We start from the raw sequence: 72,089 nt of genomic DNA on the forward strand, positions 1-72,089 counted from the left end.
ATCCATTGCAGGTGATGATGTGTTGTGGGTTTCTCAAAGTAGAAGTGGATGCAACGGTGGTCGGTCCTGTGGAGTTCGGTGGTGTGGCTGAAGGAGACGTGTTTGCTGGTGGAGAAAAATGGGGTTGAGAGTGTGTCCTACAGAGTAGGTGGGTGTTGTGGCAAGCTGCTTGAGGCAGAGGTTGGTGAGGTTGGCAAGCAGGGTGGTAGAGTTGTTATCATTGGTGTTCTCGAGGTGGAAGTTCAAGGCCCCGAGGAGTATGTAGTCTGTGGATGCGAGAGCGTGCGTGCTGATGACGTCGGTGATGGAGTCGCTGAACTGCTGTCTGGGGCCGGGGGGGGGGTCTGTAAATGAGGGTCCCTCTGAGGGTGGTTTTTGGGTCGGTGTGGATCTGGAAGTGCAAGTGTCCAGCGGTGCTGAGGGTGTTTTCGGTGCTGGCCATGATTCTGAGGGTATTCGTGTAGAATATGGCGATGCCTCCTCCTGGACTGTTGGTGCGGTCCTAGCGGGTGATCTTGTAGCCCTTGTGTGAGAAAGTAGCCTCTTTCTAGCATGGTTACCCCCACCTTTAGCCTGTTTGTGAGTGTGTGTCAGCGTGTTTTTACTGTGTCACTGGGATCCTGCTAGCCATATGTCAGTATGTTTTGCCTGTCTCAGTGCAATCCTGCTAGCCAGGACCCCAGTGCTCATAGTTTGTGGCCTAATGTGTATGCCTGTTAGTGCCTAACTGTGTCACTGAGGCTCTGCTAACCAGAACCTCAGTGCTTATGCACTCTCTGCTTTTAAATTTGTCACTGTAGGCCAGTGACTTCATTTACCAATTTCAATTGTCATACTACCCCCCCCCCCCTTATAAGTCCCTAGTATATGGTACGTCTTTGGTTGAGATGAGGGCGGTTTCGTTCTGTGGTTGCTGCAGAATCCGGATTGGGATGGGTCCAGAGTGTTGTTCTCCTCGAGGAACGGGTCAGATGTTTGTTGTCAATTTTCTTTCTGACTTTTGCCAGGAAGGGGATCAGGGAGATGGGCCAGAAGTTCTTGAGGTTCTTTGGGTCCGCCTTGGGTTTCTTGAGGAGGGTGTTGATCTCAGCGTGTTTCCAGCTCTCTGGGAAGGAGGCGGTCTCAAAGGAATTGTTTCTGATCTTCCGGAGTTGGGGTGTGAAGACAGTGTTTTCTTTGTTAAAGATGTGGTAAGGGCAGGGGTCGGATGGTGAGTCATAGTGGTTGGTGTTCATGATTTAAATGGTGTCATTGTCATTGACGTGGGCTCAGTGGAGCAGGAGGCTGGTGGGTGGTGAGTCTGTGGTGTTGCCGGTTGACAGGGGGTCTGAGTACTGAAGCTGTCATGGATGTCTGTGGTAGAAGAAGGTTGCGAGGAGTCGCAGAGGTCTAGTGATGGCGGGATGTTCTTGATGTTGGAGCTGGGGTTGTCAGGCTCCTTCACAATGTTGAAAAGCTCCTTGTAGCTGTGTGCGTTGTTGTCGATGCGTTTTTTGAAGGCGGTTCTCTTGGCTGTTCGGATGAGTTCGTGGTGTCTGCGGATGGCGTTCTTGAAGGCTGTTTGGTTGTCCGTTGTCTGATCTTGGCGCCACTTCTTTTTGAGTCTTCGGCATGTTTGCTTGGATTCTTGGAGGTCGGCGGCGATCCAGAAGGCCTTTCTGTCGGTACGTCTGTTAGAAGGTTTCTTGATCGGGGCAAGAATGTTGGCACAGTAGTCCATCCATTGCCTGAGGTTGTGAGCTGTTGTGTCAGTGTCGGTGGTGTTGATAGGTGGGTTCCAGGAGAGGGTAGTGATCAGTTGGTCTTCAGTGACCTTGGTCCATCTGCGGTGGGGAATCCATTGCAGGTGATGATGTGTTGTGGGTTTCTCAAAGTAGAAGTGGATGCAACGGTGGTCGGTCCTGTGGAGTTCGGTGGTGTGGCTGAAGGAGACGTGTTTGCTGGTGGAGAAAAATGGCGTTGAGAGTGTGTCCTACAGAGTAGGTGGGTGTTGTGGCAAGCTGCCTGAGGCAGAGGTTGGTGAGGTTGGCAAGCAGGGTGGTAGAGTTGTTATCATTGGTGTTCTCGAGGTGGAAGTTCAAGGCCCCGAGGAGTATGTAGTCTGTGGATGCGAGAGCGTGCGTGCTGATGACGTCGGTGATGGAGTCGCTGAACTGCTGTCTGGGGCCGGGGGGGGGTCTGTAAATGAGGGTCCCTCTGAGGGTGGTTTTTGGGTCGGTGTGGATCTGGAAGTGCAAGTGTCCAGCGGTGCTGAAGGTGTTTTCGGTGCTGGCCATGATTCTGAGGGTATTCGTGTAGACTATGGCGATGCCTCCTCCTGGACTGTTGGTGCGGTCCTAGCGGGTGATCTTGTAGCCCTTGTGTGAGAAAGTAGCCTCTTTCTAGCATGGTTACCCCCACCTTTAGCCTGTTTGTGAGTGTGTGTCAGCGTGTTTTTACTGTGTCACTGGGATCCTGCTAGCCATATGTCAGTATGTTTTGCCTGTCTCAGTGCAATCTTGCTAGCCAGGACCCCAGTGCTCATAGTTTGTGGCCTAATGTGTATGCCTGTTAGTGCCTAACTGTGTCACTGAGGCTCTGCTAACCAGAACCTCAGTGCTTATGCACTCTCTGCTTTTAAATTTGTCACTGTAGGCCAGTGACTTCATTTACCAATTTCAATTGTCATACTGTCCCCCCCCCCCTTATAAGTCCCTAGTATATGGTACCCAAGTACCCAGGGCATTGGGGTTCCAGGAGATCCATATGGGCTGCAGCATTTATTTTGCCACCCATAGGGAGCTCAGAAAAACCCTTACACTGGACTGCCATTGCAGCCTGCGTGAAATAGTGCACACACTATTCCACAGCCATTTTCACCACACTTAAGTAACTTATAAGTCACCTATATGTCTAACCTTCACTTGCTGAAGGTTAGGTGCAAAGTTACTAAGTGTGAGGGCACCCTTGCACTAGCAAAGGTGCCCCCACATAGTTGGGGCCATTTCCCCATACCTTGTGAGTGCGGGGACACCATTACACGCATGCACTACACATAGGTCAATACCTATATGTACCTTCACAATGGTACCTCCAAATATGGCCATGTAACATGTCTAAGATCATGGAATTATCCCCCCAGTCCAAATCTGGTATTATGGAACCAATTCCATGCATCCTGGGGGCTCCACCATGGACCCCCAGTACTGCCAAACCAGCTCTCTGAGGCCTGCACTGCAGCTGGAGTTGCTGCCACCTCACAGACAGGATTCTGCCCTCCTGGGGTCTGGGCAGTCCAGTCCCAGGAAGGCAGAGCAAAGCATTTCCTCTGAGAGCAGGGTGTTATACCCTCTCCCTTTGAAAATAGGTGTTACAGGCTGGGGAGGGGTAGCCTCCCCCATCCTCTGGAAATGCTTTGAAGGGCACAGATGGTGCCATCCTTGCATAAACCAGTCTACACCGGTTCAGGGACCCCTTCTCCCCTGCTCTGGTGGGAAAATGGACAAAGGAAATGGGAGTGACCACTCCCCTGTCCATCACCATCCCAGGGGTGGTGCCCAGAGCTCCTCCAAAGTGTCCCAGACTTCAGCCATCTTGCTTTGCAAGGTGTGGGGTACTCTGGAGGGCTCTGAGTGGCCAGTGCAAGCAGGTGAGGTCAGAGACCCCTCCTGATAGGTCCTTAGCTGAGGAGGTAGCCAATCCTCCTCTCAGGGATACTTAGGGTCTCTCCTGTGGGTTCGCTTCATATTCTACTTGCAAGTTTCCTTCAAGAATCCTCCGCAACAACTTGAGACTCTTCTGACCTCGGATCAACCGCAGCCTGCTACAAGAAACGCAGTAACTGCAATAAAGTGTCTACAAGAGACACTTTTCTTCATCAACGTCAGCTCCAAGTCAGCAACTGCAACAGTTTCCATGGTGTGCATGCTCTGGGGACTCCCTGTCTTCATCCTGCACCAGAAGGACTGAAGAAATCTCCCGTGGAGTGACAGAGTCACTCCCCTGCTCCAAGCAGGCACCTTCCAAGGCAATGACTGGTAGCCTGGGACTCCTCTCACGGCAACAAGCTTGTTTCTAAGTACACATAGGGTTGACATCATTGACATAGACTGTCCTGAGGTCTTACTGACGCAATTTGGAGGAGGTAAGACCTTGCCTTCCCTGAGAACGATGGTACCCCTATGTGTTGTGTCTTCTTCACCTCCTGAGGACTCTGTGCACTCTTTGCAAAATTCCTTCATGCACAGCCTGGCCCAGGTCCCCAGCACTCCTCCCTGTGATGCTCAACTCACTGAGTGGTGTGGGACCTTCTTTTGATGTGCTGCATAAACCACATTTTGCACCTCCTTTGAACCCAGAACCTGCGGCTTCTGGGGGTGCTGGATGGCATCCTGAGGGCTCTCTTAAGTGCAGAGAGCCTCTTCGTCCTCCTCACACAGAGTTGAGGCCCCCATGTCCCTCTTGGGACCATCCAGCGGCATTTTGATGAAAAACACACTTTTGCCATAGCCAAGGCTTGTTGGTGCCTTCCAACACGAAATCTGATCTGCAATGATCTTCACGCTGTGGGACACTCTTTGCGTTATGCAGGAACCCACTGACATCTTCCTAGGGTGCATTTCTGTAGTCTTCAACTAACCGGGGACTCTCCTTTTGCACCCTCTTCTGGGTTGTCAGGGGCTCCTGTCCTTCCTGGAACTTCTTTCGACTTCTGGACTTGGTCCTCTTCCTTTGCAGGTCTTCAGGTCTAATAATCCAGCAGTTGTTATTTGCAAACTTGGTTGGCTGCTGCAAAATCCCAAAAACGAAGTGTAGTGTGTCGTAAGGAAACTTGCAGTACTTTACTCCTGCTTTTCTGGGCTGTGGGGTGATGTACTTACCTTTACTGTATTCTCACTCTCCCAGCGATTCTGCACACACTACACTGGTCTAGGGGGGAATTTGTGGTTCATATTCCACTTTTTTAGTATATGGTTTGTGTTGCCCCGGACCTATTTTCTCCCATTGCATTCTATAGGATCTCCTACTGTTTGCATTGTCCTATGACTATTTACTTGTCTAATTTTGGTGTCTAGTGTGTATTTTGTGTATAATACTTACCTCCAGAAGGAGTATTATCTCTAAGATATTTTTGGTACTGTGTCACGACATAAATGCCTTTATTTTCGGTAACACTGAGTATTGGCTTTACTTGAGTATAAGTACTGTGTAACTATAAGTGGTATTGCATGAGCTTTGCATGTCTCCTAGTTCAGCCTAAGCTGCTCTCCTATAGCTACCTCTATCAGCCTAAGCTGGTTGAACACCACTACATTCACTAACAAGGGATAACTGGACCTGGTGTAAGGTGTAATTACCCAAGGTACCCACTACAAACCAGGTCTCATACACGTTGGGATGGCTATGACGATGTTGGGTGCTGAGGAGGGGTTCACCCAGGTCTCGGGCAGGAAGGTGATGTCTGGGGAGGCTGAGTTTAGTAGATTCCAAAGTATGATGGCGTGTTTGTGGACAGAGCAGGTGTTGAGTAGGATGCATCTGAGGTGGTTGCATCCTGCCTTTGTGGGTGGGTCATTGGCGTGGAGGCTGCTGAAGGTGCAGTTCCAGCAGGAGAAGGGTCCGTGGATGAGCTGCGGGGTAGCTTGATGGCAGGTGGATGAGCGGCCCGTGTAGAGTACGTGGAGGTTTGTGGTGTAGTAGCGGAGTCGGGTGTAGTGGTGATGGGGGGGCGAGAACCAGGGGTTCCGGCGCTAGGCACAGACTGGCGCGAACGGGTGCAAATGGGCTGCTGCGCTCGGCCGCCATTAAGTAGGGAGGGGGAGCAGAGGACAGGTGGAAGGCAGGAGTGGGGCAAAAACGGCATGAAAAAGGGGGCGGGGCAGCAGCAGTGGGAGTGCAGCGTGAGAGAGAGGAGAGAAGTGGGTCTGTAGGTGCAGCAGCAGCATGGGAGAGAGAGAAGGGGAGAGAGAGTGAGAAAGAGAGCAACGTGGAGGGAAAAGCGAAGATAGAGTGTAAAGCAAAAGTCAAAAGGAGCACTGTGGAGAGAGAACGGCAAAACGGGGTACAAAGGGGGCATAAAGGAAGAGAGAGCAGACAGAGAACGAAGCATAGAACAGGAGGAGAGAGGCATAGGGCAGGCTAGTAGGAAAGCAGAGCTCTCGCAATAGACACCAGGGATGAGGTGCAGGCAGAAGCCTGCTGGTGTAAGAGGGCCTTGAACGCCTGACAGCGGTCAGGAGTTCAGAGGAACGAGGGCTCTACCTACAGGTGGAGCTATGGGAGGCAGAGCAGTTCAGTGACTAGGCCAGGAGTCAAATAAAGGAATATTCACGCCCGCCACATACGTGGCTGTCACAACCGGCAGACACCTCCATTGGCCCAAGACTGCCACTGGCAACAACGTTAGCCTATGGCTGTGTCCACCACAGTTGCAACCGCCTAATGCCATGACCACTTCTGCCAGTGCCCATCAGTGGTTCCTAGTGTCCAGTGGAGTAGATCAGGCACCCATCATTTTAATAACATTTTATGTGGTATTTGGCTAATAATAAATGCATCACAACTCCGAATAATGGTCTGAACAACTGATAAGTGCTAGTTTTGTCCTTTCATGTATGTCCCTCTGCTTTAAAAGTATTTATATACATTGCCAGGGACATACGGCAAGAATAATTTGGCAACAGACACCCCCCCTCACATAAATTTCAAGATTGGGAACTTATGTCACATTCCGAGTAGTAGGTTTCATGGAAAAATTAGTTGCTCTCCAGATAGGTGATGTATAAACATTTGTGGTAAAAGACTGGGAAAAATTTTACTTCTGTGGAATTTATATTTCTAATGTGTACTAATGGCATTCCTTGTCACAGTATGTCAATAACATGCTTAATGTATGTTGCCAGAAAAAAAATAGATTTTGGCTATACTCATTTCTTGTCCCACATAGATACCCATGGAGGGGAAGAATCAGACAGCCTCCTGTCTACCGTCCACTGCCAGACCTTCAGGCCATGAAAGGCAGACACATCATCCAGATTTAGGCCCTCAATACGACTGTGGCGGATGGCGGTATAATGGAGAAAAGTACTGCCAACAGGCAGGCAGTACTTTTCCCCATAATATGACATTGGCGGTTTGGCTCAAGCCAAACTGTCAATATAACACTTTGCCCGCCACGGCGGTAACAGCCGCCTGGCTGGAGACTACAGTCTTTAGCCAGGCGTCCGTCACTGTCCCACCTGCGGTATTATCACCCCACCTACCACCATGGTTTTCGTGCCTTCCTTACTACCATGAAAACCATGTTGGTAGGCGCTATCAGTGACAGGGAATCCCTTCCCTGTCACTGATAGGGGTCTTCACTGCCCCTCCCCCTCTCAAGCTTTCCCCCAACACTCCTACCACTCCAGACCCCCCACGACATACACGTACCTTCATGCACCATCAAACACATGAATACACACTCATACGCATATTCACTCATGCATGCATACATCCATTCACACACACATCTACACACTGACATACATACAGGCATCCACGCATCCACGCAACACAACATACACGCACTCACACATCTATACATGCATACACACATTCCACATGCAACACACACCTGCATTCTCGCACGCACCATCAGTCACACACACCCCCCCACACACACACAACACCACCCTCCCCTTACCAGACTTACCTGATTGCAGGGGGATCTCCGGCAGGAGACGGCTCGCTGCTGCCAGCAGCAGCGTCTGCATGCAGAAACACCGCCAGGCCGTTTCATGTGTCATGATACGGTCTGCGGCAGTCTACTGGCGTGGTGCTGCTGCTGGCATCATCACCAACTTACCGCCATCTGCCGCCATGGCCGCAGCCGGAAATCCACCATCCTTCTGGCAGAATTCTGGCTACGATCATAAGGTGGCGGATGGCTGGTAGCTGTGGCGACGGTATTTTGGCAGCCGTCACCGCAGCGGTAGGTGGTTTATATCACCATTGTTATAATGAGGGCCTTATTGTTAAAATAGGCAAACAATTGAGGATCTTAGTTTTCAGTTGGAGCCAGATCTTCTGTCTGTCATTTCTCATCCAGATAGCATACCACCCACTGTACAAGTTATAGCACTGTTGCACTTCGTGGCCACAGGGTCCTTCCAAAATACAGTTGCCCTATCTGCAGGGATGTCCCAGCCTAAGTTCAGTCTTGTATTGAAGGATGTACTCTCAGAAATGTTGAAACACCCGGACAACTATATTCGGTTTACTACATGTGAGGATGTCACCTATGTGAAGGCTGACTTCTGTGGTTTGTCACATATCCCAAATGTAGTGGGAGCCATTGATGGTACACATGTTGCCTTGATTCCATCACGTGACAATGAACAAGTATATCAGAACAGGAAGAACTTCCATTCCATCAATGTCCAAGTTGTTTGTTTGGCTGATCTCTACCTTTCACAGGTCTGTTCTCATCATATGGGTTCAGTTAATAATGCCTTCATCATGCATCATGTGGAACAGTGCAATACCACAGCTGATGTCACAACTGTACCCAGAGAGAACCTGGCTTGTTGGTGGGTCACATATGTCATGTGTGTTTGTATCAAATGTGTGCTGCTGAAGAAACAATGAGAGGGACTAATTGTTGCACATTTGTCCCATTCAATTACAGGGTACATTGCTTACCCAAACCGTCCCAAACTATCCATGGTTGTTGACACTGGTGAGTGACTCAACTATGCCACAGGAAGTTCTCTTCAACTATGCCCATGGAAGAACACAGCGTGTATTGGAGTGGGCTTTTGGGCTCCTGAAAGGCAGATTTAGGAGCATAGACAAGCCTGGTGGAGCCCTCCTCTACTCACCCAAAAAATATGTATGATCATAGTGGCCTGCTGCATGCTCCACAACCTTGTCCAGAAGACAAACATCCCATATATACTAGCTGAGGGAGAGCTAGCAATGCCACATGGTAAGAATCCTGAGGATGACAGTAATGAGGAGGAAGATGAAGACTCATCAATCAATACTTTATTTAAGTGTAAGTGTGTGGTTCCAGAGATTGTAAGACAAACTGTAGTTGACTGGATGTGTTGACTAGGACTTGTTTTCCACAAAGGACAGAGGATCTCACACCATGCAGTGTACAACCAAGGTGTGATTGCAAATTCAGACTGAAAATAAGCCAAGACCATCATTATCTTATTTGCTTGAGTCAAACTCATAGAAATGTGAATATATCTACAGAAGTCTAATATGAGGTTATGATCATATATATGTATTTAACCTGCATAATTTCCTTGCTTTGTATTTCAATCAGGTCTCTCAGCCATGCTATCCTCATGTGGGCATTTCAGAGTTGTGACATTGGCATGTAGATGTTGCTAGCCTGCCATATGAAGTGAACACGAATAGATCCAGGGAATGTTGGTCACAGATTTGGGGTGTATAAGTCCTTTGTCAAAAGCAGCTAAGACAGTCGGTGGGTATAAATCTATGGTGTGTGTGATCATAAGGCCTTGATACATGTTGTCACCAGTGCAAGCCATGCATTCTCCCTTCACATAATGTTGACAGTGATCCTGAATGCAGCTGTCAAAGTGTTTCCTAATTGCAGGCTACAGTTTCTGTGCCACAACACTGACCTAGGTTTGTATCATACCAGAAGATGCTTGTTCATTGTAATGGATGTACCTATGATTAGGGACTGTTGTACTACCCTCTGTGTGTGTCATGGAGTATATAAAGTTGGTAGACCAGGTTTGGTGTGTGATAAGGCTTAAGCTGATGACAACATCCACTAATCTATTAGCATATTCTACGGAGCAAGGTCTGACATAGCCCTTTCTCCTGTGGTCTGGGGATAGTACCTTGAGATATCTAGCCTGACTCAACATAGTTCTGCAATTCTTGGCTATAACAGTCCAGTAATTTTGGTGACCCATGTGCTGTGCAGTGCAATAAAATGTGTGATATGACTAGTCACTTGTGTCATTGTGTTAGTAGTAATCCTCTGCATGCCACTAGCTGTGACATACCCCTCTTTTTATTACCCTCCTATGTCTTCATCATTGGCATCACATGGATTAATACTTGAATTCTCACAATGATGACTAATTACTAATAGGCATTGTATTAGTGTTAGCTGTTTGTATTTACATGTGCACAGGACAGAAAGGTAAAACCCAAAAAACAGAAATGTACAGTGTAGGAATAAGTCAACATGGATGTAATGTAATCATTATGGTAGATGCCACAAGATTTGAAGTCCAAAGTCCAATGTCCTACTAGCATGGAAAATAGATAGTGTTTGTGGGACAGTCAACAGAGTGGGTAGGTGGCACACAAAGGAGTATCATCAGGAAGGGCTCACTTCCTTGCAGTGGTTTGGGTCTTGCCATCCACACCTCCTCGATGCTTGGGTGGATGTCCCCACTCACGGGGGTGAGGGTATTTGTCTACAAAGGCAGGGGTGTCCGAGGTAGGTCCTTCCTCTGTCAGGGACTCCCTTCCAGTGCGGCCACAGATGTAGAAGGGGTTGGAATAAACTGGCCAATGGAAGGGGTCTGGTGTTGACGATCCTTGCTCGGGGTAGTGTTGATGTCTCTCAGCACCCCTGTTAGGGAGGCCATATTGGAATTGTGGGCCTCCCACTGTTCACAAATTTCCAAATAGAAGTCCCTCTGTACTTTCTTGATCTTCCTGAGTTTGGCAAGTACCTGACCCATCACGTCTTGGGATTGTTGGTATGCTCCCAAGAGTTGGGTGATGGTGTCCTAGCCAGAACCCTCCCCAGCAGCCACATGCCGCTGGCCCACACCATCCCTGCCACACCCCCTACGCTCACATGCCTACACCCTTAGCACAGCTTACCCCTTCTACTGGTTCCAGGACCCTCCTTGTCATAGGTATCTTGCTGTGACTCAGGATCCTGGACTGGGGGGCACAAGATTGTTGTCACTGTCCTTGGTACACAGGTTTGGGGAGTCCCAAGGACAGTGACATTGCTGCAGAGATGTTGATGCAACCAGGCTGGGAGGAGGTGATGTGGTCAGGGTAAGGCTAAGAGGCGTCATCTGACCAGGTTGCCTGGATGGACCAGAACCGTCCTCAACTTACACACATGCAAGAGTGCAGACCTCACTGAGGGCTTCATATATGGGGGTAGTGGCAGTGTCTTGAGTGGTCTCTGTGTTCCAAGTGGCAGGTACACCTGTTGATGTAAGTGCGCGAATGTTACTGGTTGTATTGTGACATCTACCTCCAATAGTTAACAGTGACATTTGACTAAGGGCATGTACACATTTGATTTGCCAAATTGCCTTATGTGACAGGCACACATTCTCTCAAGTGTGTCGACTTGACATTTGGGTAACATACCAATAATAATTCAGTCATCTACCTCCAGGATTTCTGAGTTTATTAGTACTTGAAGGGATGGTCATAGACCTATATCTTGCCAACAGTTCAGTGAAGACATTAGCTGGGAAGGATGTGGTTTAGGTCAGCGTAAGTTCTAGTTGACTGCCATGCAGAACCTTGTTGTGTGTGTGACAGTTGAAATTATGTGCTCAGTGCTTTGGGACCATGTATTTTGCCAATACCAATCAGATGATGCATTTTGGTGCCTTTGAACTGTATTTAACATTTTTGGCACACAGTTTGAGTTGTCCTTCCTATCCACATTTTAGGCATCTTGGCATAGTTACCCAGGATGGATTTACGTAGTTAGCCACATCACAGAGTGCACCATGATCTGCATCTTGGTCGCTCCTAGGTGGGTAAACCTCATCTGTGAGTTCACAGGCAGATGCACATTGTCATATGAACAATGTCCTGGTTTTTGGAGTTACAGGGTCAGGCTCTCCCTGGATATACAGTCATGTTACTTCAAGATGTACACTCAATATACATGGGCCATACTCTCAGGTAAGTAAAGTTCCATAGCAAGTTCATATATAGGGATACTTCAATCAATCAATCAATATTTGTAAAGCACGGCTACTAACCCGTCAGGGTCTCAAGGCGCATGAACAGATGCACAGTGGACTGATGTTTGGCATTGGGTATACAGTGCCTCCTGGCTTAGCATTGCTGTCAGGGGCTGTCATACCCACATACTAAATATATGCCTTCCTCTCAGGTGAGTACAGTTTAATGGTTGAGTAGGGGGAGAAGGGTCATAGTGGCAAAGGGCAGTGTTGGGGCTGAGTAAATTGAGAGTAGCAGTGCCTCCTGGTCTTAGCATTGCTGTCAGGGCTTGCCATACGCACAGACTTTATAGATGCCCTCCTCTCAGGTGAGTACAATCCAATGTGGAGTTTGTACTAAATGTAACATTTGAGTAGGCTGCACATTCTTGGTTTTAGTCATGTTGGAACAGTGCCTGCTGGAATTTGCAGTGCTGTCAATCCCTATACTACACCCACCATACAGAGAAGTAGTTCCCCAGGTGAGTCTAGATCATTTGTTGCTGGAGGCCAGACAGGGGTCTGTGGACGGGTGGACACTGGACTGTTGAGTGGTGCGACAGTGAGGGTGACCAAAAGTGAGCAGTAAACATGCATGCAAATAGATTTTGGTGCCATTTTTACTGTTGTTTCTTATCTGACTGCCCCCAGTTATCCCTGTCAGGCCCTCAGGATGCAGGACGGCCAAGACCTTCTCCTCCCATGATGTAAATGTAAGGATAGAGGTGGGGACCCACTGCCAGTCTTCTGGAGATGCAGCTGGTACCTGGATGCCATCTCTTACACCTCTTCCTAAGGTCCTCCCTTGTGCGCAGGGTGGGGCCTACAGAATTCAGTCTGTCGACTATCCTTTGCCACATTTCAATTTTTCTTGAGATGGTAGTGTACTGGACTTGGGCTCCAAATAGATGTGACTTTACTCTAATAATTTAATCCACCATGACTTTTAACTCAGGGATTTTTCTGGTGTGACATGATGGTGAAATGCATTAATAAATGGTAAAGATAGGTGCTTGGATTTGAGAAGGTGACGGGTAGTAAATGGAGTGGAGGGGTATTAATGGGTGTGATGTTGGTGTGTTAAGGTGTGGGATATTTGCTGAGTGAGAAATGGAGGGGTGCCAATTAAACAGAATTTCCCCATTTTTGGACACTCAGGATAGTGTATTTTGCATGGGAGTTGCAAAGGATTGTAGTGTGGGAATGGTTTTAATTTATAGTATGGTTTGTAGGTGTGTTGGGGTTGTGAATGTGTGCCAACTATGTTGTTTTCAAATCCATCCAATGTGGTGTTGTGTATTACTGTGGTGGCCATGAACCGCTGTGGTTTGGACACCTTTTGGAGGACCATCAAGGCATGACCACCACTGCAATTTTGAATTTGTAATAAGTTTGGTGGTTGGTTGACGGGCTACCGGTGCTGGTGGTCAGACTGCCTCTTTCCTACTCTCCAACGTACTTGTGGTATTGTGTTTTTGGTTGGGTTTTGGCAGTCCTGAATGTATAACTCGTGATAACATGGTCTGTATGACTGCCAACATGGCGGTCTTTTTGCGGCCGACATTATGACAGTCTGGCGGTCAGCCTGCCAAAGTAGTAATCAGGTCTTCAGTGTTGTTAATTTTAGGGATGGTATAATGTTTTTTCTATTATGTTTCGCAAAACTAGTGTATTGTTTTCCTCATCTCAAACTGGCTGTACAATTTTGTTGTGTACCTTGTTATAAAAGAGGGCTAATTTTGGAGGGGAGCCACAACTGTCTGCCTGTTTTATAGAGAATAGACCTGTGCCAATCTGACTCTCACTTAAAATGCTAATTCCGTTTATGTGAGATGTTTTGACTGATTCACCATAATTTTGCAAGCTGTAATGATATGATTCTTTAAATAAACCTTCATGGTTTATAACTCTATTTAAAATCTAGAAGGTATATTTAATTCATTATGTTACATGAATATTTGTAAATTATAATCTTAGGGGAGTCATTGCCTCATATCTTGTCGAGAACAACAAAGTTCCTGACCCTGCCTACGAGCTTTATCTTATCAGACAAAAAATATCAACAAGCCAAAACAGGAATTGATTAGCTACAAATTGAATATGGGGAAAACTGCCACCTATACAGTTTGAAAACAAAATGTTAGAGAGGAAATTTTGAATTAGATCTTTCCAGGGACATGAGGCCATGCCACATAAACTGCACATGGCAAGTGTTAAAATGGGGGCCATGTCACATAAAGTGAGCACTGTGAGTGCAAAGTTTAGACTCCATGTCTGGCACAACTTTAATCTTGACTTGTAGTGGAATTTGCACAAGATCCTCTTGCACAACTCTGCAAATTTTCAGAGAAATTAAAATTGTTTGCGTCCTGCAAACCCACCACTTAGTGTTATATACTAGTGCAAAATGCATCCATTTATTAAACTTAATTTGTGTTGTTCTCATAGCTCTGCAATCAAATTTTTACCTGCACAGACTTGCCATATTGTCATTATGGTATAATCATAGGAATTTTGTGTAATAAGCAAGAGCCACTAACTGCAGGTCCTGCCCACCAGTGACGTGTAAGTGAAAGCTCACTGCTGTGAGCACAGACTTGGAAGACGAGGAGCCGCCATGTCAGGGAGGCGCGGCAACCTGGGTGAAAGGTGGAGAAGACGCCAGGAGGCTCAATGTTTGTGCGAGAGGTCCTCCAAGTCTTTATACTGGGAAACAATTGAGGCTGGTGCCGTGTTACGAGAAGGGCGCTTCAGGGGGGGACTAAGAAATGCCCCCCCCAGGCAGCAGTTTATGGACGCTGATTTTACCAGTGAGGTACATACTTTGCCTTGTAGCGAGCGAAACGGATCATGTGAACGTGATAATGAGAACATCAAGAGAAAATTGGTCAGTGAGGCCGGCGGGCGAAGTGGACATGGTACCAAAAAGCATACGGACTGCAGGAGGGAAGGTGGAGAAAGGAGATAACATCTTTATTGAGGGCTACTCGATGAGTGGGGTTCTTCAAATGTGAGCAAAGGATGGGAGCAGTGCTTGCCCAGCAGGTAGGCAGTCTGCTACGGCACCGATTAAATAATTCAGCAAAACTGGCAGGGGTGCTTAAGGATGGTTTGAGCATGGGAAGGGCAGTTCTGCCTGATCATAGGGCCAAGAGTAGGCCACAGCCCATTATTACTAACTTTTTTTCTAATGGTGGTCAAGAGATTGTCAACATAGAGCTCTCTCCCCAGTCATAAGACACACTAATTAACGCAAAGAATAATCAAGACCTGATAAACTCATTGGGGGAGTGGATACAGGTTAGTGTAGAATTACCAGAGGTTCTGGATCTCGACACGCTATTAACATAGGAGGAGTGACAGCTGGATGAATTCAGGAGGTGAATGGAACAGACTGGGGCAACTACTAATGGAGTCACCCAACCACAAGCAGATATCCAGAATGAAGGCACACAAGACATACGTGTCATGGTTGACTAACCCCTGACATACTATGACACGAAAACTCACATCAGGAACAGCAAGGAGCTACGTCTGGAAGATGGCCAGGCCACAGACGGCCAGGGAGGTGAGACAAAAAAGACGAATGGGGCGGGAAGTGTATGGATTGGTTTAAAGATGGTGCTGAGAAGTTGTACTCATCAACTGAAGATTCAGAGACCATCAGTAGTGGCTGTACTCCAAGTGACGACGAAGGAAGCATTTTAACTGGCTCTGAGAGTCTATCCTCAGATACAGGCCCAAGGATAAAACAACAATGACAGCGGAGGTGCACAAAGCAGAGATCTGAGTCAGCTACTGGAACTGGCAATTTAGAACGGTGTGCTGCGACTCTTAGGGACTATTTAGGGATCAGCTTTTCTAGCCAGGAGCAGGGCCCGAGGCCATCCTATCTCCTAATGAGCTACTAGGAGAAAATAGTATGGAGGATCCCATAAGTAGTACAGCCATTACAGACCAAAAAAATATTGCAATTGATGTATGGTACAAAAAAGGAACTGCAAACTGAAACGTGAGTGGAGAGTCAGAGAGCACGATTGGCTACCAAGCAACTGCAGGATACTGTACGGAAAGTACGGAAAGTGGTGAAAACATGAAGGAAACTGAGGAAAAACTAAACACAATGGAGAATAGACCTTCTAAAATAGAGGCAAAAACCGAGGGGCTGAAAGAGCAGGCAGAAACACACGGGGGCAATCAACCAACATCATGTGGAAGTTGGAAGACTACGAAGATCGTCAGAGGAGGAACAACTTGCGCTTCTTGGGCATAGAAGAAGGGGTGAAGGGCAATGATATTAGGTCATTCATGGTCAATATCCTACACAAGGCCTTTCCAGAACTTACAAAATGTGGTTAGGAGGTGGAAATACAAAGAGCCTATAGATTCTCATCAGTCAGGCGAAAATAGTACAACCCTGAATCCTAGCAGCCAAGAGCCATACTGGTTTTCTTTGGCAACTATTTGCTAAGACAAGCTGTCTTCAAAAATACCTAGCTCTGTGCCCCTCGATGCATGAACAATCTCACTTTTTTCACTCGACCAGACTATTGTCATGTAACTGTAGACCGTAGTTGGAGACTACCTCAATTGATCAAGCCCTATCCGGATGCTGGGGGGAGGCTTTTTTGTTAGCTGCAGCATGGTTGAAAACGATAATGAAAGGAAAAAATTGAGTGTTTACCTCAGAGATCCAAGCAAAGGAGTATTTGAGTGAATTGAAGCAGTAGAAATTGCAAAACGGAGCAGTGACAGAAAGGGTACTAATATGCAGCGAAAATGGGTGTTAATTTTTATGGACTATGTTTGGAGCATGTCACTGTGGGGGAGGGCTGCGGGCAGCACTCAGTGAATCATCACTCGGACCATTGGTGGTCTGATTGCTCCATTGATAGGGGTTGGGGTGGAAGGGGTGGGAGTTGATGGGAGAGGGGCGGGGGAGTATTGGGAGGGGTGAAGATGGATAGGACGGAGGATGGGTTAGCGAGGGCAGTGGGCAGGCATTGGGGAAAAATGGATGAGTGGGATCAAGAGGTGTCAGAGGACAATAAGGGAGGAATGTTGTAAGGCAGGGATAGACGAATAAGGCACTAATGGGCATATTTATACTCTGTGCCGAATGTGCGTCAAAAGTTTTGACGCACATTCGGCTCGAACCATGCACCATATTTATACTTTGATGGCCAAGTCCGCGAAAGCCAAAATTCCACAGTGTGCATCATTTTCTGGATGCGGGAAACCGCCTTGCATTAATGACATGCACGGTAGGCGTTCCCGTCCCAAAAATTACTTAAACACCTGTGCGCCACATTTATGGTACTGTACAAAAATCCTGCACGGCCAGGAGGCGGAGACGGAAAATGGCACACAGCCCGATTTGCGTAAAAAAATAACGCCTGGATCAGGGCAGGTGTTAAATGTTAAAATGGGGCAAATACACCAGTACTTAAGGAAAACACACAGAAGCAACAGCAGAGCTCCAAAAGGAAGACATGGAGGTGCTTTTCATCCAGCATGCATGCCGACCCAGAGCACAGGACCAACAACAGCAGCTTCTACAACACCAGCAGGGACCCCAAAGGCAACGCAGAAGGCAGGAGAGGATATTCCGCACCAGGACAACCCTTCTGGGACCCCGGCAACAAGACATCATCCAGAGGTACAGACTCAACTGGCAAGCCATTCAGCAGCTGCTGCGCAATATTGAGCCACAGTTGGCACCCAGCTTGCAGATACCCCACACCATTCCACCAGAAACCAAGCTGCTAGCTGTACTCCACATGTTGGCAAGTGGCTCCTTTCAAACTACTGGTGCCCTGGTTGCTGGGATCTCACAGCCCTTATTCTCTGCCTTCCTACCCAAGGTATTGGATGCCATCATCGCCCTCACACCCCGCCACATCAGCTTCCCCAACAAACAGCAGAAGCAGCAGGGGACCAAACAGGGCTTCTACCAAATCAATGGCATCCCACACGTGCTTGGTGCCATTGACTGCACATATGTATGCCTTGTGCTACCTGCTGCAATCAAACATCTATACTACAACAGGAAGCACACACATTCCATCAATGTGCAGGCCATTGTCGATCACAGGGGATTGATCACCAAAATCGTGGCAAAGTATCCTGGGAGTGTACATGATTAATTCATCTTCCACCACTGTACCATCAATCAACACTTCCAGGATGGACGATATGGAAACGGCCTACTTGTTGGTAAGTATAGAAACCTACCTATATACACACTGCACAACAACCCTCTAGGACAAACAACACATACACCACTACATTGACACGAAGCCAGGAACACACTGAGGTTGTGACACCGCTAGGCATGTTTGATATCATCACCCAATGGGATACACACCTAGGGACAAATGGCAGATCCAAATAACAACAGATGCCACTCCACAGACACAAGGCAACAATTTAAAACAACACAATGCCAATGACATGGCCTCAACTGGCAGTACAACTTGGAAGATTAATCTTTCAATATCACATCAATAACACTCAATCACACACCCTTCCAAGCAATAAGTACTGTGTAAGGGGTGTGTAATGTGTTTTACTGCAGGTCAAACACCATGACACACATAGCATGATGTTGACTACAATGAAGGTGACATGGAATCATTGAGGCTGTACCAATATCTCACATCACTCCTGCTCTCACATTGCCCACTACCAAGTGGACTGTGCTAAGAACACATATTGCTGTGATAATATTGCAAAGTGCACATTCCTACACATACGGATTGAGACAATTACACATATACACAACAGATGTACAAGCATATGGACCTTCTGACTCTGTAAATGACAACCTCACAACCATGTTAGCCAGCTGAACTAGAACATGTTCACTAGTATAGGTACACGTTTGAACCTGAGTCAACTTGGCAAGGGCAGAGAAATAGGTCTGTAGAGAACTTGTCACACATGGGATATTTGTGCATAGTCAATTGTCAACACGTCAGTGCTGACAACTTATGGAGAGGTGTTGTACATTGTCACCTTGCCAAATCTAAGGGCCTCACTGATGTTTAACTAATTCTATTGCATATGTTAAATTGGATGGGATGTCCAGGCCACATAGATACAACCGTGTTACCACCACTTTGGAATTGATTCTGTGTATGAAAGTATCATGTCACCCCCAGTTAAGAGACATGGACACCTCTTTCACATGAGTACACAATGTACTGCAACTCTACAAAAATACAGTTGACTTCCGGTCAATCAGCCAAACACCAGTTCAGATAAGGAAACAACCCAATACTGATGGTACATTCTAGAAGCCTAGGATTCCACACAATAACACAAACACAGATAACCCACAGACAACACAAGAGAACAACTGCCATGCAAAGTAATAATCATGGTGCAAGCTACATCAACATTTTCTCACTCATTTTCTCTTTCAGCTGATCAGGGGTATGGGATCCAGCCATGGATCATGACCCCATTTGCAAACCCAAGCCCTGCAGCAGAGCATGCCTATAATGAGGCACATCGGAGGACACGCACCATAGTCGAGAGGACCTTTGGCATCCTGAAGTCAAGATTCAGGTGCCTCAACATCACCGGAGGCAGCCTCCTATACTCACCTGAAATGGTGTGCAAAATAATTTGGATCTGTGCCATCCTGCACTACATATGTGCAAGGAGGAATATTTCCCTATATGAACCCGACCCACAAATGCCTGAAGAGGAGGAAGAGGAGCATGCTGTCCATCAACTTGAGGGGGACCATCCAAACACAGCTGCAGGATTGCGTCGAAGACAACATATTGCCCAAAATTTCTTTTAACTCTACTCACCATCACCACTGTCTTACCATATGTCAATAAACACCTATTCTATTCACTATGTCATGGTCTGGTTAATCATTTTTGCATAACATTATCCCTAAGAACCATAATCAGAGTGTAGCTTTGTGGAGGATTGCAGAAATACAGATTAGGATACAGAAAAATCCACATCATATTTGATGGGTATGAATGTACACTCAACTTCACACACAATGTAAATGACATATATCCTGTCCATTTCCCATTTGAAGGGCAATATCAGAGGAACACAGTTATTTCACACATACATGTTGGCAACATGGTTCATTGCAGCATATGGCACACAACTAAGACACCATCATTCAATATGGAAAAAAAATCCTCAGACATGAGGCAGTGGATGTGCTATTGCATTGGTAACAAGAAGGTATGACCAGACTCTTGACATCAGTAAGTGTTACATCAGCTATCTTTGCAAGGAGTATGTGTGAGAAGAATTCCATATAAGCAGCAAATGGATAGCACAAGTGCCCCAGGTATGACTAGCATTGCTCACGTGACATGACATTTGTGGATTGGTTTTGGGACTTTGTGTCACAAACATCGTACCCACATAGCATTTTCCAATGCTTGACTCATGGGTAGTATACAAACAAGTGCCCAGGAAGTGGTATCCAACATTCCAGGACATATGATGGCCTAGCCTTGGAACTTTGCCATGATCAACCGTCTTCTATCTATCTTGTGTAAGGTTTGTCATTGGTGATGCTTATGTCCCAAAAAACCTGGGATTTTCACACAACATTTGTTGCTACGTGTATGGCAAACACATTTCCTTTCTCATTTCCACACTGAATAGCATCTGATGGTTGGACACATTGACAACACATGCAGACAAACAGATTAGAGAAAACCTGTCTTGTGATGTTCACACAGTGGGACAATTACATTAGTAAGAGCCAATTCACACACATTGACACACAGGCATTGAGTTACTGTGTTGAGTTGCGTACCCTTGCTATCCTATGTTGACGCAAAACATGCCCAAACTGGGTAATATCTATTTGTATTTCACACGTTTGGCCATCTATTGCATCAGTGAAGACTGGAAATCCGGTACAACAACTAGAGGATCATGGTCTGCAGTAGTAAGATCTGTCACATGTGCCCATACACCGGAATGCACAATGTAGGTGCAATCAGCCTAAATCTGTATTGTCACACCTGTCATGTACTATTAAAAATGAGAAATTACCCAAACCCAGTCAAAGACATACATTTTTATGCATACAAGTAAAAAAAGATGCACATGCGTCAAAAAATGCTGCATATGCAATGACGCTCACTGCCATGATACATCCATTGGCCCTGAGCGGTAATTCCCACACTGTACCCAATGAAATTGGTTAACTATGAAAAATTTTAGAAAATCTGGATGCAGGGTAATTTCCAAGCATGTGCGTAAAAAAAAATGACACACAGACTGTAAGCGTTATAATATTTCGACGCATAAGAATAAAAACACACCGCATTTGAGGCAGGAAGTGACGTAATAGGATATCCTGTTTACAGAATTGGTACCGTGGGTGTACTTTCACTTTCACTTTGCAGTCTGTGATATATCCTGACTGTGTGGCTGTGTTTAGACTTGTCTCTCTGTGTATTTTGTGAATTTGTCTCTTGTGTGGTCTTTAAATTGTCTTTTTGGTGTTTCCTAAGTGTCTGTGGTATCCGTGTAAGTGTTTTTTTTTTCATTTCTGGTGTCTAAAATTGTCTTTGTACTGTTGGGAGTCTGTTGTAGGTAGTGTTAGTTTGGGGATAGTTGGGCTGTTGTAGTGTTAATTTCTTTTCATTTCCCTCCCCTACTTTCCCTTCATTCTCCTCTGTACCCCTTTATTTCATTTCTTTTTTTCAAGAAAGTTGGGTAGGCCTCGTCTTGGCAGGATGGGAGAGGAGGAGCTGGGGGGATTTATTTGGCTGGTGTGCCACTTCCTACCATTAATGATAGAAGCAGGTGGCCGTGTGATACAGGGGTATCACACAGAGGCAAGGAGGCTCCGGTGGGCAAAGGTCCTGCACCATCTTCAAAGAATCTACAACACACCGCGCAACGACCACCAGCTGAAACACCATTGGGCTGACCTGGTTGCCAGGGAGCAAGACCTGCTGGACCACCTGGGGATTGTGATTGATGGCCCTGTTGGTGAGTACAATTCAGAGTAATGTGTATATTTAAATACTCTGTGGTGACAGTAGCAGATTTGTTCATGTGCTGCAGGCAATGTTTTTGGACATCTGGAATGCAAGTTAAACATACAGTTTGTTGGAAAATAGGTTATTGGTAAGGGCAGGTAAGTACCTACACTTAGCAATAGGCCACTAACCGCCACTTAGGTCCAGGTAGGTCTCAGTAAATTAAACCCAGCTCAACCCTTGGTTGCTTGGCAACGAGCGACAAGGCTTAACTTAGGAGACAGAGTGTAAAGCATTCAAATGTCACAAAACAGTAATTAAATAAAACACAGGAAACAGTTAAAAAATCCAAATCCAATTTATAAAAATAGATTATATTTTTATCTTTAAAATGACACAAAAATGGATAAAATCAGATAAGGGGAACCGGAGATATGAATTTTTAAAGAATTATTGTTTTCTAGTGCCTAGAAACAAAAAGCGCCAATCTGGTCATCTGGTCACACCTAGACTGGGGCAAAGTCAAAGTTTAAGGCCGACCGCGATGGAGCCTGGCTCGACTACAGCCCGCGGGAGGCCTCGGTCAAACGTTTACCTTCGGACTTAGTCATTTTTCTAAAGATTTGCTTCAGCGGAACGAACCTGCCAGTCCAATCCGACCTCCTGGAACTCTTCTCCGGATACGCGTCATGGGAGCCCTCAGTGGAGACTTTTACCTTTGGACTTAGTTCTTTTTTCGAGGTGAAAATCCTTCGACTTTCTACGTTCAGAGTGAGTCTCTTTTTTGGAGATTTTCTTCACTGGGACGAACCTGCAAATCAGGCCAGGTCGCGAGCTGGCTAGAGTTGCCGCGGCGGCTCGGTCCCTCAATGGAGTTTTTTTTCAAAAGTTCTCCAAACTTCTGGATCTTCTTCTAGATGTTCCTTTAAGGTTCTTTTGGGGTCCACAGCTCACCCCAAGGTTCCAGAAGCTCTGAGAAGATCCTTGGGGGTGTGGACTACAACTCCCAGAATGCACCTGGCACAAGCTCCTTTTTGGCCACTGGACCGTGGTCAGCTGGTTGGTTTCTTCAGGAGATGATGCAGGGGACTTGGTTAGCAATGTTTCACCTGTAGCAAACAGGGAGTCCCTCCTTGAACCAGTTGAAGCCAGGCAACATCCTTCTTGTGGTGAAGCCCAAGTGTGCAGCTGGTGCAGTCCTTCAGAGTGCAGGGTCCAGGTGCAGACCAGGGGTCCAGCAGGGCAATCCTTCTTCTTCTGTAGTTCTTCCTGGTAGGGATCAGGTAGGGAACTGAGGTGTGGGTGCAGGTCTGCCAGTTGTATCCCTGCTCCTGGGTGAAAAACAGGGGGGTCCTGGTTCTCCAATCAGATGCAGGGTCCTTCCCCCTGTGATGACCACTTCCTGGGAAGTGTGGCAAAAATCAATCCCAGGGAGCAACATTCCTCAAAAATCCATCATGGCTGAAAGTGATTTTTGGAGGTTACATCTAGCCGAGCCCACCCACTGGTGTGGGTAAAAATCCTAAACACACCCCTCTCCTGCCCTCTCCTAATCTAATCAAGAGGGCACCTAATTGTCTGGGTTTGCAGGATGTGGGGGTGTTGCTGGGTTGCTCCAAATGTCCTTCTCTGCCTTTGAAGACCAGTTTGGCATCCCTCCCCCTTCCTGTCTCACCATCTGCTGAGGGGAGATCTACTCCCACAGGCACATTCCTTTGTGTGAAGCCAGGCCACTTCACACCTCATCCAGGCAGCCTAGCCAGACTGCCAGAGGCTGGCCAATCAGAGCACAGCAGCAAAAACATTGCAGGGCTGAAGTTTGCAACTTTTCAGGTAAAGTTTAAAACTCTTTACCTGAACAAGTTATATTAAGTCCAACAACTGGAAGTTGTGGGATTTATTATAACAATTAATTTGATATCAAACATCTTGTATCTGTTACTTAAGGAGACATTTAAAATGAAAATAACGTCTCCCCATTCTAGCCAATGGAGGCCATTCACTACAATGAGGGAAAAACTAATTTGGCTGTTTTTACCTCATCAGGGCTTATAAAACTATTTTTATAAGGTCCCTGCTTATAGTTACATGGCACCCAGCCCTAGGGGCACATAGGGCACACCTTAGGAGTGACATATATGTAAAGATAAGGTAGTTTAGGACTTTGGAACTACTTTTAATTCCAAAGTCGAATTTGCATATAACTTTAGTTTAAAAGCAGCCAGCATGGCAGGCCTGCCTTTAAAATGACACTTGGCACCTCAGCAGTGCAGCTATGGGTGCACTACCTATGCTGGGGTCCCTAAACCTACATGCCCTACCATATACTAGGGACTTATAGGTAGGTTGACTCAGCCAATTATAATTAGCCTAGTTTGCATCCTGATTTTACACAGAGCACAGGCCCTGGGACTGGGTAGCAGTACCCAGGGGACCATCAGAGTCAGGAAAACACCAGCAAAAAGTGGAAACTGGGGGCAAAAAGTTAGGGGGCCTCTGCAATCAGCCCTGTTCTCTCACACAGTTGCCGTGAGTTATACAGTAATTCTGACACATTACCGTTATTTGTTGACACAACAGCTGCACTAACTTACAAAACACAACAGGAGCCTGTAAGTTAGTGCTGCCTTCACGTCAATAGATGATGCAAATGTGGCTCTAACATATGTTTTATGCATGGTCTGTGAGTTTACCAGGAAAGACATGCTTTTAATCCAGATATTTTCAAGAAATAATGTTCCCCTCAATTACTTATGATACTTGTCTGAACTGGATTCTGACACATACGTAACAAGTTATAGCTGACCTCAGGTAACATCTTAGACTGATATTTGGACTTTGTTGTCCCACAATTAAATTAGGGATGGATGCCAAAAGTAATGCACACGGGTTCATATCAAAATGTTTGGTGCAACTTACCATAGCTGTGACACATAAAATGAAGCAAATTATACAAATTGAGGGGTAACAACTATCCCTGGCCCTCTGTACATCGTACCTGTGTGTTTTATATTGGTCTTAGTCACAATATCAGTCCCAAGCTAATGCATTTGCCATCTGTGTTACTCTATTGCCATGTACTTCTCATAAATTATGGGATCATCATGGGATACGTGACGTTGGGGAATACATGATCACAATGGATTAAGTTAATGATGTCATGCAAGGGACCACTGACCAATTCCATCATACATATAAAGTTGACTAATACATTGCTAGTTAAGTTTGGCACACCCATGCTGACCAAGTGCAGCACAGTTTAAGAACTAACCTCCCAGTATGGAGGCTATCACTGACATGGGTGTATGCTAAGAACAGTAGACTAGCATTCCTGTGACTGCTCTCATTCCAAAGGTACCTACAAATTTAAAACTACATCATCATGATTGACTCACTGGTACATTTGGTAAACCATGTATTAATAATATGACAGTGTCAGTTTGCTATAGATCCGCTGATCAGCCAAATTGCCAAATGTAAGATGATGAATGTGGCTCATCTGTGATTTCCAAAACCTATATTGGGTAAACAGGGCAATGAGAGACACATTTCAGGTGCAATGACTACACCTGTGCCCTTGCAGTCTGTCATGGATGAAAATAATATACACTGTCAACATATATCTCCTTGTTATATTCAAATATGGAAACTGCTCAATCCATAGCTAGCCTCAAACTGTCATGTACATGTTTGCAGTGGTATGTCGGATGTAGTATCATCATGCCTGAGAGGCTTGACTTTCTGATTTAATCTTACACACAGTAATTGTATTTGGAAGTGTTGTACAGTGCACAGACATTGAGCACATTTCTCCCTTCCATGCTTTACAGGTGGACCTGCCCCCTACACTATCGGAGAGGTGGCTCGATTTGCGGATCCAGACATCTCCAGTAAGTGTTTATATTTCTTTTCTGTGCTGTGTTTGCTGCTGTTGTGCGATTGGCTCCTGTGTGTTGGACACATAGCAAGGTATGATGCACTGGTCAAAGATTGGATATGTACCTTGAGTGGAGTATCATTTTTTTCCATCTTTGAGTTGGGCAATCAATAGTGTATAGTCATATTTTGGGATTGTAGGGCAGCCCTGTAGGCACGGCCATGTGAATAGGGTGACTTTTGTAGATAAAACGTATATTAAGAAAATGTAGCAGAGGACCATATTTATGATTTAGTCAGCAAGTCAGACTCTGATTCTCACAGAATAGGGATGCCAAAGTCTTACCCACAGACTTGAGCCTCCCTGTTCACTAATGAACATGTTCAACTGTATATTTGACTTTCTAGCAGCATGTAGCTCCATGTGTTGTGCTTGATGTATGAGGCACTTGAGTACAATGGCCTAGGTGTACATGCAGCTCATGGCCAGATGTGTGCTTGCATCTATCTGCTTGTTGTAAGTCATGTGTTACTGGTAGGAAATGATGTTGACAATTGTCTGCATTTCCAAACATAAATGTGGATGGGATTGTTCAAGGTTTGGGTGTATCCTAGTTGGACATCCTCCTTACCTGTGGTGGACTGCTCAAACCCATGTACAGCTGTCCAAAGCTTCCTGGGTGTCCTTGATGTTTGAAAGTATTTGTTGCTTGTCCATCCCCCCACCTCAGGCACAGGCGTAGGGTTATGAAATGTGTACCTAGGACTGATGATCCAAGTTTAGTACACAGACATGTAAATCTGTAAGTCACTTGTCCAAAACTAGGATACCCACTCATGATTAGCAACTGCATTCTATCCTGGCAGTTCCATTTACAAATCACAGATCTTTTGGCCCTTGATTGTCATCCAGAAGTTAGTCATTAGTTGGCCTGTCACATGTGGAGGACTTGCAGCATTTTTTACGTGACAAATGGCTGAACAATGATGCATAGGTCACTTAAGTTCTTACCCATCTTTTAGAGCACTGCTGTGCTGTTTGATAGGACATGTGTAGGCTGCGTTGGCATGTACTTCCTCAGGGACAATCAGTGATCTGTATGAAGATATGGCCTGTTTCTGGTACATTAGATGTATTGTCTGATTTACTTCTGGAGCCATATCACACAATGAAGTTTGGTTTTATATATTTTTTTAACAGCTGCCAATATGAATCCCATCCAGATTCGGGAGTTTCAGTGCAGGGCGATGCATTACTGCCACATTCTGTATGTGGCGCCTGGGTTCCGCAACATTGCAAGGCGTTATCGCCATGAAAGAGCCTCCGGAGTGTGGAGGGCATTCGCCCAAGCGGGCCCTTTGGTGTCCACCACAGCCACCAGCACCACCACTACCACCCAGGTGGCAGCAACCATACCAGGCACCTTTGCTGGACCGTCAACCTCCACTGCTCTAGGACCTGTCACAGCACCACCTGCACATCCTGCTACACGCATGGCACCATCAAGGGGACATACATCTTCAACTGGCACCCAGACCACCCCTGCTGCAGTCATTGACCCAGCATATTTTCAGTGGAGGTAAAGGAACATTGACCGTATGTTGAGGAAAATGACCAGGCTGCAGCAGGAGGTGGCACAAGGGAATAGGAGGGTGCGTGCCATAAGGAAGGCCCTGCAGAGGGTGAACTTGTACACATTTTACCCTTAGCCATGATTCCCTCCTCCCCCTCCTCTTTCCTGGTTCTTTTCATTAGTGGGTTTAGGACGCTTGTGTTAGGTTAGAATAGGCTGTTAGTTTAGGTAGTAGTAGTGGGTGGGGGGAAGTATGTATGATACTTTTAATATCTGTTTTTTATTATGTGTGTGGATGGGGGATGATGTTGAGGTTTTGGTGTTTTTAAAAACAAATATATAAAATATAAAAATACAAAAAAATATATATTTGTTTAGGATAAGATAGTATGATTTTAGGTTAGTATATGTTGTCCTCCATGTGTCCCGTCTTATAAGAGGTGTGCGGGGTTGATGTTTAGAGTGTTTAGTTAAATGTGATAAGTAAGTTTAGCTTAGGTTGGTTAGGGCCAGTTGTGGGTAATGTGTAGTTAGGATAGGTTAGGTTAGGTAAGGTGTTTAGGTAACCCTTTACAGTATGTGTCACATGCTTGGGGATCAGGGCCTTGACATGGGTGAACAGTGTCTCTTTAGTATTAGCTTTTGTGTCCCATCCTGCAACCAAATCCCAAAGCTACTTTTCTAAGATTCAGCCATCCATTGCACCCACCACTCAAGGTTACTATGTATCCCAAAGTGTTGTTAATCTTTTATGTATGTTTTCAATCTCACATACTTTGCGACCAGAATTGGTGTTGAGGACACTGTGTTAAGTCTGCCTGCAGCCTGATGTCCAAGCAAAGCCTTGTAAGGTGAGTGGTAGTATGATCTTATGTAGTATGGTATACATAACTCACACCTATCATTTATTACAATGTTCAGCCAGGTTATATATTTGTACGTACACTCATCCAAAACCATTCATGCAGTATGGTGTGTGTTAGGTCAAATTTGGGTGAAATGTCACATATGTAAATTTTGGCTTGAAGAAAAAGTTGAAGGCAATAATTATTGCCTTTGACATCCCTTGAGGAAGCGTTATTCTGTCCAACACAGCATTATGGTGTATACTGTAGTTTCTATTTTCCTCAGAATTAACTCTCAGGAAGGGCAGATAATGGTACAATCCAGACCACAGTGCATAGTTATCAGCCAACATTCTTTCAGTTCAGTTGTATTGACAATCTATAATCATTGACCTGAGTCAAACATCACTGATGACCATCACGGTTGATATGTCACATTACACAGAGACAAAGTTGTTGTGTAAGTGCTATTTATTTTAAAGTGCTGTAGTGCTATATGTACATTGTCCATGATTGTGAGTCCATTAGTGTGACACCTTCCATTGTGATCCTACACAAGTGCAAAAGGACGTCATTGGACATGCTGGGGTGAAGTTTCAGACAGTGCAGAGGGACAGGATTTGCCATTGAGTTAGTGAGAGACAATCACAGGGCAGGGTGATAAGATAAACAGTGGGCTGAAGAACAGTGCTTGAGTGCAGTTGTTGCAAGACTGGCATGTTACAAAGCACAAGACCTTGGTTATAGGTGGCCATGTGGCAGGGAATAGTGCTACCGGGTACTCTTACGGGTGAAGGTGATCTGTTCCACGTCTTCATCTTCTGATGTGTGTGTCTCCTCTGCCCTTGGTGGTGGTGGTTGTGAAGGGGCAACACACACCTCAGTGTTTGAAGACGTGGAGTCCAACATCCCGGTAGCTGTCAACTGTGGGGCTATTAAGGGCAGTTCTGCAGCACGGAAGAGCTGCTGGTTCTTAAGTATAGCAGCCACATCACTGTGGTAGGCAGCCAGGTCGGCCTTGAGGGGGGCAATATTGCATTTGTGCACGCGTTGACAGGATTGTTGTTGTAGGTGTTGTGTAAACTCTCTTACAGCAGTGCTGATTTCTTTCACACTTTTTTTGAGTTCCTGCAAGATTGATGTTCGCCCTTGCATGGCTGCTGCCTGTTCTGCAGTTGACATCATGCACAAACGCACCCTCTCTAGGCTGCCTGCAATATTTTCTATCCCCACCGCACCTCCTTGGCCAGCTCCCGCTGTGCTCCAACTAAAGTTCTCTCAAAGCTGGTGCCAGTGTCGTCAGAGTCCTCATCTGGGTTGGAGCTGTCAGGTCCTACAATTGGGGTGGTGGGTGGCTCCTCTGAAATGGCTGCTACTTCTGTTCTCCTCCTTGCGACCGAAGGTCGGGTCTGGAGGGTCCCAAGGACATCTTGGAGGGTCTGCAGGCTGATGTTTGTCAGCTTGTCATCCATGTCATCAGGGAAGTCCATGACAGGCTTATCTGCAGGAGAGCCATCGTCCTCTGCAATGAGATATGGTACAATTAGTGTGTCTGTGTTCTGGGATTTGTAATGTGACGTGCCTGCCTTCCTATTTGTTGCATATTGTCATCTTGGTTCCGGTTCATAACTCCTGTCTTTCATATTAGCATTCTCCCAGGCCTATGCCCATCAGCATGTCACACGTATTGTGGTCAGTTTGGGGACTTGTCAGCATCACATCCTCTAGGTGTTGGTTCTAAGTTGTGAAGTGCCACCTTCTTGTCCTGCTCAACCCTCCGTCTACTTCCATTCCCATGATGAGGCCTTTCACAGGGTGTGGGTGTTCTGATGACACTTGCACCACACTTAGCATTCTGGAACTGCCCCAATCTCTGATATTTCACATCTAGCTATATGTTGCTGAGACCTAGCATATAATATGTATTGGATTGTCATGGCACGATACGGGTGTCAGCATTGGTAGTGTGTACTGCTGATGTTGGGAAATGTGTGCTACATTGGATTGCAATGATGGTCCTAGCAGTGTTCCATTTCCTCCTCTGACTGTGTGGGTATATTTCACTGGACAGTTACATATGTCCTCCCCCTCAATGCTGTTATCTGAGCAGTATGACATTTGGGATGTTGCATGGTGTCATTGGAGTTATTGTGACCCAGGCACAGGGTGGACCCTGACATATGCAGCATGGGTATGACATTAGTGCTGTGTACCGCATGATGTTTATGACAATGGCTGATGTTTGTAGCAACTATGGAAAATCACATTTGACAGGATTGGAACAATTATATTGATTTCAGGGGATTGATAATGTTGTCATCCTTAACCCTCTAATTTGGGTGTGTTTGATCCACGGTGACGTTACTGCCATTAGCTACTTGACATGCACACACTGCAGAAGTGGTAGTGGCAACTGTTGTCAATGTTAAATTCCACTTGCAGCTCTGAGACTGTTAATTGATCCCTAGTTCATGTAGGGAGAATACTAGCTGACGTGTGACAGCAGGCCAGTTTAATGTTGTACCCTACCCTCCTGGCCCTGCTTTACCTTTCCAACATCCTTGGCATGATAGCATACCCCCGTGCAAAGGTTGTTGGTGTAGTGTAGTACTGTGCCCCAGGTTGCCTCTGAACGGGCCATGCCCCCGTGCTGAGCCCCTTTACCCATGCCACTCCCTGAATATCATGACTTACATGCATTGTGTAGTAGGTATGTCCCCCCGCTTGCAGTTAACATTTGTGCATTTTAATTCCCCATGCAACTTACCCTGCATCTGTGTTGCCTCCTGGTAGTCTGTGCTGTCCTGTCCTTGAATCCCTGTGACTATCTCCTCAGGGGTGATGGCTGCCCCCATCTCCTCCATGTGGTCCAGGGCCTCCTGCGGTGCTGGACTCCCACCTCCAGTCTACAGTGCTGCCTTCCTGTTCCTGGCCATCTTTTCCTTGGTCCTGCGCTTGCAGTCATGCCAGCGTTTCTTGCACTCGATGACTGTTCTCCGTACTTCTGCCACAATGTTTATCTTGTCAACAATTTGTTGCCATATTGCCTCTCGCCTACTGATTGGCAACTTTGAGGTGACAGTTGGTGCTGGTGTTCTGTCACCTCTTTCACCAGAATTTCCTGCTCCTCTGCACTGAAGCAATACTTTCTTTTCTTCTCCCAGTCCTGGTTCTTCTGTGGGTTCTCCTGGCTGGTTCCTAGTCTGTTGTCATCTTCCTGGGGTCTGTGAAAGCATCTGGGATCCATTTTGGTTCTCCTTAGCACATTTTGCTGTGTTTGCGCCACTTTTTGATGCTTTTGCTTCAAAAAAAGGTGTGTATCCGGTTTGCAATGTCGTAAATTGGCTTACAGTCATTTGCAGCGTTAACGTTGTTTTTCTTTACGACATGACGCATTGGTTTGAGTAAAAAAAAAATGACTCTCACCAGTGGTTTGCGCCACCGTGCGTCAAAGTATAAATTTGACGTCCGAGAGGTGCAAAGAAATGGCATTAGCCGGAGGTAAAAAAAAGTGCGCAAAACTGCGTCGGTGCAGTTTTGCATCAAAAAGTATAAATATGGCCCTAAGAATGTTGAAGTATGATATACGGTGCAAAAGACTGGTTGCTAGGAAGGGTGAAATGTATGTGATTATCCACAACTGTATAAGCCCAAGGGTAATTTATGAAAATGGTGGGCAAATGGATAAAATGTGAATTGCTTCTATAAATATTTGTGGGCTAAATAATTCCCAGAAGAGGCAGAGAATTGGTGAAGATATGAAAACATAAAGGGCGGATATATACTGTTTAAAGAAAACACATATAGAGTATGGTAAAAGTTCTGTTTTAGATTCCCTTGAGATGAGGGTTGTGATATGCATCGAACAGAATGTCAAGACCAAAGGGGTGGCCGTATTAGCTGGAAGTGGTAAATCTGAGTTTACACAACGAGCTGCAGATAAGTATGGAAGATTGGCTGTGGTAGACTGTCAACATAGTGAAGGAGAGTTCACTTTATGCTCCCTTTACGATCTATCAGTATTAAATATCATATCCGCAGAATTGGCGGAGTGGCTGGAAAGACCTAATTGAGATCAACCCCAATAGATACTAAGGACGTAAACCTAGAGTGTATAAAGCTCTCTCTAGTCTGCAAAAAGAAATAGGATTGGTGGTTGGTTGGCCAAGATTGTGTGCACCAGACCCAGGATGCACGTACTATTTAGCCCCACATATGAAATTGGCCTGATTAGATTATTTGTTCATGTCTCCCGAACTGCTGACAGGGGCTCAAATGGAAATATGCCCACTTTTTATGTCAGAACATAATCTGTTAATATTGGAAATGAATATGAAGAGTTCTAAATGCAATAGGAGGGAGTGGACCTTTGAGAGAGGGCTTTTGAATGATCCAGAGTACCTCTACCATATGAACATATGGCTGAGGGAATTTCTTGAATTTAACAGGGGGTCCGCTTGAATATGCAGAAAATCAACTCATCCTAGCTATTGATGGGGCATGGACGTGAAGCTTGCGTTACAGAAAAGTGCTATAGCCAAAGCAGCAATTAATTAAATCACAGCAAAAAAGTGACAGAAAAATATCTCTCAAAGTGGGCTGAATGGTATGAAAACATCGAGAAGGTGGGTCGCCTATTTGCGATACGAGCTCACCAAAAGGTAGCAGCTGGTATTATTTGACAAAGTAAAGATCCGCAGGGAAGGCTTGTCTCCGATCCTGAGGATATTAGGGAAGCATTCTGCAGGTATTATGAAGAACGTTATAAGGCCAGCCCCCAGTAGCTGTGGGAGCAGTTAGTATGTTTTTAAGCACGGTTGGGGTAGGCATTACCACAAAAGAGGATCGGGACGGACTAGGGGACAAGATTAGGATGGAAGAACTTGAGGAGGCAGTCTGCGGACTTCCAACTGGAGAGGCAGTGGGGATGGATGCAATCCCCCTAGAATTTTATAAACACTTTAAGACTATGGCCCTCATTACAACTTTGGCAGTAAAAGCCGCTTACCGCCGTACAGAAGACTGGCAACACACCACCGCGGCAGCGGAATTCCGCCACGGTCATTATGACCCACAGCTTGGAATCCGCCAAAATTTAGACACCCACACAAGTCCGCCACACCAAAGGTCAGTGATAAACTGGTGAAAACAAAACCTCCACCGTCACGCCAACAGAAATACGCCCACACTATCACGACCCACGAATCCACGCAGCGGTCTTTCTACTGCGGTATTTCATTGGCGGTACACACTGCCGCACTCCAAATACACACACCTTTACAAAACACAACCACATTGGACAATTCCAAATACCCACACCTGATACACATCCACACACCACTCCCCCACACCCAATACAATATAAAACACACACCCACATCACCCACAAACCCCTACGACCACAATTGTAACAGAAGGCCAGAGAGAGACACCACAGTCTACAAACAAGCATCCACAGGCACACAATACCATCACCCTCATAACATCCACGCACCTCACACAACACAACACTAAATGTCACCCCACACATCACAACACACACCACCCCACACATCACCCACACCACCCCATGGCATGGCAAAGACACCCCAGGTTCTCTGAGGAGGAGCTCAGGGTCATAGTGGAGGAAATCATCCGGGTAGAGCCACAGCTATTGGGATCACAGGTGCAGCACACCTCCATAGCTAGGAAGATGGAGCTATGGTGAAGAATAGTGGACAGTGTCAACGCAGTGGGACAGCACCCAAGAAATAGGGATGACATCAGGAGAGGTGGAACGACCTACATGGGAAGGTGCGATCCGTTGTATCAAGACACCACTTTGCGGTTAAGAGGACTGGTGGCGGACCCCCACAACTAACAACATGGGAGGAGCAAGTCTTGGCTATTCTGCATCCTGAGGGCCTCGCAGGAGTAGCTGGAGGAATGGACTCTGGTAAGTCAAACCTTAACTACTATATCCCCCACCCTACCTGCGTGCCATCACATACCCCCACCCTCGCCCTCACCCCCATCACTCCAACTCCTCACAAATGTCCCAATATCACAAACCACACATCCCAACACCAAGCCCTGCATGCAACAACAAAGCATGGACACCCATCACCAATGCATGGCCACTGCACATACCCATACACCCCCCTAAACCATCATCACACAAGGTCCAACACAGGAATGCAAGCATTGGGTTACTCGTTCACCCACCCATTGCACACCATGGAACACACAGATGCAATAATCATGCTTTTACACCCCTGCAGGACCCCTATCCAACGTCACCACACAGGAGGGTCCAGACATGTCCACACCACCAACAGAAGAGGCCCACAGTGATGACAGTAGCTCTGTCCAGCTGGATCTAGATGACCAGTCTGGCCCATCTGGGACCTCGGGACAGTTGGTTCCCCTCACACTGGCACAGGCAATCACAGAGCTTCACCCCTCTGGAAACACCAGCACAGCACCCACCCAGCGGGCCCATACCTCTGTCCCCAGGACCTGTCAATCAGCAGTGTGTCCACCATTACAAGGAACCCAGGCTAACCCACCACCCCAACAACAACAGGGACCTGGGGGCAGTGGCAGTGGGCACACCGTTCAGGGGACAGAGGCCCAGGGAAACAGGGGAACTGGGAGGGCTGCTGTGTGACAGGGGGAGGACAGGCCCAGGGAACCCACTCTCCACGAGGCGTACCACCATTCCCAGGAGACGATGGCAACGGTACTGGCCAAGTTTCAGGAGATCCAGCGGCTGGAGGAGGAACAGTATTTGGGCTTCAGGGAGGAACTCAGACCCATCAATTCCATCCTGGGCACCATCGTAGGGGTGCAGAAGGAAGTCCTCAGTACCATGAGGGACACTGTGGCACAACAAGGGGCCCCTGACACTAGCCTGGACGATGAACTGCCCACCACCTCCGCCGGCGCTAGTGGACAGGAGGCACCGCCACAGGACCACCACACCAGCACCACACCCCCTGCGGAGGGAGAACCACCCCGCAAATGGTCCCTGAGATCCAGGACAAAGACAGAGAACGATGCCAAGACCCCCGCCAAGAAATGAGACCACCCTGAATGTCATCCTTTTGTCCCACCTTGTCACCCTGTTCATCCTCAAACTGCCCCAGCTCCACTTCCTATGCCCATTTGGGCAATGCACCTGTGAGACTAATAGACTGGACTCTGCCATGGACATTCCTCCACCATCAACCCTCACCATTTTACAACCCCCTCCAATATTGAGCACTTAAATAAACACCCTTAAAGCACAAAACAATCTGGAGTCTGTCTGTGATTTTGAAAATGTGTATTAGCAATTACAGTGACAAAATGTTCTTTCAATTGTAATGTCAACATACCTATGTCACACAGCTCTAGTCCATGAGGAAACAAAGCAGATGTCACACAGTGGGACCCACATCTGTGAAATCGTAAGGGAAGGTGACAACTCAGTGACCATTCACTGGGTGAAAAGGACAGACAGTAGAGAGGTAGTAGTGTTAAAGTACATGTAGTAGGCAAGTTTGTCTTCTTACCTGTGTCTCACTGGGAGTATTGCAGGATCACATAGTTCCTGTTGTCGATGTCCTCTTCTTCTGCTTCCTCGTCTTCCCTGTCCACTTGCTCCACAGCTGCCACAACACCTCCATCTGGACCATCCTCCTGCAGAAAAGGCACCTGTCATCGCAAAGCCAAGTTGTGAAGCATACAGCAGGCCACGATGATCTGGCACACCTTCTTTGGTGAGTAGAATAGGGAACCAACTGTCATATGGAGGCACCTGAACCTGGCCTTCAGGAGGCCGAAGGTCCGCTCTATAATCCTCCTAGTTCTCCCATGTGCCTCATTGTAGCGTTCTTCTGCCCTTGTCCTGGGATTCCTCACTGGGGTCAGTAGCCATGACAGGTTGGGGTAACCAAAGTCACCTGCAAATGGCGATGGACAACTGTTAGACACATACTAACTCTGAGGAATATCCCCAGACCCAGACAACAATTCCCACTGATTTGGTTCCAGGTGCTCACCTAATAGCCACACACGGTGCCTCTGGAGTTGCCCCATCACATAAGGGATGCTGCTATTCCGCAGGATGTAAGCGTCATGCACTGAGCCAGGGAATTTGGCATTAACATGGGAGATGTACTGGTCTGCCAAACACACAATCTGCACATTCTTCGAATGGTAACTCTTCTGGTTTCTGTACACCTGTTCACTCCTGCGGGGGGTACCAAGCCACATGTGTCCCATCAATGGCACCAATGATGTTGGGGATATGTCCCAGGGCATAGAAGTCACCTTTCACTGTAGGCGAATCCTCCACCTGAGGGAAAATGAAGTAGCTCCGCATGTGTTTCAACAGGGCAGACAACACTCTGGACAACACGTTGGAAAACATAGGCTGGGACATCCCTGATGCTATGCCCACTGTAGTTTGAAAAGACCCACTTGCAAGGAAATGGAGTACTGACAGCACCTGCACTTGAGGGGGGATTCCTGGGGGATGGCGGGTAGCTGACATCAGGTCTGGCTCCAACTGGGCACACAGTTCCAGGATTGTGGCACGATCAATCCTGTAGGTGATGATTACATGTATTTCCTCCATTGTCGACAGGTCCAATAGCGGTCTGTACACCGGAGGATGCCACCATCTCCTCACATATCCCAGCGGATGGTGCCTATGAAGGACAACAGCGAGCACAGAGTCAACCAACTCAGAGGTACGTAAACACAGCTTACTCAGAAAACCATTCATAACCCGAATTTTGCCTGTATGAGTGTTGAGCCAAGGCCTAGGTATGTGTGACACAGTTAAAAATTAAGCCATGTGGGCCCCTGAAATGGCGGCTGCCTGACCTGAAAAGTGGGACAATGGGATGTGAGGTAACTGCGCTGGCGTTGTACACCATCGCGGTAGGCGGTCGAAGACCGCAGTGCAATTCTGCATTGGTTAACATTGGACCCTATGGGTCCCAGGAGCCAATGACGATGTAGGGCGGCGGTACGCACCGCCACGGAAGTGACCGCCATTTTCTATCTGTTCAATCACTCGATACCTGATCTTCGACAGGAGAGGACCTACACTGCAAGTGCTGATGTGACCTCAGTCTGGAAGAGACAATGGCTCGTGCTTCTGGGGAAAGGGCCCCTGCCTTCAGCACGGAGGAGTTGGAGAAACTCGTGGATGGGGTCCTCCCCCAGTACACGCTACTCTACGGTCCTCCAGACAAACAGGTAAGTACATTGTGTGCATGCTGTATGGGCAATGCCTGTGTGGAGTGGTGTGGATGAAAGACATGGAGGGGGAATGATGCGAGCATGAAACGACAGTGAGTGCATGTGCCACATGGCAAGGGTAGGGATGCGGGCTAATGACTGTGATGTTGCAGTTGGTAATAACTTCTCTTTTTCCCCTGTACAATTCATGTAGGTCAGTGCCCACCAGAAGAAGGATATTTGCCGTGCCATCGCCAAGGACGTCTGGACCCTGGGGGTCTACCACAGACGGAGCACCCACTGCCGGAAAAGATGGGAGGACATTCGCCGCTAGAGCAAGAAGATGGTGGAGGCCCACTTGGGATGGCCTCCCAACGTGGGAGGGGTGCCCGTCGCATCATGACCCCCCTGATGTTCAGGATCCTGGCGGTGGCGTATCCGGACTTGGATGGGCGCCTGAGGGTATCACTGCAGCAACAAGGGGGTGAGTACACTCTAATTCTGCTGATTCAGCGCAGTGGAGGTGTCTGGGTGGGGGAGGTGGGCTGTGGGTTTCCCTAGGCCAGGGCGAGTGTGCTAGTTAAGTCCCCTTTTTCAGGCAGACCCTGTGGCACCCCACCCCACCTGGGTACCGTGCCAACTATACCTAGTCATGTGTGCAGATATCGCCCACAGCCTTGTAGGCCATGTCACAGGGATTGAATAGTGGGCCCCAACGTGGCGTAGTGCAGGGAGCTTCTGTGTCTGTCGTGTCCGCCAACGGTAGCGGTAATGCATGCACTCAACATGTCTTTCTTCTGTCTCCCCCCCCCTATTTGTGGTCTCCCTGTACATGTGTGCATTAGCATCATAAGGCGGAGGAGCAGTGGCACCGGAGCAGGAGGGAGCTGCATCCCACATGGCCCTGGAGGGCGACACTACTGAGTCTGATTTTACCAGTGGGACGGAGGGCAAGGGGAGTTCCACGGCAGGGACAGGAGCTGACACCAGTGATACGGACTCGTCCTCTGATGGGAGCTCCCTTGTGGTGGCGGGCCCATCTGTGCCCCCCGCATCTACAGGTATAGCTGCCACCCCCCCTTCCAGCACCGCCCTCCCAGCAGCCCCACAGCCTTTGCCCCATGTCCGCTCACCCAGGAGGGTGGGCATCACCTTTGCCCCAGGCACCTCAGCCCCTGCCCCAGTCACCCCTGCTGCCCTCAGTGAGGAGCCCATTGACCTCCTCAGGTCCCTCACTGTTGGGCAGTCTACCATTTTGAATGCCATCCAGGGTGTAGAGAGGCAGTTGCAACAAACCAATGCATTCCTGGAGGGCATTCATTTTGGTCAGGCAGCCCTTCAGTGAGCTTTTCAGACTCTGGCCTCAGCACTGATGGCAGCCATTGTCCCTGTCTCTAGCCTCCCCCCTCCAACTTCCTCCACCCAGACCCAATCCCCTGTACCTCAGCCTATCCCAAGCACACTGTCAGACCAGCATGCACACACCTCAACACACAAAGGAAGCTCAGGCAAACATAAGCACCACACATCCCACAGGCACTCACGCAAGCATCACACACATGCAGACATAGCAACATCCACTGCCTCCAATGTGTCCCCCTCCTCCTCCTCGTCTCCCTCCTCCCTCCCAGTCTCGTCTCCACTCACACCTGCATGCACTACATCTACAGCCACTACTTCCATCACCAGCACACCCCGCTCACGTGCAGTCACCACCCCCACTACCATTCACACATCCCCTGTGTCCTCTCCCAGTGTGTCTGTGACGCCACCTCCCAAGGTACACAAACGCAGCCACACACCCACCCAACAGCCATCCACCTCACGACAGCCTCCAGCGCATGCACCTTCACCCAAAGTCACCAAACGGACACCTCCTCCAACCACAACCTCTTCCTCCACTCCCAAACCCCCTCCATCTACCCGTCCCAATGTTCCTAAGAAACTTTTCCCGGCCACCCTTGACCTCTTTCCCTCACCTCCCCCACCCCGTCCGTCTCCTAGGGCCCGACTCTCCAGGTCCCAACCTAGCACCTCAGCCACAACATCGGCGGGACCAGTGGTGCCAGTAGTCACCGGATTCTGGAGTGCACCAGGCAGCAGGGCAGCCAGTGTGGCAAGGAGCCACAGCACGGACAGTCTCCCACCTGTCAAGCATCAAAAGTTGGCCAGTGCCTGGCGGGAGAGGGGGAAGACAACAGCCACCAAAGCCGCTCCCAGGGGTACAGGTAGGAGTGTGGAGTCTGCTGTGACACCTTCCAAGGTGGGGAAGGGGAACAAGAAACCCAGCAAGTCTGGGAAGATCAGCACGGCTGAGAAGACCGCCATCAGCCCCACTGCCCAGGAGCCGGCCAGTAGCAGCCCCGCTGCCCCAGACAGGACCACCAACAGCAGCTCCGCTGCCCCAGACAGGACTGCCAGCAGCAGCCCCACTGCCCAGGAGGCAACCGCCAGCAGCCCCACTGCCACAGACAGGACCACCAGCAGAAGCCCCGCTGCACAGGAGGCGACCGCCAGCAGCCCCGTTGCCCCAGACAGGACCGCCAGCAGCAGCCCCACTACCCCAGACAGGACCGCCAGCAGCAGCCCCAGACAGGACTGCCAGCAGCTGCCCCACTGCCCGGGAGGCGACTGCCAGCAGCCCAGCTGCCCAAGACAGGACCGCCAGCAGCAGCCCCGCGGCCCAGGAAGCGACCGCCAGCAGCAGCCCCGCTGCCCCAGACAGGACCGCCAGCAGCAGCCCCACTGCTCAGGAGGCGACCGCCAGCAGCCCCGCTGCCCCAGACAGGACTGCCAGCAGCAGCCCCACTGCCCGGGAGGTGACTGCCAGCAGCCCAGCTGCCCAAGACAGGACTGCCAGCAGCAGCCCCGCTGCCCAAGACAGGACCGCCAGCAGCTGAAGCACTGCCAAGGACACCGCCGCCACAAGCACCGCTGCCAAGGACACCGCGCCACAAGCACTGCTGCCAAGGACACCGCCGCCACAAGAACCGCTGCCAAAGACACCACCGCCACAAGCACCGCTGCCAAAGACAGGACCGTCAGCAGCTGAAGCGCTGCCAAGGACACCGCCGCCACAAGCACCGCTGCCAAGGACACCGCCGCCACAAGCACCGCTGCCAAGGACACCGCCGCCACAAGCACCGCTGCCAAGGACACCGCTGCCACAAGCACCGCTGCCAAAGACACCGCCACCACAAGCACTGCTGCCAAGGACACCGCTGCCACAAGCACTGCTGCCAAAGACATCGCCGCCACAAGTACCGCTGCCAAAGACACTGCCGCCACAAGCACCGCAGGCCCATGAGCACCAAAAGCACTGACGCTACTGAGGCCGCCACGAGCAGGATGAAGCACTCTGGGCACGAAGCCCCCTCCAGAACCAGTGGAGATTTACATCCACTACCTCTGTCTTTGGCAGGATGAAGCACTCTGGGCACAAATCCCCCTCCAGAACCAGTGGAGAAAGTCATCCACTACCTCTGTCCTTGGCAGGATGAAGCACTCTGGGCACAAAGCCCCCTCCAGAACCAGTGGAGATTCACATCCACTACCTCAGTCCTTGGCAGGATGAAGCACTCTGGGCACAAGGCTCCCTCCAGAACCAGTGGAGACTGTTATCCACTTGAGAGACTGTGGCTTTGCACTCCCCAGGATTGAACAGTGGGCAAACCACCCACTCTAGAGACTTGTGAGACTGTGGCTTTGCACTCCCCAGGATTTAACAGTGGGCAAACCACCCACTGTAGAGACTTGAGAGACTGTGGCGATTTGTGAGACTGTGGCTTTGCACTCCCCAGGATTTAACAGTGGGCAAACCACCCACTGTAGAGACTTGTGAGACTGTGGCTTTGCACTCCCAAGTATTGAACAGTAGGCAAACCACCCACTGTAGAGACTTGTGAGACTGTGGCTTTGCACTCCCAGGTATTGAACAGTAGGCAAACCACCCACTGGAGAGACTTGAGAGACTGTGGCTTTGCACTCCCCAGGATGGAACATTGGGCAAACCAGCCACTGTAGAGACTTGGGAGACTGTGGCTTTGCACTCCCCAGGATTGAACAGTGGGCAAACCACCCACTGTAGAGACTTGTGAGACTGTGGCTTTGCACTCCCCAGGATTGAACAGTGGGCAAACCACTCACTGTAGAGGCTTGTACGACTGTGGCTGTGCACTCCCCAGGATTGAACAGTAGGCATGGGGCCCCCTCGTGGATTTGGCGTCGTGCACTCAACCGGCTGAGGTGCCCACCCTTTCCCTTCCCCTTGAGGTGCCTGTTTTATTTCTATCTGATGCCCCTGCAGTGTTCTCTCTGTCATGTTCAGGTATCTTGTGTGGGTCTCGCCCATGCAGTGTGGGCCCAGTGGTCCACGGACTTTAAGGGTGGAATACCGTGGACTAATATTCTTGGTGTCTATATTTGTAAATAGTGTATGTATATTATTTGACTACTGAATTTTAATATATTACAATTGTTCACCTCATTTCCTTTTGTCTTTGCATTCTTACGGGGGGGTTGTGGGGTGTAACTGTAATGTATCATGCTTTATTAGTGTGTTTGTTGTCGTGGGTGAAGGTGGGGGTGTTGCGTGCGTGTGTCACTGTTTTTTCCCTCCCCCTCCCCTGTGTCGTAGGTGCAGTACTCACCGTGGTCTTCGCCACAGGCATTCGTGCTCCTGGTAGAGGAGCAAGAAGATAAAAGCTGGGAAAATGTGGAGCTCCGGTTCATGGCGTCCTGGTTCCTCGTGGGGTGTGCAGAGGTGAGCGTTTTCCCTTTGAAGTCCTGTTTCTGCAGTGTTTTTGTTTGCGGTGAATCCGCCCCGGAAAAGGTGGCGGATTGGTAGGTTGTGATACTGTGGGCGGTACATTGTCCTCCGCCTGTCTGTTGGTGGTGACCGCCATGCTGTTTGTTTGTACCGCCGTGGCGGTCGGAGTGTTAAAGTGGCTGTCTTTGTTGGCAGTTTCCGCCACGGTCGTAATTCCATTTTTTTTCCGCCGGCCTGTTGGCGGTCTTACCGCCGCTTTAACACTGACCGCCAGGGTTGTAATGACCACCTATATTTCTGCCTGTGATGCTCGAATTGTTTACTCAGGTGTCACAAGAGAGTAAGGCTCCACCCTCCTGGGTAACTGATAAAATAGTCGTTTTTCAGAAAAAGGGAAAAATACCACAAAATCCCAGCTCATATAGGCCTATCACATTAATAAACAGTGACACTAAGATATACTCTAAAATGTTTGCATCACGTTTATCTCCTATTCTATTATTAGGAAACTAATCATAACAAACCAACACGGTTTTGTTCCTGGGAGAGACACCTCTGATCACATTAGAAGAGCAAATTGTTTGACGTACCAGACAGGGGTGTCCGTGCTCCCACCTGTTCTTTGCACTGTACATCGATCACTTGCTCAGGCAGCTAGAAAAGAACCCACCCATCAAGATGCTTGCATACACAGATGATATTACGTTTATAACAGCCAACCCAGATGAAGCTTTAAGGGAAATAGAAAAGTTGGAAAGCAATTTCGGTGACATTTCTGGGTATTTATCTAATAGAGAGAAGACCCAGCTGTTGGCTAATGAGTACACAACTACCATTGACACCCGTAGAGTGGACCATGCAATATATCTAGGCATAGACATTAGCCCCACAGTGGGATAAATAATCAATCCAAACTTAACGTCGATTTTAGGGAAAGCTAAGCAAGACTTCAGTAGATAGAACAACTTGCATTTGTCTATAATGGGGCGTTGTAATATGATTAAAATGATTTTTCTCCCCAAGGGGTTGTACCTGTTTCAGAGAATCCCATTGGACTTTGAAAAGTCATGGTTTGTAGTAATGGATCAGCTAGTAACAAGATTTATTTGGGTGTATGGTAAGAGCAGAAGAGTTAGCAGATTTATGTCCCTACCTAGAGAGAAGGGGGATTGGACCTTACCAAATCTTAAATTATATCAATTGGCAGCCACCTTCCAATATATGTGCCCACTAATGGCAAGCAAAGGAGATGTGGCAGGGGAGGAACATCAGCCAAATTTTTGTGAATTATTAATTGGGCTGATAGCTAATGGGGGATTGTTGACCTTTGGTAGATCCCAGTCACTATAAGAAAGTACAGTTTAAGGTGCTAGAGCCACATTTAAATGCTGGAACCCCTGGCCGAAGAAAGCTGGACTCTGTATATTTAATTGGAATACGCCAACCTATAATAATCGATCCCTACCAGAGATTTTTAAGGGTCATTGCTATGCAAAATGGAGCTCACTGGGGGTGCAGAGGTTAGGAGATTTTTATGAGGGAACTGTGATAAGAACATTCAAGGACCTCTGGAAAAGATATGTGATGGAGCAGTGGGAATCCTTCAAGTACCTACAAATAAGAGATTTTTCAAGCAAGAAGACTGGGGGGCCGGTTGGGTTTACTAAAAACCCACTCATGGAGATGATAATAGGTGAGGCTTGCCCATCCAGAAGCTCCCTGTATTCGTTACTCATATCAGAACAGTTTGATGACCTCGGGAAATATAGCAAGAAGCGGGAAGGCAGGCTAAATAGTGGGGGCACAACATTTTATGAATCTCTTGAATTGGGGTGTACAACCTTAATCTCATAAGCATTACAGGCACAGCATTATAAAACAATATATGAATGACATTTTACCCCATCTCAAATAGTTAAATGGGGAGGATGGCAGGGACATGTTGTCGAAGGTCTTCAGCATTTGGGGCAGATCTCATACATATGTTTGCTACCTGTATAAAATTGGAACCTTTAAAAGGGGATGTCAAAAGGGTTTTTTAAAAAGTGATAAAATATGAGTTATGCTGGGTTTTGAAGTACTAGAAGAGGAAAGAGTGGCAGGACATAAATATTTCTTCTTTATGGTCATGGCGGTCTATCGAATCTGAGTCACATCTGCATGGCTGGACCCCCAACCTCCATCTTTTCAGAAATTGCTGGGGTGACGACTATCCGTATATCATCTGGAGATAGCACTTTACCAATGTGAGGGGAAGAAGGCAAGGCGTAAGGGGCAGGTAATCTAGGAGTGCTTCGGGGTTTGGTAACGGACGTGTGATTGCCACTTGTAAAAGTGTACACATTTGATCTTTCTCTGTTTTTGTTTTTTCTCTTTTCGTATTATAGCACGAAGCACTCTATTCTGAATTTATTGTGTAGCTGCTGTACCAGAGCTTATTTCCTCTCCTGAGGTGGTAATTAATTATTTCTCATTCATCCATTTAATAAAAACACTAATGCCACAAAAAACACAGCAGCATAAAAGCAAAATGCAACATAACACAACACATATGCATAAAAATTCTTGTCACACTTCACCAAGTCCAGACTCCTGTTTTCTTACTACAGCAGTAAAAGATGTTTGGAGCAACCACGGCCTTAATTTTTCACCAAGGATATAAAATATCATCTGTTCATGAATGTATTTGATTTGCCCTACCAGAGTTTAGTGGTGACTGATGTCTTAACTTGTTGAGCAGTGGTAAAAGGGTGATTGTCACAGGAACTTTAAAGAATGTGTGGCCTTTAGCTGAAAATGTAGCAGCTTTTGTAGACATAATTAAAGTAAGCAACAGAACAATATAATTCACAAAAAACATAACAGCACCATTTAAAATAGAACGCGCCCAAACAAGATTGCAACAAAACAACCACAGTACAATCACATTGCAATCATTCATCACAAAAAAGCAGCAGGACAAAAACAAGAGAACTCAATACTGCAAAATGCTGCACAAATATGCACGAACATATTTGTCATACATTTCAGCCACCAGACTCAAAGTATCATTAAATAGTGGTAAAAGATTTTTGAAGATATCACGGCCTTTCTTTGCCACCAAAGGCATGAAATACGATCAGTCAAATTTGTGTGATCCGGTCTCCATAATCGCACCAAATATTGTGGTTTTGGAAATAATCACAACTATACATTAAGCAGCATCCTAGAGCGTTATTAGATTAATGTAGGCAGTCCAATTTCTTTGTCAAATATGGGAAAATGTAACTTGATTATTTGGATAAAGTTTACTCTATTATGTTGCCTTTACTCCGATGATATGTATATATATTCGGGAATGTCAAATTTGACAAAACAACAAAATATGATGTGATGCCTTTCACATGCTAAATTCTAATTTGTGGGCAATGGTAAATTGCATAGATATTTGGGGTCTGTTTTGATGTTGGGAAAGGATGTTTGAGGGTTTTGTTATCCTGATCTTTATATAACTGTATGTCAGAATATTGAGAAGATAAATATTGTCCTTCAAAACATTGAAGTAGGTATGTATATGTAAGCCAGGTACCAAGATGGCAGATAACACTTCCTTGTTGAAGTGTTGACAGCCAATCAGATATCAGCACAGGGGCAGTTGGATCTCAAAAACTATTGAACATATTTACACAAAATTACAAAAAGCACAACCTGCCCATCAAGATCTATCCTTCCGGGAAAATTTAGTGTGATTCCGTTCAGCAGTTTGGGCTGTAGGAGTGTGTTAAGGCTATATGGAAAAATGAATGGGGGAAACATGGTTTGGACCCTCCCCTTTTTCTTGTCGTACACTTGATGAATCACCCCAAAACTTTCAAAACAGCAGCTGAACTGAGCAAAGTATAATTTTTGAAAGTTTTGTGAAGATTCGTCAAGTGGTGCCAGAGTTATTGGCAAGACAAAAGAATGCTCTTCCTATGCAAACTAGTCCCTAACTAAACATACCGGTGGCTGCCAATAGATAATATGTGGGTGTGTATATATCTATATACTTCCTAACTATAAGGTTCCTGTAATCTTTGTTTTTTTTTCAATGGATTTCTATGTTTTTTTTTAACAAAAATTAATTTTAATTACTATACGTTAAGCCAACTCCGCGCTGCTCATGGCCTTCAGCCATGCTTGGTGCTTGGTGCCCGCAGGGCCTGCGACAAACCCACTATAACCACCCAGATCTGCGCCATGCATTGCCATCGGCCGTGTGCGGTGGGGATTGATTGCAAGGCCTGGCCTGAGGCTAGGCCCTTCAACCAAGCCCCTATAACCACCCAAAACCATGCTATGCTCAGCCTTTCATCCTTGGAAAGATGGGTCGAAATAAGTTGCATATTGCTAATGTAGATGGGGCATTGCCAAAAGGTCGGGCCTCTAGACCATTTCACAAACTTGTATTTTTAGAAAGGGATAACATGATATATGGTCTGAGCAGCAGTTAACAAGAAAAAACACACTTGTTACAGTCACTACATGAGATATTGTGCTCAAAGAAAGCGAGGACGCAAACACTTTCGCAAAGGTTTACAGATATCTTTCCAAGGTCAAAATGAAGAGAAAAAGCACTTGCTTTGCCTTCACCATTCACAAGAAATTTGGATGTTTTGTACTTTACAGAAGTGGAGCTTTAACTTGAGCATCTGTCTTGTTTATATCTGTAAATGTCTCCTGCTGACATTTTGTTTCTGTGAAATGAGCATTTTGCCAGAATGAATTCTGCAATGCATATTTTTTCAACAAGAGGTAGCATTTTGTGAAGAATTCCTACCCAACTGGAGTACTTTGTACTGCCTAATCAGCAAGTAAGACCTCATTGGATAAGTGTATAGTGCATCTTCTACACTACAGCTCGGAAAAGGAAACTGAGGTAATGTCTCCAGTGATATTGTGTGTCTGTAGCTTTGCCACTGTGATTGTTCCTTGAGTTTCTTCATCAGATAACTTTACATGGTGGAACTGCATAGAAATAACACTTACATAATTTGTACTTTATAGAAGCAAGAGCTTCTATTTTTCTCATTGATGTAAGGGACTGCAGAGGGAGACTCAAGGCCCCTGCGGTCCCAGCTGGCTTCCCACCTCCGTTGGGAGCTGGCATTGTTCCCACATGCAGGGAGCTGCTGCAAATGCAGCTCCCTGCATGCAGCAATGCTTTCATCAGTGCCGGCATGTCTGAGGGCAGAGACTGAGATGAAATCTCATCTTTCAGCAAGAGGGAACATTTTTATAGATCACACTTGCTGGAAGCAGAGTGTTTGCTTTTGCTTGGCGGGAGCTGTCAGCCCCAGCCAAGAAAAAGCAAACAGCTACCTCCTGAGGGTTGGCACCATGGGGGGTATCAGGAGCCGGTTATGGGAGGTTGCGGTCCTCAGGCCATGTATGGCTCCAGGAGGGGTACATCACAGCCCCCCCTTCCTTTCTATTGTAGCCCAGGGGAAATGGGGGTCCCTGAAGCCCATGGGCCCTGGGGGTGGATTCTGCAGGACCCCCTTATTATTATTTTTTACCCTTTATCCCCATGGAGGTGGTGATCCCTGGGCTGCGGGGGCTGGGTGGCCACGGCATAGTTTTTACACAGAGCTACATAGAATTGGTGGTGCCTGGGGCTTCTAGAAGCCCTGGGAAGGGTGTCCGGTGTGCCCCTCTCCTATTGTGAAATGCCCTAATGTCCCCGGGACCTGGCCCACCCAGGGACAAAATAAATTAAGAGCACAAGAGACTGCATTTTTTTAATTGGATTTTTCAGAGAATTTAAAAACAATACTTTTAGCCCTGGTGGGATGCCATGGGGACCCTTCGACCAACGCTAGGAGCTCAGGGTATTTCTACTGTGGCGACTTTTCTTTTTTGGGGAGTTTTTTCTTTTGGACTTCGCTGAAGCCGAATCTCAAAATGCCTGCCAACACTTCCTGGTTGTAGTGCAGGCAGCCAAACAGATACCAACAAGGGGAGAGTTGGGTTCACAGATCCTCCGTCTCCATAAATATCTATATTTTTAAACATTTTATAAATATAAAAACTACTGAACTACCCGTCACCCCCCACAACATAGCACAAACACTCCATCATCGTTTTGTTTCCTTATTGTGTTGTCCACCACTACTGTGTACCTACAAAAACATCCCCGCTTCACAGACGATAAGTTGAGGTCCCCACATCCTCCTCCAATGTTCACATCATGGGAGGAAAAGGTCTTGGACATCCTGCATCCTGACGGCTTGACAGGAATACCTGGGGGAGTGGACTCGGGTAAGTCACATAACTGAAAACATCACCCTAAAGTTCTGTCTTGCATGCTCATTGATCACCTTATGATGTCTTAGCAGCTAGCACACTCTCCACCCTTGTGTCCAACTGTCCAAATACCTCCCTCTGGATACCACATGTTAAATAAACTCACCTGGATGCACAGTGTCTGTGAATGGCGGGGGTAGTACAGGGACTGACAGCACTACAGCTCCCAGCAGGCACTGTTCTTGCACATTATTAGAGTGGACGTTCTTCCTGTTCCGATACACCTGTTCATTGCCATTGGGGGAAACCAATGCTACACAGGTACCATCAATGGCTCCCATCACATGTGGGATGTGTGCCAACGCATACAAATCTGCCTATACATGGGCCAAATCCTCACATTGTAGAAATCTAATGTAACTGTCCAGTATCAGGGACAAGAGGAACCCAACTCCTTCTTTACAAACTTTGAGCATGTGGCAAGTACCGCCAACAGGCCCATGGACAAGTGGGGACAGTACATAGCTCCCCTCTTAACCGGTACTCTACAACCAGCCTACCAGGCGGTAAACCCCAGAGGGGTCACAACCTACAATGAGATAAAGAAGGCCATCCTCAAACGTATTGGGTTAGACCAAGAAAGCTACAGAGTCAAGTTCCGTCAGATAAAATGGGTATCCTAGGAGAATCCACGTACCTTATACTACAGGGTACATCATGCCGGAGGCAAGTGGTTACACCCCACTGAGACCACGAAAGAGGACATGTTTGATGCCATCATACTTGAGCAATACATGGAAGCCCTCCCTCCAACTACACGTAATTGGGTCAGACAACATCCCGACCTGACCATTCGCACAGCCATAGACCTTGCTTGTGCATACCATTGAGCCCCGGACTTCTGAGGAACCCAGTCTAGACCAACAAAGTCCATGGCCTCTCGAGTGGGTCCAGCAAAAGCAGTCCAACAACGATCTATGGTGCCTCCTGGTACTGAACGTCACACCCCTAAACAAAACTCCTTTCCTCGAGACCCCATAAAGGGACCCCAATGTTTCCACTGTTCAGAATGGGACACATCGCTCGTCATTGCCCATTAAAGAAGGATACAGAAGAGCCCATGGAGATAGGAATGATGAAGGAAAGAGTGCTATGGTCTGGCACCAAGAAAACAAAGTATACCATAACCGTCGGTTTTAACGGCAAAGAAAGAATGGCCTTGATAGACTCCGGGTGTAGCCAAAGTGTGATAAAACAGGACCTGGTGAAGCCCGAACAAAGAAATCAACACGCCCAAGTCCTGATCACCTGTGTCCACGGAGATCAACGGTCATACCCGGTAGCCACGGTCGCTCTCAATTGGAGAGGAACAGAAGAGCGGCTCACAATAGGAATGATTCCATCATTAGGGGAAGATCTAATCATTGGTACTGATTACGAGGACTTTCTTCCATTATTAGCAAAAGCCAGCCAGGAATATGTAACTAACGCATGGTGGGAAGATGCACCATATGTGAAGGCAGAGGTAGAATAAAGGCCCCAGAGGCTAAAGCTTAGTAAAAAACAAAAGCGGGAGCAAAGACGTTATTATCACACCAACTCAGCTCCTGCTTCCCTCCGGCCAGCCCCACAACAGTCCACAGTATTCACCGTAGTGGGGAGTTTTAGACAAGCACAACAAGAGGACCCCACCCTGAAAAACACATGGCATCATGCTTTAGCCCCGGAGGACACATCGGTAGGTCCCACTTTTTCCATAGAAAATAACTTGTTGTATAGAGCCAGTCCTAACACTCCGGGAAGAGCCCTTCAACTAGTGGTACCTCAAACACATAGACAGCAGGTCCTCCACTTTGCCCATGGGGATAACGGGAAAGGCCATATGGGAGGAGAAAAAACCGAGGCGGCTATATTACGGCGGTTTTATTGGCCAGGTGTTTACGGGGACATTAGGAAACACTGTCAGGAATGCCTGACATGCCAACTAGTTAATCCATCAACCCATGGGGCGGCTCCTTTACAACCTTTACCCATTATTGACACCCCCTTTTGCCGAGTAGGTATGGATATTGTGGGAGCCTTAACTCCATCAGTGAAAGTCATCAGTATATCCTGGTACTGGTGGACTACGCGACCCGATATCCTGAGGCTATCCCCATTTCCAGCATGCACACCAAGACGATATCCCAGGCAATGATTGAGTTATTTTCCCGAGTCGGTTTTCTAAAAGAAATACTTACAGATCAGGGAACTCCTTTCATGTACCAGCTTATGGCTGAAATGTGTCATTCTCTGTGGGTAAAACAGATAGGGGCCTCAGTGTATCATACACAAACGGATGGTTTAGAGGAAAGGTACAATAAAACCATTAAAACATTGCTACAAAAAATCATCACCGAGGCAGGCAGAGACTGGGAAAAGAAGCTACCATTGGTTCTCTATGCCATCCGCACACATGTCCAATCCTCTACGGGACATAGCCCCTTCGAGTTACTGTTCGGACGACAACCCAGTTCGCTTTTAGAAATGTTGGCGGAACATTGGGAGGAATCAGAGGCAGAGGCCAAAGATATCCTCACCTACATGAAAGATTTAAGAGATAACTTACACACCTTATGGGAAGAGGCCCACACCGCGTTAAGGGACGCCCAAGTCAAACAGAAAACCGTGGATGATTCGAAAAGCACGCCCCAAAGTTTGAGGGCGGAAGACAGGGTGCTTGTGTTACTACCCACCAGTGAAAACAAACTGATTGCCCCGTGGCAAGGACCATATAAGGTCCTATAACAAATCAATCCTACCACGTATAAACTGGAGATACCACCTAACACAAGCAGAGAACAGATATACCATATCAACCTCCTTAAGAGGTGGTATGAGACCACTAATGATCACCCAACCCTATACATAACAAAAGAGCCCGAACAGGGCATACCCATTTACCCAATTCCTGCCATTCCAGCAACTGAGACCCCCCTACCCCAACTAAACTATTCCCTCACTGAAACCCAACGTAACCAGATCACCACCTTAGTCCGTACAAGTCTCAATGTGTTTTCCAAAACACCAGGTCACACTCCCTTAATTCAACACCCCATTCGCACTATTACAGATACAGTACCCCGTCAACGACCGTATAGAATTCCCGAGGCTAAAAGGCAGATAGTAGAGCAAGAAGTGGGAGCTATGTTAAAAGCAGATATAATCGAACCCTCATCCAGTCCATGGTGTTCCCCAGTGGTGTTAGTACCAAAACCAGATGGAAGTACCAGATTCTGTATTGACTTCAGACAAGTCAATGCGTTATCCCATTTTGATTCTTACCCGATGCCACTGATAGATGAGCTCTTGGACCACTTAGGCCAAGCCCGATATATGTCTACCCTGGATCTGACAAAAGGCTACTGGCAGATTCCTCTGCAATCAAAAGACAAGGAAAAGATGGCTTTTGCTACTCCTTCCGGCCTTTATCAATTCACGGTTCTCCGGTTTGGCCTACATGGGGCACCGGCCACCTTCCAACGGCTTATTGACAGGATACTACAACCCTTTCACAAATATGCTGCAGCATATTTGGATGATATTGTGGTCTATAGTGCCAGTTGGGAGGAGCATCTTGAACACTTGGGTCACATTGTACAGGCCATGAGGGAAGCCAACCCAACTGGCAAGCTAGAGAAATGTAAGTTAGGCCACACCTTCATAAAATATTTGGGCTACACACTAGGGGAAGGGCAGGTAAGACCCCAAATAGAGAAAATCCAGGCCATCACACGAATACCCTTTCCCTGTACAAAAAAAGATGTCTGCGCCTTCTTAGGACTGGTTGGATATTATAGACGGTCCATACCCCATTTTTCCCCAATAGCAGGGCCACTAACAGATTTACTAAGAAAAACAAGCCCCAACTGTATAGCCACCCTTTCAGAATCTGAACTACAAAGTTCTGAGACTCTGAAATGCCTCCTGACTTCGGAACCTGTCCTATGTTGCCCGGACTTTACTAAGCCTTTTGTGGTGCAGACTGATGCCTCAGATGTAGGACTATGGGCGGTATTATCACAGGCGGATAGTGATGGGGCCTTACACCCCATTGTCTACATCAGTTGCAAATTGTTACCCCGGGAGCAGCACTACCCTACTCTTGAAAAGGAGTGTTTGGCCATAAAATGGGCTGTGGAATCACTACGATATTATTTGGCAGGGAGAACTTTCACGCTACTTACTGATCATGCCCCGTTAACATGGCTGGCTCAACATAAGGATACCAATGGTCAAGTTATCCGGTGGTTCCTCTCACTCCAGCCTTTTTCCTTCCAGGTTCGTCATTCTCTGGGGTCCTGCATGGCTAATGCCAATTACCTGTCCCGCTACCCAGCTTAGGAGCGGCTCTATCTGTGACAGGCTGGTTCCAAGACCAGACCAGTCCGTGGATGCAGCGAGACCTACCTCTGCCGCTTGTAAGCCGGAAGGGGAAGGTCCGTTAACCAATCCCCGACGACTTCCGGGTTCTGAGGAGCAACGGCAAGGGCTGCGTGCCCTTTCTGCAGTAAAAGGGAGGACGGACCGGGAGAAGGGAGGAGAAGCAGTCGGAAGAGCGGGAAACAACGTCAGGACGTCCCGAGGAGCACCCCGATCCAAGGACTACCCAGACGACAGCCACAGTAACTCCGTCACTCCAACAGCGGCACAGGAGGTGCCCCACGCAACATCCAGCCAAGCTTCTGGAGAAGCGTGGCCACTCCAGGTGTGTGTTGTGTTCGGGGAAGGGAAAAGTAGAGGATTGGGCAAGGGAAGGGTGGGGGAAAAATGGGGAGTCTCTTTATTTAAATTTGTTGTTTTCAGCACAGAAGAAGAGGGGTGTGGTGTTGGAGAGTGTGCATCAAGAAAGAGGGAAAGAGGAAGTATGAATACAAACAAGTAAAACCCCCCAGAAAACAGAACGAAAGACAAAAGGTCAAAGCAGAGACAAAAAGGCAGCCAGAAAACAGACCTACCTAAGACAGCTAGGAAGTAAACCAAGAGAAGGGACAAAGATCTGAACAGGCCAGCAGAGAGCGAGAGAGAGAGAGAGAGAGAGAGAGAGATGAGTACCACAAAAAGAACAAACCAGAAACAGGATACAGGGAAAAGAAAACAAGAGAAAGAAGAAAGAGGGAAACCTAGCCCACCCATAGTATAGACCCAAAAGGATAGAAAACCGACAAAGAAAGAAAAGGCAGAATAACAAGGAAAAGGAAAGGCAAGAAAATAAAAGAAGGAAGGGAAAGATAAAACCTGTATGCAGGATATCCTATTTACCGGTGCTTTATCTTGTGTTTCCTTACATGTGCCTCCCGGGAGCCCTGGAAGTTGAGAAGAACAGAAAAGGAAGACTCTGAACCATATTTATCGTGCACATCCAAAAATAAAAACTCACCTGAACTGTTAATGCGCTGACTTCGTGTCCTCCTTGAGTCACCCGTCCACACTAGGATTATTCACAGTTACATTCTTGACAGATATGTATCAACATCATGTATTATTTGAAAGGTTCAGGGAAGATTCTACATTGCAAATAGTTATGTTTACTTGTTGTTGCTAGGAAGGATGTGGCAAATGTGACCTGGCTGTTCGGGAGCCTAATGTTGGCATCTATACCAATGTGGGGCAGGTGTGGTGGTTCACATATACGTGTGAGTAATAAAATAAGTGCATCTGGGCTTGTGGTTTGCATCACAGTAGGTGTACCTGTCATGTTGACAACTCATGTGCTTTGGCCCAGAGAATCCTCCACAAAAAGATGTAAGACTTGTCATGTCTGATGTCTGTGTAGTGATGTACCCACTTAGTCAGTGGCCCAATTATGGACTAATTGCATGATTAGGTAGGTCTGAGTGTCATCTTGCCGCACAGTTTAGCTGTCCTTATTTCAGGTACACTCTGTTTGACATCTTGAGTTTGTTTGTGAGACATAGGTCAGAGCTATCTTGGCCCTTACTTGACTGATGATGTTTGTTGTCTGAAGAGACCAATGACCTAGATGACTTGGTCCACACTGTATTTTCAATCCTTTATACATCACTATTGGTGCATGCATATGTGACATATGTTCTGACTCCATTACCTTAACTTGCAATATATGGAAGTTTGAGTTCTTACAGGTCTGCATATGTCCACTGTGTATGGTTATAACTATTTGAAATGACGAAGGTTTGACTTGTCTACACTAGGCTTACTTGTCTTCACCTTATATGGTATATGACATCAAATTAAAATATTTGTATGTTTTAAGTATGTGTTTTTATCCATGTAAAGCAATTTCACATTCCTAAGCTATTGTTTCATTGTTGCTTGGTCATGTTGTCATGGATAGGGAACTTGTATCATGTGGCAAAGTCATCTTGTAATGACATGGTCAGTGTGATTGGTCTTCTTCATTCATAGTATTGTAGGTGTCAGTTCAGTAGCTTAGCTGGTGTTTAACAATATTAATCTTGAGGGACATACACCATATTTTGTTGTGACATGATGTTGCCATTTTACTGGCACTAGCTTGTTCTGTGTACTGTATGAGGGACGTGTTATCTTGTGAATATGAAGCCCTTACCTGACTTTCTGTTTTTCAGCATCAGCACCAGCTGACGAAGGAGATGGGGCACAGCTGAGTGGGGAAACTTTTGGCCACGGGACCGCTATTTACTGGACTACTGACAGCGAGGGACCCAGTGGCCTGGAGGGTTCAGGAAGGGCCAAGGGGAAGATCAGATACAGTGCATCTTCTTGGGAATCCTCCTCCAGTGTCTACTCCCTAGTGGTGGCGGACCCATCGGTGACCAACCCAGTACCATCTCTGTCTGCCACCCCCCATTCTATCACTGCCCTGCCTGTAGCTCTCCATCCAGTTGCAGGTGCCCACCCATCCAAGAGGGTGGTTGCTACTTCACCACAGGCACCTCTGCCCCAGCTGCTGTTAGCCCTGCTGCCCTGCTGCCCTCGGTGAGGAGGCTATTGACCTCCTGAGGTCGATCTCTGTGAGTCAGTCAACCAATGTGACTGCCATACGGGGACTGGCAACTCAAATCCAACTGAGCAATGTGTTTCTGGAGGGTGAAGTACTGGGTTTTTCAGAACCCAGTGGTGCCAGGGAACACACCCTAAGACTTCGAGTCCTTCCTGTTTCAGACTACAGAAACACAGAGTCTTCTTGGTGAAGTCAAAGATCTTGTTTATTGGCTGCAGCCAGTAACAGGTATCCTAGAAGTACAGCACGGTGTATATTCTCAGGAGACTGCTGCTCTTGCAAAGCTAACCTTCTCTTTTATACAAAATATTATGCTTTGGGCAAACATTCCTTATTTTACAGTTGACCATTCACATATTTTCACTACAAAGAAATAGCAGGGTTATGATGACAAGCCCATATTTCAGTTTGTCCAGCCCTCAATCAATTACCCAGCAAGGCTTAGTACTTTCATCAGATATCGACGGACCCCCAATATAAACGGGCACCTCCTCCTTGTAAAGCAAGTCATAAAGAAAGAAACAGGGACAGGTGTGTGTAAGATTAGGCATGGTTTGTGTGTCATGAAAGGTTTATGATGTGTTGTGCCTTGACACTAATCTCATTCGGCCACTGGGAAAGAAACTGGCCGAACAGGTTTGGCTTCAGGCAGTGGAGTCAGCTTGCCCAGGTCACAGAGGAGTCAGCAAAGATGTACGTGTCCTTCAGACTCGTTTTCAGCATTAGACATTGGCCTATGTGAGGGCAATCACAAAATGGCTGTCGTTTAAATGGAACACGAGGGTTCAGGACGGAAACTCTGATATTCGGGTGATTTCGTTACCCGAATATGAATACAATGCTTGTGCATACTATTCTTAATCATTCTCGGTCTGTAGATACCAAAATCGTTGTGATACGACGATGTTTATAACACGGGTCCAGAATTTTCAGTACCACAGACCCTCCTTTTGCCCTTACATAGGCAATAACCTATACTCACGCTAATCTGAGTCCAGGTCTATATTCATAAAGTCGTTGAGATGTTGCTGTAGCATCATCCTATTACTTAGCTCGTCCCTTGATACAGGTTTCCTTACACACGATGTAGCACAGAGGCCACATATTGCAGGAGCACACTGTACACACAGACAGGACAGGAAAAGAATGGCTAAGATCATCCCAATGACTACCAGAGTCTTCCATCCCCAGGCGGATATCAGCTCCCAGAACCACCCCATCAATGACCAATCTGCTTTATCCACGTGAATAGACTCAGAGATCTTATGCAGTTTGGAAATGGCCTGGTAGACTGTCGGAGCGTTATCTGGGATGAAAACACAGCAACTTGATTGGATCACTTTACATACCCCACCTCGGTCTGCAAGTATGACGTCTAATGCGACCCTGTTCTGAAGAGTCATAAGGCGATCCGACTGGAGCTCAGCAGTCAAATTACCAAGGGCACCGGCGGTTTCAACGACCGTGGATTCAACCACCTTTGTCAATTGCCTTATGTTCCTGCTGTTAACCATAGGACCCCAAAACGGCAGAATACCCTTTGCGAAATCTCCAAATTCTTGTCCTGTAGTGTCTTCTTTACTTATGACACCACTAACTATCCTTGTCTTATGGTAATCTGCCGCGGCCGTGTAGGTGGGAGGTAACAGGAACGAAACAAAACATGTGCCTGAGAAGTCAGGGGGCAACCATGTATAGGCTCTATTATGGCAGATGAAATAGGTACCCTTAGCTGCTAAGAACGAAGGAGATAATTTCTGGCTCGGGCCTCCACACTGATGGTAGCCAGTCACCCTTTGTCTACCGTCCCCCCTCCACCTTCTTCTTCCCAGTCTGAATTCCCCTTCTGTGACCCAGGCAAAGCACACAGACATGCATGCATCCACTTCAGCATCCAAAGGTATCACAAACAAACACAATCACCACAAGACACACCACCGGCACGCACACAGACAACATCCACCTGCAGACAAGGGACCAGCCATGACCTGCACTGACACCCCCACTACCGCTAGCATTACAGACACAACACCGGGCACACCTGCTGACACCAAACCAACATTCAGTGATCCAGCCACCACACCTATCCTACCTGCAGACAGCACCCCAGCAGACCCTCAGGCATCCACCCCAGTCACCACACCCGCAGACACCACAACCACTGACACACCTACATGCAGCACATCCGCCATACCTGCAGTCACTACCCCAACAGACATCCACCGCATCCCTCAGCACCTCCATCCCCCTTCAGATTATCGTCCCATGTGTCCAAAAAAACTTTCCTTACAGAGTTTAACCTTTTCCCTAATCCACTTCCCCAGTGACACCCCTAAAAGGTCTGTTTCCCTCCCCAAGTCCATCACTTCCATCTCCAAGGTCTCCCTTCCCCCCGCCAGCACTCATTCTCCTCCCCGTCAAATAGAAGTCCACCCCTCCCAAGCCAAAGCCTAAACCCCCCACCCAAGCTTAAGTCCAACACCACCTCCCCCACCATTCCCCCAAAAATACCTGAGGTACCAGTCTGTCCCCTTGATGCCCCTACCTGTGGAGGTTACACAGCAGTCAGGAGTCAAGTCGAGGCACCATTCAATGATTTTGGTGCTGTTTTTCAATAGCTGAGGACGAGCCTGTAACCTTGGACAATGTTTTTTAAACAAATATTTAATGCAAAGGTTGTGTGGCAGTATTTGTGTTTGTGCTTCTTGTTGCTTCCAGTATTCTCACCAGTCTATGAGATTGTGTGCAGTGCTTTTATCCCCCAGGGATTGGGTGTGGTTTTTTTGTGATGGGTATGTGAATGTAGCTGAATTGTTGTTGTCATGGTGGTGTGCTGTGTTAGTGTTAGTGCCGTAGTGATGTGTGGCTTTTTGTGTTTGGCCTGTTTAAGTCTGCGTGTATTGTGCATGGCATAATAGGTTTGGTGTACTGTGTGTTTGATGTATATGTTGATAGCTATGTTGTATGATGGTGTAATTGTGTGTGTTTCATCACAGATTGTTGTACATTGTGTTGTCTGTGTGTGGAGTTCCTGGCTAGTGTCAGTTGTGAGTGTTTGACATGTGTTCATATGTGTGCGGTTACGCTGTTGTTACGAGTTCGTTTATTGTATGTGAATTGGTGAGGGTGGCCCTGTGCTCTGTTGCTGTGCATAAGTATGTGTTATTGAGACGTGGTACGTGTGTGTGCTGGCTGCAATGTGCGTGCTGTGTATGTGTGGGTGTATTTTTTTCTGTTTGTGAGTGTGCGTGTTACAGTACTGTTCCGTCTAAGTATAGCCCTCGCACCCCCCTCCGTATGGTATGTTAAGTAATAGTTCAAATTCATATATTTTACAAATGTAACAGGTGTGTGTACTTATGGTTTCTATCATCCTCATCAGCGATGATTCTGTTGTCTTTCGGCAAGTAGAAGGAGCCGGGTGACATCTAGTAGTGGTTCCATGGTGGCTCTGGATGAGTATGGCTTCCTGGAGATGAGTGTCTCTTTTTATTCTGCTCATTTCTGCCTGGTTGTTCTATCGTGGTCCCAACCGCGGTGGTTATGTTGGCAGTGTGCCACCTCATAATGAGTCTGGCAGAACATGGTCTCTACTGGACTGATGGTTGCTCCTATCGACTACTGTGGTCTGATTGCACTGGTGCTGTTTTGGCTGTATCCTGATCGCATTACCGCCATTGTCATAATTTGGCGGTCTTCTCTGCCAGCCAGATGGACCACCACTGTAAATATTGCGGTCCTCAGATCTCCAAACTCGTAATGAGGCCCTAGATCTTAATCCAACTACTGAGCAGGCCTGAGCTACCCTCAGGCCCTGAGGTCAACCCACTATAAGAACCCAACTTTGCGCTGTAGACGACCTTTGTTTGTGTGTGGCACGGTTTGCCCGCAAAGCCTGGCTTGCAAATAGAACAAGAGGCCAACCCACGTAACCACCCAACCCCAAGTTGCGCACAGCCCTTTGGCCAGGTGCAGCAGGAGTTGGCTGCTGCTTGTCTCTCTGGGTGTGAGAATAGGAATGAGAGGATGTATCAGGGTTTTAGAGTGGTTGCGAGTCTCTGTCTGGGTGTGAGCATGCGTGCATCAGTGTCAGTACCCGCACAGGTCTGTGAGTGGGTGCATGAGGGTTTCAGTGGGTCTGTGAGTGGGTGAGTGAGTCTGACAGTGTGTGTAACAGTGAATATGTGAATATATATATATTTTTTTTTCTTTATCAGCATGATTTGCAACCCCATTGCAACGTTACACTGGGGGCCGTGCTGAGTACCCCGGTGGAGTTGTGACTTTGCGGTAGTCCAAAAAAAATGGTTCAACCTTTTAAAACTCATAATGGGTCCATCACAAACTGATTCATTACCCCCGTGGGGTAAAGTACTTCTGCCCTGACCCCTTCTATTAATTTCTCATTGAAAATCCATCCCCAAGGACAGCTGTGGTTGATAAAATGGTGGTCGCAACTTTATGAACAGCTTGCGGCAAGCCAATCCCACTACTCCATCTTGCACGCGGTTTCACAGCGCTCTGCGTAGGAGTTGTGTCAAATTTGTATCTCTATACATACAAATGTTTTAATGATAAGAAAACCACTGAACAAATTCACATCAACTCGCAAAAAGGCCACTCTCTGGACCAGGACCTACCTTTCAGCCAAATTTGGTGTACTTCCGTCCACTAGTTTTGGCGCTATCGCTGTTCAAAACCTCTACGAAAAAATGAATAGAGAAATAGTGTTTTGGGACCCCAACTTCTTCTCGGCCCGCATGACTGATCACCCAAAAACTTTCCAGACAGCAGGTGACGTAACTTGTGAATTTTTATATATATATGTATACATTGGATTTCTAAAGAATGTTGCTTTCTGGGATTGATGTTTGCCACACTTCACAGGGAGTGGTTACCCCAGAGGGTGGAACCCTGGATCCCATTGGTCAGGGGTGTCACTCTGCTTGCCAACCCAGGAGCAAGGTTAAATATGGCAGGACAGGGTTGCTAAGCAATTGGGATCCCTGCTGGAAGAAAGTGCTGGAGAAATACTGCCGAGCTGAACCCCTGGTCAGCACCAGGAGGACTGCACCCATAAGGAGTCTACCAGCTGGACACTCTGGGCTTCCCAAAGAAAAGGACTTTGCCTTGCTTATGCAACTCCAGGTGTGGACTCCCCGTAGGCTACAGGTACAAGGGAGCTAAACAGAGTCCCCTGCATCACGTCCTGCAAGAAGAGCACAGCTGACCAGCATTCAGTGGCCATTTGAGGATTCTGACCATGTGTATTCTGGTAACTCCCAAGGGGCAACTCAGAGTTACTGGAACCTTGGACCAAGTTGTGGACCCTTCGGGGGCCCAAAAAGGACTTCTGGAAGAAGAGCCACAACTATTGAGAAGTTTGGAGAAACTTTGAAATAAAGCTTAATGAGTGGACCGACCAGACGTCATGAGCCAAGCCGGCTACCTTCAACCGCAACCTGGCCTGAATTTTAGGTTTGTCCTGCTGATAAGCTGTGGTGCTCCAGACTTCCAGGATTTAACTGGGCTCGTGCAGAAAAACAATCCGATGACATTGCATCAAAAACGGCTTGCTGGAGAGGAATACACAACGTTGAAGGAGTAAAGCTCTAGAAAAATTTCTAAGTGTGAAGGTAAAACTTTAACCGAGGACTCCCAATCAGTGTATCCGAACCGGGCTCTATCATGGTCAGCCTTTGAATTTGCCCCGGTCAAGCGCAAGCAGATGTCCCCGGTTGGCCCTTTTTGTTTTAGGCACTGGAAAGCATTTTTTTTTACATTTAATCTTAAAAAATTCATATCTCTCTTTCCCTATATTGGATTTTTGTCATTTTGCGGTTATTTTAAATATAAAAATACTTCCTATTTTTATAAATTAGTGTCAGATTTGTATTGTGTGTTGTGTTTTACTTATTTACTGTTTTGTTGATATTAAACATTTTACACACCTGTCTCCTCAGTTAAGCCTAATTGCTTGTGGTCCAAGCTACCAAGGGTTGAGTAAGGATTCATTTATTGAGACATTCAATGGACCTAGCAGCCAATTGTCAAGTGTGTGTACATACCTGTCCTTACCAATAATCCAGTTTCCAACACTACTACTTTGTACCACACTGTGCTAAAATTCTGTATTTATGACAAAAGAGTGGCACACCTGAAGCCATCTTGTTGGAAAAAAAGATGGAATACTTAAAATCTTTATTTGTCAAATTAACACAATGGGAATTCTTTTTGTCATGTAAATTATGGTTAGTGCTCCAGAAAGCTAAAAGTAGGGCAGATTTTCTATGAGTTCTCAAATTCTTTACAAATTTCTGTAAAACATCTGAAATGCAGACTGAAAAATTGTACTTTCAAGTCCAGCCGCAGCCTGTCCTTTAACTCCCTAGTGATTAACTGGTGCTTTACTACAAGGTTCTAATAAGGAAATAGAGTACAAGCATTCTGGATTTATGACAAAAGTCATCAATAATGCAATTTGAGATTAAATTAATGAGATCATTAGACATGTCATGAGTGATGTAATATGTGTTGTCAGTTCAAATTGCAGGTGCAAGTCATGGTTAGCTTACTAAAAAATAACTGCCAAATTTTAGAGGTTTTTTAGTTTTGAATGTTTTTTCCTTCCTATACCATAACTTCACATTAACATTTGTTTTATTTTTTTATTTTTTTTGCATATAACTAAATATATTCGCACACATATATATATGCACACCCACATATGCATGCCCTCCGTTCCCCAACCGATCCTTATGGAGATACAGCAAAGTTGAATCCTTTATTTTGTTCTCTGGTATAATGCATCAATGCGTTTCGGTACCTCTAGGACCTTGATCATGATAACAGGCACCAAGATAGCTCACAGTTTTAAACAAGACAAAAAAAAACAAATAGAAACATAGAAAAAGGAAATTTTTCTTTTCTCTAACATGGCAGACGTTTCTAAACATACTGCCATTCTATAATACAGGCACATACAAATTGCGCCCAATAATTATCACAATATTTCAATTCATTTATCGAAGAAAGAAAACCCAGAGAAAAGTAACCTGAAAATAATAAAATAAAATGAATGGCAAATTACATGGTATCTTATACCTCGTACTACAACCCATATGGGTTTCCTCTAAGATCAACATAAAGAAATAACTTTTTTTTGTATTTTGCGATATATAAACAACAGTAAGGGATGGGTATGGGTACCTGCTTCGCCCCAAGCTATGCAAATTTGCATATGGGCTGGTGGTAGGAACAGGTAGTGTTTGAATAACTTAAACAATGGGCCTCACACTTAGATAAGTGGGTGAGATTAATTGATTATCTGTTCCTGATCCGGCAAGGGGATTAGAATCAGGCACAAATTTTCATTAATGATCTCAATATGAATGAGTCAAATCTTACTCCCACTAGTCACATACGCGCAGATAAATGTGTATTTTTAGATGTAGAAGTGGGAGTTATTGAGGGAACAATCAACACAAAAGTGCACAGGAAAGGTACAGGAAAGTTACGGCAGGTAATAGCACTTTGCATGCCACTAGTTGGCATCCTGAAAGCCTGAAGAACATTATCCCCATTCTAATTAGGCTCACATTTTAAACTTACCAAACCATAGAAATTCACAAGTTATAGTTAAAGTTATCTCAAGTAACTATAGCTCATGCCCTAAGGTATCTACAACTCGCACTCCCTGCATGCAGAGAACAGAGATGAAAATGCTTCTTGACAGTGGAACCTGTTTGACATGTCCCGCTGTCAGAAAGTGGAGTGTTTGCTGTGACTTGGTTGCAGCTGTAACAAAGGAATAATTTATAGAGATACCATGTATTTTCTATTCAGTACAATTTTATCCATACAAATTTAGTGTTACATAAAATAATGCACACATTTCACTTGATTCAGTACCTTTAGCACACTATGCCTTTACTTGGTTCTGCTGTATTTATTCATTTTCAGTCAACATATGAGCCATTTTTCCATATTCTTTTAAGAGCCAATATATGCATTTTGTTGTTGCAGGGTTATCCACTGTAACAACTTATGTCAGTATGGAAGCACATTAAATCCTGTAACCACAACAACAGCCACACAACTGAAAGCCACAACACACTCTGTAGTGTCATGTGAGAAGCAATGATGGAACCATTTTGGCTCCTGAAGGACTCCGTAGAGCTGTCATGTTAGTGTTGGAACATGGTGAAGTTAATGTAGGTTTAGAATGTTGAGTTTGCGGTTCTACGCAGATACATAAAGTCATGCAGTGCAAAGCTCTGTGTATGTCTTATGTATTGGTGGATACCCAGGCTGAGAAGGATGCTGCAACTGACTATGAGGTAGGGAATAAGTAACCCAAAGAATGACAGTGCTCTTTCAGAGAGTTTGCCTTGGTCCATCAAACTGCTCGTGCATGCCATGTGTGTACTTGTTGAAGTGCAGACTCAACAGTTGTCGTATGTGGAGTCAAAGTGCAATTCCAGCCGGTATGAAGTATTTGAAGATATGCATTGTTGGCCAAGAACCTGTCTGCAAGGCCATACACAGAGGTACCACATTACTGCACAATATAAAGCTATTTAAAGAATGGATTGATGGCGCTAAAAGCAGTCACAAACAGATACAAACAATAGCACTAGCTGGCAGAACAGGAAATGGAACAAAATAACGAACAAGCAACTCACCACAACTCTCACCAAATCCCTCCCAACTCCCTCCGATCACGCCAACACTGCAGCACCCAATCTCAACGCATGGATCACTGAATGCGACCCCTTCCGTCTGACATCGGCCAAGCACATACCAAAGAATGCCAGCTGGTTCACCACTGAACTCCAAAAATCCAAACGCACCCATAGGCACCTATAGAAAAAATGGAGGAATAGCCAAACCAGTGAAGACCTGCCTACTTCAGAGCCACAACCGCCATTCCCCGCCGACACATCAAGAACGCAGAAAGAACATACCCCGGGAATGCATCAACTCCTCCACACACAACACAAAGGAACTTTTCTCCATCATCAACAAGTTTGACAAATTCACAATTCCCCCCTCTGAAGCCACCAGCATCCCCCCATCGCAAGACCTCTGTGACAAACTCACCACCTTCTTCCACTGCAAGATCCAAGACATCTACAACTGCTTCCTCTTTGAAAACCAGCCCAGCACCAGAACCTATGACCAACCTATCCCCCCAGAACCCACCCAGACCATCCACAGTTGGTTCATGCTCACCAAGGACGAAATAGAAAGCATCATGAACAGCACCCACTCCGGAGCCCCCATGGACCCTTTCCTGCACCACATCTATGTCAGAGTCAGCACATCCATCACCCTCAAGCTCCGGAACACAATAAACCACTCTATCAACACTGTTTCTGGGTGGTGGCTCAGCACAACTCCATAGGTCTCCGGAAAGTGAAGGGCTCTAATGGAGACCAAAAAAGAGGTCACAGTTCCATAGACTGTCCAAGATGACCCAGAGGCCAGCACATCACAGGGCCTCAGAGATAGTGTGATTGAACAAATTGAACAAGACCGCCAAGTGAAGTTAGAGAAAACTACATTCACAGTGTTAGCCAATCCCATGAATAGTTACACTAATGTTACCTTCCTGAAACCACTACCACCATTCAACACCAACAAAAAGCAAAATATTGCGATAGATGAACTGCATGGATTGAGACATTTGGGGGCATATTTATACTCTGTTTGCGCTGGAATTGCGTCGTTTTTTTTACGCAAATCCAACGCAAAGCTAACTCCATATTTATACTTTGGCGTTAGACCCGTCTAGCGCCAAAGATCTTGGAGTTTGCATCATTTTTTTGCGTGGACACCTACCTTGCGTTAATGATATGCAAGGTAGGCGTTCCAGTCTAAAAAATGACTCCAAGGCATGTGCGCCTTATTTAAACTCCCGTGCAAAAATGACGCACGGGAGTGGGCGGGTCAAAAAAAATGACGTCCAGCCGCTTTTGCGCCATTTTTTAACGCCTGGTCAGGGCAGGCGTTAAGGGACCTGTGGGCTCGGAAGGAGCCCAGAGGTGCCCTACCATGCCCCCAGGGACACCCCCTGCCACCCTTGCCCACCCCAGGAGGACGCCCAAGGATATAGGCATAGGGGGGCCTGATTTGTGCCCCCCTACATGCCACTATGCCCAATGACCATGCCCAGGGGACATAAGTCCCCTGGGCATGGCCATTGGGCAAGGGGGCATGACTCCTGTCTTTGCTAAGACAGGAGTCATGTCAATGGAGGGTGGGAGTAAAAAAAAATGGCGCAAATCGGGTTGAGGCAGATTTTTTGCCTCAGACCGACTTGCCCCATTTTTTGACGCCCAAGCTCCATTTTCCCCTACGCCGGCGCTGCCTGGTGTGGGTCATTTTTTTTGACGCACACCAGTCAGCTCCGCCGGCTAACGTCATTCCTTAAATAAGGCGCCCGCATGGCGCTTTGGAATGGCGTTAGCCGGCGTTAAAATTTTTGACGCACAACTGCGTTGGCGCAGATGAGCGTCAAAAAGTATAAATATGGCCCTTGATGTTTTATTGATGCACTAGAAGAAACAGATAACAAAAAGAATATCAAGTACTTGATGAATCTTGCTGGTGATGGTGTAAAAGAAGTAATAAAGAAAATGCCCTGAACTGATGAAGCTACATGCTGTTAAATTAAAGAAGCTTTGAATCTCAAGTTCAATAGAGTGCCAAATGTAGATTACCAAAGTTACAGTTTTCAGTGGAGAACACAAAAAGATTTGGTGAAACCATAGACAAATTTGTTGAGAGACTCAATACGTTCATCAAACACTGTTGATCCAATGAATGTAATCAAGAAGAAGCAATACATCTCAGTGTTATTGATGGATTCCTGACAGATTTATTCAGACAACAAAACTCCTAGTCTGGAGCAAATTGTCATGGTTGCCAGAGCTGAAGAACTTGCTGATTGAGAAGCTGCTGACATGGAGGCCAGAGGTGCCATGCACATGAAAAGCAAGCAGAAACATAAAGCTGAAGGACACATGGTGATATTTCCAAAGAAAAAGAAGTTGTGTTTCAGGTGTGTATTGACAAAGGTAGATGTCCCACCTTTAGATAGGTATGCAAATGTTTTGGTAAGGAGAATCATTTTGTAACCATGTGTAAGGTGTAGGAAAAAGTGTGTCATGTCGAGTCGACAAAATGGCCGATCGAATGTTCCATAAGTGACGTTCGACACATGCCCACTAGGCCAAGCAATAACATCAGTTGAGACACATTGATACCAAATAAAGCCAGTAGTCATCTAAATCATTGTAAAAACGTTTGTCAGTATTAATGTTAAGTGAAAGTGAAGACGATACTTGTGTACTGTCAATGTTTACCTCAAAGAAATGTGCACATGTTGGACTGGCTAACTGTGAAGAAAAATACCATTCAAAGAAAAATTGAAAAAGCACCAAAGTCATTTAAACATTGTTCGAAGATTAAACTGAAAATAAATGGTTGTTCTATACCTTTCATCATTGACAGTGGTGTGACAGTAAATATTATGCCTGAGGAGAAATATAAAGAACTTTTTCCATTGGCACCACTGACACCATCAAAAACAAAAGTGCACATATGAGCTGCATGAACATCTTTGAAAAGTTAAAGTTAATTTGTAGCACCTATGAAACACACAGGAAACAAAAGTGCAAGCACATATCCACGCGCTTTAAAGTACTGTGTCAAGTGCCTGTTTACTCAGTTTCAGAACAGCTGCTGATATGGGACTGATTTCAGTGAAATACAATAATGGTCATCAGAAAATAGTAAGTCAGTTTACTTCATTGTTTCATAGGTTAGGAAAATATAAGACTCAAAAGTACAATTGCATATTAATGAAGATGCCCATCCTGTGGCACACAGACACAATAGAATAGCATTGTATTTACCAGAAGTAGTTGAAAAGGCAATTGAATCGTTACTTCAGCATGGTATCATTGAATGTTCTACTAATCCAGTGCCATGGGTTTCTCCCATTGTGGTGATGCCCAAAAAGGACAGTGAAGGAGCTGTCTGTATCTGTGTGGATATGTGTCAATCGAACAAGGCAATTAAAAGAGAATGACATCTAGTGCTGATATGATAACACAATTGAGTGATGCAAAAGTCTTCTCTCACACTTGCTTTAAATAAAGGATATCATCAGTTGGAACTTGGGGAAAACAGCAAGTACATAGCAAACTTTTCTACACATATTAGTCTGTTTCAATACAAAAGACTCAGTTGCATTGTGCCATCAGCTGCAGAAATGCAATTAGATGTATCATACAGCCTGTCATGAATGCTTTCAACTATAGCTATGAAATATTAGTTTTCAGAGCTACACAGACAGAACATGATAAAACTCTCAGCCAGGTGTATCATTTGCTTGTGGATGCAGGTTTTATGGGACTGCTGAGAAATACTGAGAAATGTGAATTCAATAATGTGAACTCAATAAGACAATGCTAAAATTATTTAGCCATATATTTTCTGATGGGGGTATGATCCAGCTAAACTATAAATGTTGTCAACTGTCAGTTCCCCACAGAATGTTTTCATGTTACACTCATTTCTTGGCACGACCAGCTACTGTTCCAGATACATACAAAACATTGCCAGTGTGAGTGCTCCATTGAGAGAGTTAATGAAAAAGACTGTTTCATTTCACTGTTCACAAGCATGTGAGCAAAGTTGTAAGAGAATAAAACAAGCTACTAGAAATTCTGCTGAAATTGAATATTTTGATCCAAAGATACCTACAGACGTTGTTGTTGACGCTAGCCCAGTTAAATTAGGTGCAGTCCTTGCACACTACAATGGACACTCACATGCTTGAAGACATATTGTGGCATATGCAAGCAAAAGTTTGAACCAAACTGAATGTGCTTATTCACAACTGGAAAAAGAGAGTTTAGCAGTAATGTGTGCTTGTGAACATTTCCATGTGTTCCTATATGGAAAACCATTTATTTTTGTGACAGATCATCATCTGAAATCTAAAATCCAAGATGCCTCCACGCATTGAACATTGGGGTCTATGAATACTCAATCTGCTTAGTGTGAAGCATCAGAAGAGCATATCTCTTTGGTCACAGGCTAATTGCCTTATTGAATTTTTAAGGAGAACATTACAGAATACCTTTCAGTGTTCTGTCTTAGAAAAAATGAACATCAAGGCTGTCTTGAATTCAACTGCACGAGCTTACCATTTGACTCCTCACTCAACAATAGGCAAAAGCCCTGCAACGTATGTTTGGGAGAACAATGATGATCAAGTTACCTCAATGGACCAAAACACGATTGAGAACTGAAGAAGAAACCTGTACAAAAGACTTGGATTGTAAAAAAAAGAAAAAAAATGAAGGCCTGTGCAGACAAGAGACATGCTCATCTGTCAGCTGAGAAAATGTTAGTCTGATGCTCCATTTGATGATGAGCCATTCCATGTTGTAACCAGCAAAGGACACATGGTGGCTGTCCAAAATCCAGGGAAATCCATTATGTGAGATTCCTCACATTTCCGACGTGGCTCATCACTCGTTGGATACGGACATCAACATAGAGATTAATTCAGGAAAGACAATTGTACAACCCTGACTGCCAATGCTCCTACATCTCCAGAGCATATTATGGACACTCTTGCTGCTGATTCCCAGGTTCCAATGACACAATCAGGATGAGTAATCACAGTGCCAAGAAGGCTTATTGAAGAGCTATGATTGTATAGATGTTTGTAAAGCGTTTTTAAAAAAAAATAATTGAGGGGGAGATATAGTGATGTGTTTGTATGAATTACAGAACCTGTTTGGCTCCTGAAATATGCCTTAGAGCTGTGGTGTAAGTGTTGGAACATGGTGAAGTGAATGCAGGTTTAGAATGCTGAGTCCATGGTTTCACATAGATGAATAAAGATGTGTAATATATAGCTTGGTGTGTGGCATAATCATTTGTGGGTACTGAGGCAGGGGAGGATGCTACATACTTTTCTGCAAAATAGAGTATCAAAAATACTGGATTCCTAGAGGCTCTTTTGAAGGCTTAAATATGCTTTAATAATCGTACCAGGTGGATAGCTAAGGATGGCTGAGCATCGGTTTTCTCTGAACTCTGAGGGGTATGGATGTGTCTGGACTCTTCCCGGGCTTCAACCTAGGATTAGCCCATGGCACACTTGGGTTGCTCTTGGCTCCAGCAGGCCCTAACGTTAGTAAGCCTCACCATTAAAAGGTCGGAGGCTAGGCGATTTGGTCTCCTGGAACTATGAGCTGAACTTATCAACCTTTTTTCAAGGCATGAAGAGGTAGGAATATCCTTTAGCCATGGAACGGTTAGGTAAGTCAGTAAATAGAGAATAAAGTGCAACAAAAGTGAAACATCATATTTCACAATAATTAAATTTCAGGTCTGTCTCAGAGAGGTGCACGTAAACTGAAAATAAACAATCAATAGGGGACATCACACAAGAAGCAAAGGAAACACCAGTGGAGAAATGTGTCAATAATGTAATGATATGCACCAAAAAGTGAACTGTAACGTATAAGCCAGAGAAAATAAGTTTACAGTCCACATTGCATGTGGGTTATAATAATACATAATGCCGATACAGTGCAATAAGCCTCAATATTTAGGTATGACTTTATCAAAGTCATTGACCAAAATAAACACAATCAATAGTGTGCATCTCCACCCAAGTTGTAATGAGTCAATGCTGGGTTGGAAGAGGTGGTGCCCCAACCGTACTGGGCTAGCCTGCTGAACTCTAATTCTGGTCCATAATCTCCCACTTTGTGTTTCTATCCAGCATTCAGCATGTTTGGTCAATAGCGTAAAAAAAACAGCTATGTTCATTTTTTCCCTGTGTAGTCCACTTTTCAGATTGTGTAACTATGGATGTAACTTTCTAATTTGTAATTCATCTCATAGTTGCAACAAGCATAAGGTAAAAACTCTCTCTCTCTCCATATGTACGTATGTATATATATATATATATATATATATATATATATATATATGGCGAGAGAGAGAGGTTGAAGGCATGATCCAAAACACATCAGCTGTATTAATTTTTATCTTTTACACTTGGTGATTTTTGACTTGGAATTCACTTAATAAAATTGAAGAAAATAGATTAACTGCCTTGGATGGATTTAGTGCCTTGCCGGCATATCAGAGGTCTGTGAAAGGGACTGGAGGTAAGAATATATATATGTATATGTATCTTACTGGTCATCACCAGTAGGTTTTGTAGTTAGCACCTACTTTACATAGAAAATGTGTTTTTTACATGGCTAAATCTTTGCAACTTTTGATAAATCATTATGAAGTTTTCTAGAAAGTGTCAACTTGGGTCTTGTGGTGCATGGAAAGTTTTGGGGTCATCTGTCAGTCTGGGATTGAGAAAAAGTAGGATAAAAAAAAAGTGTGCTTCCCACATTAATTCTCATAGAGTCGCCTTTAGACATGCCTGCATGAAAAACCTCTGGATGGAATGACACCAAATTTGACGGAAAAGTAGCTTTTGGTTCTGGGACCACACATTTTGTTATTTGGTGTAAATCTGTTCAGTAGTTTTTGAGAAATTAGAGGAAATCCAAATTTGTATATCTAGAATTGCAAATGCTTCTTGAATAGTCCCGATCTCGTTCAGAGAATTGATTGGCTTGAACGAGGAACTTTTGGCAGATATTCTGGAACTGTGCTTCAATAAAGAGAAAAGGGGCCATGGTAGGAGTATCCTCATCCCCTAGCCTTGGTCCTGGGGCCATGTGGGACCCCAGCAGGGCAAAGAAAATATATATACTTTTAATTTATGGCAAAGTTCATGAATATTCACAAACTTTGCTGTCAATTAAAAAAAAAACAAGCACATTCTCCGGTGCTTGATTTTCATATTGCTCCCGGGTGTGCCAGGTCCAAGTGGCATGGTTGCTTATTGAAAATAGGAAGTGGGTGCATGGGGCCCCCCTAGGGCTCTGAAAAGCCCCAGAGACCACCACCTCCTGTTGCTACATTGCATAAGTATGAGGAGTTCGGGTGGCGTGGAGCCCCAGGGCCCTGCCTGGGTACCACCCCTCCCCGGGTCTACATACTAAAAATGAGTAGGGGGGGCTCCCAGCTTCCCATAGGTCCCAGGGACCACCACCTTCTTTAGGGTACATTGATTATTAAAGAGGGGGCCCAGGCAGATCCTCCAGCTACAGGGACCACCACCTTCCAAGGGCCATTAATTTCTTTAAAGTGAAGGAGGGGGCCCCGGGAACCAGCACATCCCTGGCCCATGCACACAACAAAGGAGGGGGGCATTTGGCCCCCCACCTGGATACAATAATGGCACTGGGCACCCCCCTCAAGGCCAGTTCCTGCTAACTCCTGAGGTGCCCACCCTTGGGTGGTGGCTGTTTGCTTTTGTTTAGGGAGAGCTGTCAAAATGCAGACAGGGCAGGGAAAGAGATGAAAGTATTTCTCCTCATGCAGGGAGCTGCATTTTCAGCAGCTCCCTGTGTGCAGGAGCAATGCCATGTCCTGCTGGAGGAGGGGAGCCATCTGGGACCATTGGGGCATCAAGCCTTCTCCCGCAGTAAAGGGCACACAAAAAGTGTGA

Source organism: Pleurodeles waltl, chromosome 11, assembly GCF_031143425.1.
Source record: "Pleurodeles waltl isolate 20211129_DDA chromosome 11, aPleWal1.hap1.20221129, whole genome shotgun sequence".
NCBI lineage: Eukaryota > Metazoa > Chordata > Amphibia > Caudata > Salamandridae > Pleurodeles > Pleurodeles waltl.